Genomic DNA, 72,089 nt, shown 5'->3' with positions numbered 1-72,089 from the left:
TGGCCCTTTGTCTCCTTACTTATTTTTCATTGTATCGGAATGCTTGGCAAGAAGATTACTAGCTGAGGAACAACCAGGGAAACTATCATCACCCGAATTTTTGCATTGGCGCCATTCCATCTCATCTATGATTTTTTGCTTATGATGCTGTGATTTTCACAAAGGCCACAATCTCATCCATTACTTGCTTAAAACGTATTTTGCAATAATTAGAGTCTACGTCAGGAATGCAGGTTAACCATTCTAAATCCTTTTTTAATCTTGTGCAACGTAAAAATGATAAAAAAATATTAATTTACCGGGTATGGCCCGGGTCTAGTTCCTGTATTTCTTATCAAGTCCGGGTATGGTTTCTCTTATGGTGGGTCCGATTAGACCTGGGTTCAGACCTAATACCATACCCAAAAATCAAGACCAGGTCTGATTCCACCTGTGTCCATACCAAACCCGACCCGTTGACACCCCTATTGAAGACCCTGTTGCAAGGTCTGTATGCCACGGACTCACCCATACGCCAACGGGGTTTGATCCGGTGCCTTCATCTCAGCACCCTCACAGCCACCTCGCCGGCCACCAAAGTGAATGCCTTCAAAACGTTGTGTTTTCTGCCATGATATTATCTTGATGCTAACAACTTTTTATATTTTTAAATGGTGCAACCACCTGTTCTTATATTCAAAAATCATATGCAGAAGTGTTTTCAGCAAATCTGACTGAATGGATGTGATCTCCATATGGTTGAAAACCTATAAACGGGCTCTTGAATCAAATTTTTTGATGTGTCAGTAGGATTTTATAACTGAAAATTTTATCACTGACTTTTAGATCCTTGTAAAATTTTAACTACACCAAAAAAGTTTGATCTGAGAGTTTATTCGAAAGTTTTCAATTATAGCGATCACACTCGTACGGTCAAATTTGCCTAAAAACACTTTAGGATCGATTTTTAAAGGTGAGAACAAGTAGGTGGACCATTTAGTTGGAGGACCATCACCCTTCTCTAAATTATATATATCCCTAAATTTTTAATCATATAATGTTGATGTGTTTTATAGTCGCAGAAACATATTTTCTAATTCATTACAAGATTTTCAGTTCCTTAGAAGATCATAGGGAGATTTACGTCCATGGGACCAACTCTAATGTAGATTCCATCAAAGAAGCAAATGTGAGCTAGACTTAGCTGGGTGCTCAATTAGGCTGGATCATAGTTTCCGGAAACTTAGACCCAAGGGGTTTGGCGTAGTGGGATGGGGCGTAAACCGTTTGATGAGCAGTCTAGGTTCAAATCCCATGGGCATCACCCTCCTGCATAAGCCGAAGCTTGGTGACTCCCTGGGTATGAGGGGTAAGCCCTCGGAGTTTTACGCCGAGTACAGCAGGCTGAGCCAGCACTGCTAAGTCTCTGTGCCTGGGGCAGTTTCTCCAAGTAAAAAAATTAGTTACCGGAAGCTTCTACAAAAGCTCAAAAGCTCGCTTTTGAAGAAGGAAACCATGTGCTTCTTTCACACTTCTAAAGCTTTATGAGAAGCTTGCATCCCTTAAGTCGAATTTATCTAAGTAAATATTGCTCTGCAATTTAAGAAGGTATCAGATAATATTGTTGTTATAAGAGCATCTCTTTGTTTGGAAATTTCAAACGTGTGCTTTTATGATGAGAGATGCAAGAAAAGAAAAATATGTGTCATGCAGATTAAGAAATGAATCCAAACTACGTACACAAGCAGTTTATAGAGTCTGTCAAATGGACCAATTTTCTTAGAAAAATTGACAGGTTCTTTTCCTTTTTTCTCTGCAAGCTTGGGGTTTATCTCATCAGGACCTAGGATCCTATCACATGCTCTATGTCATAGGGAATTGTGCTCTACACCTGCCCGGGTTGCTGGAGTGACAGCAAGCCTGGAAGAAGGTGCTGACTCCTTCGCCTCAGGTTCGAATCCCACTGAGTGTGCAGGTGCCTTTAACTGGTGTGCTTCGTAAGGGCTTGGATGTAGGTGACCCCACACAAGGTTTATCTCCTAAGGGCATGCCCAATAAGTGACCCGGCCCTGGACGATGAAGGAGGGTTCATGGTCATAAAAAAAAAGATAAAAAAAAGCTCTGTCATAGAGCAGGCCAAAGGCCACCACTGTTGTACTACTACTAGAAAAAAAATAAATTTAAAAGATAAAATAGTGACAGTGAAATAAGAGTATACATAAGCATGGTGTCATAAAAATAACTAAATGGAAGGGAAACATACTAGAGGTTTTAGGGGAATGGAGAAAATCCAATGGGATCCTGGTTAACTATGTCAACAATCTCATACAGACCTGCACCCACAATGATAAAAGAATACCGAATCTACAACAAAAATTATGTCTGATCCTGGCCAACCCTTGACAAAAACACACAAAATGTCTTGTTAAACTACTAAAAAATTATTTTCATATGAGTTTACCAATCCAAATGTGAAAAGATCGGGTGCAATATGATTGCATAAATATTTGTACATTAAGCACCTGATCACCCTCCATTTTGGGGGACTGGCCTGTCAGGTGTGGGGCCCAAGACCTGACGGATGGCTATCAGGTGCTTAATGCAAAATTTTTGTGCAATCATATTGCACCCGATCCTCTCTCAATCCAAATGCACACCAAATCTTATTTAAGGATCCAAATGTACAAGTAACTGCATTATACTTGAATTGGATGTCTGACTAAAACTAGTCCATTTGCACCACTATATGTAGGGTTGGTAAACAAGCTGAATGAACTCAACTCCAGGTGTTCGAGTCGAGCTCAAGTCCAGTCCGACTTAAGCAAGCTGAATTTGAGGTAGTTTCTTTATAACAAAACGTACTGCTTGAAAGCTGAAAGTAAGAGGATTTGAACTCTAAACTTATTGAGCCGAGCTCCATTTGAAAGTAATAGGATTTGAATTTTAAACTCATCTCTTACAAGCCAAACACTTCAATCATTTGTCCTACACTAACTATATGATATGCAAAATTACTGTTAGAATATACTTATTACTCACCTCAATGAGTCCATACAAGCTGAGCCGAGCTGAACACCTATTATTCGTGTTGGAGTTGGACTTGCCAAGCTTGTTTTGCTAGTTCAAAACGAGTGCTTTATGAGCTGGTCACGAGCCGAGCCACGCGTCAACGGTTTGGATTTGGGTTAGTTATTTAACCAACCTGAATCCATTCAGTCAGGTCCAGTAAGAATATCCAAATTCTACTGATGGTTGGGTCCAGGTTTATGTTTCACAGTCTTGGGTATGTCGCGTAAAACTTTTTAGTGGCGTGTCCCTGGCGACACGAGTGCCACATGAACACGGATATTGACACGTATAGACAATATTTAAAAAAAAAAGTTATTAGTTTTATTGTTTCAAAGTTTTATTTAATAAAAAACTATCATTTTTAATATTAAAATATCAAATTATAGTTTTCAATACAACAACAACAATAACTACGCCTTCATCCCAAAACAATTGGGGTCGGCGATATGAACCAACAAAGAAAATCATTCTGGGTCTTCCACATGAATCCTTCTCCTCCATTCATTTCTATCCAATGCCATGTCCTCGGTGAGGTTCAAAGCATTCATATCCTTTCCTATCACCTTCATCCATGTCTTCCTAGGCCTACCCCGACCTCTTTTAACTAATATATTTTCCCATTTCTCCATCCTTCTAACTGAAGCATCATTAGGCCTTCGTCGAATATGTCCAAACCACCGTAAACGATTCTCTCTCATCTTATTTTCAATCGGTGCAACGCCTACCTTCTTACGTATCTCCTCGTTCCGAATCTTATCTTTTATTGTATTTCCACACATCCATCTCAGCATACGCATCTCAGCTACACTCATTTTTTGAATATGATGTCTCTTGGCAACCCAACATTCTGTACCATATAGTAAAGCGGGCCTAATAGTCGTCCTATAAAACTTTCCCTTCAACCGCAATGGCATTCTACGATCGCACAACACTCCAGTTGCACTCTTCCATTTCATCCACCCAACCTTTATCCTATGATTTACATCTCCATCAATTTCTCCATACTTTTGAATGATAGATCCCAAATATTTGAAAGAATCATCCACTGGTATTTCTTGCTCACCAAGCTTCACTACACTCCCATCTCTATTTCGTTGCTTACTAAATCGACATTCCATGTATTCTGTCTTACTCTTACTCAACTTAAAACCTCTTGCTTCCAATGTCTGTCTCCATAATTCTAACTTAGCATTAACCCCAGTTCTAGACTCATCAATCAAAACAATATCATCAGCAAACAACATACACCACGACACATTTTCTTGAATTGATCTCGTAAGCTCATCCATCACTATAACAAATAGGAAAGGGCTTAAAGCAGATCCTTGATGTAACCCAACCGTTATAGGAAAATTGGTTGTCACCCCTCCACAAGTGCGGACATTGGTTACTACTCCTTCATACATATCTTTAATTATACTAATATACTTGAGAGAAACACCTTTCTTCATCATTGTCCACCAGAGAACGTCCCTAGGTACTCTATCGTAAGCCTTCTCCAAATCAATAAAAAACATATGCAAATCTTTGTTCCTCTCTCTATTTCTCTCAATAAGTTGTCTAAGAAGATGTATAGCTTCCATAGTAGATCTTCCAGGCATAAAACCAAATTGATTCTCCGATATCATGACAACCTTCCTCAACCAAGACTCAATCACCCTCTCCCAAAGTTTCATAGTATGACTCATGAGTTTTATACCACGATAGTTTGTGCAATCTTGTATATCACCCTTATTCTTATATAGAGGCATCAAAGTACTCTTCCTCCACTCATTAGGCATCTTATTTGTCCACCAAATTTTGTTAAAAAGATTTGTCAACCATTCTAAACCTTTCTCTCCCAAGCATTTCCAAGCCTCGATAGGTATACCATCTGGGCCAACTGCCCTTCTTGATTTCATTTTCTTCAAAGCCTCTACAATTTCTTTCTTTTGAATCTTGCGCATGAAGTCACGATTCATCTCATAAAAAGGAATGAAAAAGTCTCCAATATCCTGAGCATGACTTTCATTAAATAGCTTATCAAAATAATCTTTCCATCTCTCCTTAATCTCCTCATCTTTGACTAAAACCCTTTGCGTTTCATCTTTGATACATCTAACCATACCCAGATCCCTCAATTTCCTATCTCACATTTTTGCAATCCTATAAATATCCTTCTCACCCTCTTTGGTATCCAACTTGTCATAAACCTCCTTATATACCTTATTTCTCGCGTTCCGAACTACTTTTTTATCTTCCTTCTTTGCTATCATATACTTCTCCAAATTCTCATTATCACGACTCTTACTTAGATTTCTATAACACTCTCTTTTAACCTTAATAGCTAATTTGACATCCTCGTTTCACCATGATGTATCCTTACCTAGCGGTGCACCGCCTTTAGACTCACCCAATACCTCCTTAGCCACCTTTCTCATGCCACCCGCTATCTTATTCCACATAGATTCTGAATCCTCCTCGAGACACCAATCAACTTCCTTAACTATCCGCTCTACAAACATTTCTTGTTTAGCTCCTTTCAGTGCCCACCACTTAATTCTAGGATCTATCCTATGTCTATCCCTTTTGCGGCATTGTCTAATTCTAAGATCTAAAATTAAGACTCTATGTTGTGTAGCTACACTTTCTCCCGGTATAACCTTACAATCGATGCAACAACCCCTATCTCTCTTTCTAAGTAGGAAAAAATCTATCTGACTCGTATTAACCCCACTTTTAAATGTTACTAGGTGAGACTCCCTTTTCCTAAACCAAGTGTTTGCTAAGATCATATCATAGGACAAACCAAAATCTAAAATCCTTTCTCCACTATCGTTTTTTTCTCCTATACCATAGCCTCTATGGATACTCTCAAATCCATCCCTACTAATACCTACATGCCCATTAAGGTCACCGCCGATGAAAAGCCTTTCTCCATAAGATATCCCTTGTACTACTCCATCTAAATCTTCCCAAAATTGACGCTTAGTGGAATCATCTAAATCTACTTGAGGTGCATAAACACTAATAATATTAATAATATCCGTACCTAATACTAATTTAATAAGTAAAATCCTATCACCCTTCCTACGGACCTCAACTACATTATCTATAAACTCACGACTCATAACAATCCCTACTCCATTCCTTTTCTTATTTATTCCTGTATACCAAATCTTATATCTCGAAGGTTCTATCACTTTTGCTTTCTCACCTACCCATTTGGTCTCTTGTAGACATAAAATATTAATCTTTCTCCTACACATAACATCTACTAACTCTATCAACTTACCAGTTAAAGACCCTATGTTCCAAGTGACTAACCTAATTTTATGGTCTTGGACTAACTTCTTTACCCCCACCCATCCAACAAAGTGAGGGAACCCTTGCCTATTTGACACCACACTCGGGCACCGGTGTGACGCGTCGCTTCTGGGCGACGACCTAGCAACCCTTGCCCATTTATCACTGCCTCCGGGCCTATAGAGTACAGCACGTCGCTCAGTAGGGAACGTCCTAACGAAATTCTCATATTGGTTCATATTCATAGGGTATGACTAAGTTTTTATGCTGGTTGTCACAGGCCTACCGCAACCCTCCTCCTTTATCCGGGCTTGGGACCGGCAATGTATAACTAAATAGTTTTCAATGATTAAAAATTTTTTTTTGTGTCCTCGTATCCTATTTTTCAAAAAAAAAAATGAACTTGCGAGTCGAACCTACGTCACTCACGTGTCTTTGTGGCGTAGGCCCAACCTACATCCCACCCGGAAAAAAAACTTTCATGATTTGGATTCGGGTCAAGTCTCTTTAAACAATCGTTTCGATTTCATAGAGTCGGTCATAGGTCGATCACGTGGGACGCGTGTTAGTGGGTCCTTGTTCCCGTCAGTAGCAGTACACGCGTCCTGATGTGATTGGTCTATCACGATGAGATAGAAAACCTTCACGCGCCGTTGCCCCAAAATCGAGTATTCGTTCTGATTTTATCTTCGCTTTGAAGTCCATTTTCGAAAGACCAACCAGAAGCAAAGAAGAAAACCTCTCTCTCTCTCTCCGGCGAACGCATCTCCGGCAAGTCTAGGGTTCCGGCGGGAGTGAAGGGTTTCCGGAGAACACCGGTATGTTGCTCCGCTTTTGATTCTGTATCCTGACGGTTTTTCATGAAGGGAGCTCGAATGGCAAACATTTTTCATCAGTATGATGTTGATTTGGTGGACTATTATAGGATTTTTTAAGGTTTTTGTTGTGCATTTTGCTTCTTTTGCATGCGTTTGTTTGGCTTGCTCTTCTGGATCTTTATGATCTTTGTGTTTATGGTCGTGTGTCTGCGTCTCGTGTTCTCATATCGAACATTATCCCCAAGAATACATGCTTTATTGCCTCCAATTTGCTGAAACAAGGCCACCCACAATGGCCGCCTTTAATGATTGTGCCCTCTCATTTGGTTGGCACTATCAATTAAGATGTTTTCCGGTAAACATCCAATTATGTTCTAGAGAGAGAGAGAGAGAGTCAAAATATGCAAAGAGTTTTCGGATGCGCTGTGCTTTTGGCATTCTTCCTCACATCTACTTCCTGCTGCTGCAAATGCAGTGCAAGTAAGCCTAACCAATTGAAAACATCTGCCTTGTTTGAACCATTACCTACATGGGCTAAGTTGGTGTGACTATTTCTTGAACTGCTGTTTTGATTGTTATGCGTCATCATTTTGTTAATGCTCATGTATCGCTCTTTGAGTTGCTTTCTAGGCCATCTTTTTGGGATGTTTGGTTTGACTTCACTTATAATTGTTTTTTCGATTATCTTAAGAGGTTCACTTGCAATCATGCTTCATAATGTACATTTTAAATTTCACCTACTACATGCATGCAGACACTAACATACTTTTTTATGTGATATGTGCACAAAATGCACGCATAATGTACATACACACACAGTCATTGTTGTATATTAGATAAAGTATTTATGTTTTGAATTGTGATTTGTCAACTGTAGTAATATTCTCTTCTTTTTCTTTTCATAGTTGTGCTGCTTACACAGTTTCTAACTTTTTTCTTTTTTCTATATTGCTTGTAGGAGATGGCTGATAATTCTAGAGAAGGTGTTAATGGAAGTGGTGAGCGTCATCATCGCACGGATGTTCCAGAGGGTAGCAATTTGGTCCCAAAGATTGGCATGGAGTTTGACAATGAAGTTCAAGCATTTGAGTTTTATAACTTGTATGCCTATAAACAAGGGTTTAGTGTTAGAATTAATTCATGGGATAAGAGTTGCATGGGTGAGCTAATACGTAAGACGTTTGTATGTTACAAGGAAGGTTATGCCATGAAGAAAGGTGGTACTACTAGAGTGAGATCGGATGCGAGATGTGGCTGTCTTGCTCGAATGGTTATAAAGAGAGGTACCAATGGCAGGTTATATGTGTCTCAATTTGAGCCTGTACACAACCATCAAGTTGTTGGTCCTAATGAGGTTCACATGTTAAGGTCACATCGAAAAAGAGCACAAGTTGGCACTACACCAGATTTGACAGGAACTTCAAAAAGAAAATCGAAGTCTACAAAAGAAAAGCAATTTGATGCTCAGAAGAATTTGACTACTTTTCCCGTGGATTATAAGATCTACCTAACCAAAAGGCGTGAAATTTCTCCAAAGTGTGGAGACACGGGAGCTGTGATGCAATATCTAGAAGAGAGATCAATCAATGACCCATCATTTTTTAGTGCAATACAACTTGATCAAGATGATTTGATAACAAATATCTTTTGGGCAGATGCAAGGTCGAATATGGATTATGATTGCTTCGGGGATGTTGTTTGTTTTGATACAACATTGAATGCCAATAGTTCTGGTAGACCCTTTGGGTTATTTGTTGGTGTAAATCATCACAAACAAAGTGTTATATTTGGAGCAACATTATTGTATGATCAAACCATTGAATCATTCGAGTGGTTGTTTCGAACCTTTGAGAAGGCTATGAAAGGAAAACTCCCGAAAGTAATATTGACAGATCAAGATCAAGTAATTGCAAATGCATTGGTTAATGTGTGGCCTAATACATACCACCGATTTTGTCTATGGCACATCTTCCAAAAGGCATCAAATACATTCAATAGCAAGGATGATTTTAAGAATGACTTTGGCAATTGTGTGTTTGATCATGATGATGAAGATGGTTTCTTATTGGCATGGCAAAACATGTTGGAAAAACATGATCTTGTCCACAATGAATGGTTAGCAAACTTGCTTAAGGAAAGAGAAAAATGGGCCTTAGCTTATGGGCGAGATAATTTTTGTGCTGATATAATAACTACTCAAAGAAGTGAAAGCTTTATTAGCGTTTTGAAAAGGTACTTGAATTCTCAATTAGATTTGTTACGTTTTCTGGAGCATTATGAGAGGATAGTGGAGGATCAAAGATTTGCTGAACTTGATGAAGATAGTAAGGCCAATGAACCAAGTATGCTATATACACATTTGTTAAGAGAAGCTGCAAAAGCATACACTCCTAATGTTTTTGAAATTGTTAGAAAGGAGGCAATGATGGTTTTGGATTGTGATGTTGATCATTTGAGTGAAGATGGGTCTACATCTAAGTATGAAGTGGCGTTTATACAAAATGTTAAAAGACATATTGTTACCTTTGACTCATCCAATTGCATGGTTTCTTGTAGTTGCAAAAAGTTTGAGTTCATTGGTATTTTGTGTTGCCATGCTTTGAAAGTACTTGATCATATGAAAATTAAACAAATCCCACAACACTACATCTTGAAAAGGTGGACAAAAGATGCTAAAAGTGGGGTGATAAGATCTCATATTTTGGCACAAACTAATGGCATTGTAAAGTCAATTATGGCAACGCGGTATAACCTTATAAGTCAAACTTTGATTAAGATCGCAGCAAGGGCTTCGGAAAGTGAAGAAGCATCCAAGTATTTGGAGGGTCAATCCGTGATGATTATGGAAGGAGTGGAGGGCATATTGAAAAGGGATTAATGTAAGATACATTAATTTTTTTGCACTCAAATTCCAATAAAAGCATCAAGTTATGAAATTTTTGTTCCTTTTGCTTTTCATCTATCATGCAACATGATAGATGTTATATATGATAATTCTCAAATGCATGTATGATCATCGTGGGCAACATCAAAGATAATGGTATAAAAATGAAGGATTGTTGCAATTGAGGATATCATAAAATCAAATCTTGCTTGAGACAGGAAGGAAAACGATTCAAGGGTGGATGTGGCATCTTTTGGTCTGCATAGCCCCACCTCGAGCACCTTTGAGGTGTGTGTGCGTGTGTGTGCATTATATGATATTTAGGTGTTTGATGTTAAATTTTTTTTTTCATCTTGTTGATGATAGTATGGGTTTTTTTCTCAGGAAAAAACAACACATTCAATGCTATTGTATGATTTACATTCCAGAAGATGAATATTGTCCCTACCAGAAATTAAGGTATGCATGTGACAATGAAAATTAATTGTTCAGTTTTTTCTTTTTTGTTTTGATTTTTATTGTTTATTCTTGTAGAAAATGTGAAGTACAGGTATATGTGACAAATATAAAATCTTTAGGTGAAGATGTTCTTAGTCTTTATATTTCCACCAATTGCCATGTAGAATTCAACCATCTTATGGGATGGAAATTTGAACTTTTGTTTGGAAGCACTCGAGGAAGCGCGTGGGAAGCAACACTTTTAAGTGGGAATTCACTTCCCACTCACTTCTCCCGATCACTTCCCGCTCGCTTTTCACTTGCTTCCCAATATCAGGAAGTGAATTTTTTTTCCTTATTTTTAGACTTGGAGCCTTTAACAAAAATTTTTTGTCCAATATCGGGAAAAATTGATTCCTATTCGCTTCCCACTTGAATCCTAGGTCGCTTTCCTCTTTATTTTCTCTTCACTTCCTAGGTCATTTTTGGTTTACTTCCCTTCTCGCTTTCAAGACGATTCCGGGTTCGCTTCGTCCCTCGCTTCTCGCTTTTGCTTCCCAAATCACTTCCTGCTCCCGCTTCCTCGACTGGCAATTGTGGTTTGGACCAATCCTAATATTTAATCCATACATTAACTAGTAGGTTAAAAGCCAAATTTTTGATACAACAGTTAAGTGACTAGTCTCATCCATTTTTTGTTGATTTCTTTCATAAACTTATAAAACATGTCCAAATTTGTGCATGTGTTAAGAAAGGTGCATGCTGGTTTAAATCTATGTTCCTTTTAGTCAAACTTTTGTTGTGTTGGTGCACTTTTGTCAATATGAGCTGTTAAATATATGTACATGTGCATTCATGTATATATATTATTGTTTTGAACATGTATATTTTTTATAATAGGTCAGGGCCATTTTGGTCTTTTCCATTTGTAATAGGTGTTGTTCTCTAGGGACAGATTTTTTGCACTTTATTTTTTCTATTTTATTTTGTCTTTTTGTTTTTTGTGAAGTGGCTCTATGGTCAAAATAACCATAGAGTCAATAGCTCCAACGGTCATATTGGCTCCCAACGACTTGGGAGCTCCTCCTCTTTCTCTTGTAATCTATAAATAGGGCCCTTTGGTCTCCATTTGTTTTAATGCATATGCTTGAGCATTTGATGAATAAAGTTATATTTTTTTATGTTTTGTTATAACCATTGTTGGCTTTTGTAGTCCCATAGTGGACTTGTGAATGTGCACTTTGTCTTCATGATCTTGTAAGCCCTTAGAGGCTCTTGTTTTGTATTTTTGCATACTTCCTTACATGGTAATGTGCCAAAGGACCTTGAAGCAAGTTGTTCGTGGTGATCAAGGGATCAGGTGCTCCTTCAAGCTTGTGGTGGATGTGTGCTTGCCACCCTTCTCCTTTATTTATCTATTATTTTATCTCTCTCTTTTCTCATCTTTATTATGGAGAAAGATGCCAAAATCGACCTCTCCTTCAAGTTAAGTGGCTCCAACTATATGATGTAGACCGCTGCCATGGAAAATAACCTCAAGGAAAAAAAGCTTTGGGGCTATGTGATGGGGATTGCTCCCGAACCACAATTAAAGCTTATCAAGCGTAAAGGAGGTCTTGAAAAAGCTCTTGAAGGTGATGACCGTGCCAAAGCAATTATTGACCATCAAAACAAGGTAGAAGAGTTAGAGAGTAACCATGCAAAAATTCTTGCATGGTTTATGAATAATCTTGACATTAAAATATATGCCAACATTGCAAAATTTCGTAAAGTCAATGAGGTTTGGTTCTTTTTAAGGGTATGTATACCCAAAAAGATCTTGCAAAGCAATACTTTTTGCAAGAAAATATTAGAACTACCAAGCAAGGGGACATTAGTCTCCGAGATTTTTTTAGTGTCTTGTCTCCTTTATGGGATGAGTTGGCACTTTTGGACCTAAGTGGGTTGTCATCGAAGATGTGGTACTTAGGTATCAACAAATAGAAAGAGAACATTTTTTCAATTTTTATATGGTCTTTGCCCTGAATACAAATAAGCTAGATCTTTTCTTCTACATCGATCTACACCACTTTCCCGAGAAGATGTGGTTGCCAAAATATGGCAAGAAGAAATTTGTCTTGGTATAATTAAGGGTGAAGACGAAGTGTTGGTGGTGTCTAAGCCTGACAATCATGTGAAAACCTACAAGCCTTCAAACTTTGGAAGGCAAAATAACTATAGTAGAAATAATAACTATACTGGTGGTTGAAAAGTTATTTGTCACTATTGTAATGAGTCGAGACACATCAAACCTACTTGCATTAAGTTTAATAGAAGTTTCAAGTACAAGGTAGCTTTCGTTGAAGAATCTACTTTCAAGAAGGGAGCAAAAGGGAAAAGTGGAGGTGATCTTAAAGATATCATCTGTTAACTTAGTCAAATAACCATGGCACTTCAACAAATTCTCAAGACATCGTCTTCTACATTGGGTGTCATCATTGTCTTTTCTTCCTTCCCGAGTATGTATTCTTGGATTCTTGAGTCGGGTGCTTCTTTTTATATGACCCCACATGAGGATGCCTTATGCCACATATGCAACAATTCAAAATTATCTTGTGTTTCTACTGCTCATGAAATCGCTTTAAAAATAAAAAGTATTGGAACATTGGACTCTAAAGATTTTAAAAAAATTCTTGTTCCTAAAGCAAGAGTTCCTAAATTAAATTTAAACATTTTTTTTGTTGAAATCTATTTCATTTCTCAAAAGAACTTTTATTTCTAAGAGACCTTTTGAGTTAGTGCATTTGAATTTATGGGGCCCTTCTTCGGTCACATCTAAAGGTGGTTACTCATATTATGTTACTTTTATTAATGACTTTACTAGATATGTATGGGTTTACTTCTTTAATCTTAAATCAGAGGTTTTTTCTTTCTTTAAAGAATTTCACATGAAAATTAAAAATCAATTTTAAAGCAACTTTTTTATAATTAGATCGGATTCGGGTGGAGAATACCAATCAAATTATTTTTAAAATTATATAAAACAAAATAAAATTTGTCATAAAAAATTTTGCCCAAGAACGCCTCAACAAAATGAGCTAGTGAAAAGAAAACATAGACATATTATGGAAATCGCTAAAACCCTACTTATCTCAAAAAATATTCACAAAAGTTGTTAGGTCGTGGCTGTTCTAACTTCAATTTATTTGACAAATGGAATACCATCATTCTCTTTGAAAAATGTTTCTCTATATGAGAAACTATTTGAAATAACACTTGATATCAAACATCTTTGGATTTTTTGTTGCAAATGTTTTGTGCTTTTACACAAAAGAGACAAGTTATCCCCAAAAGCCATTGAATGCGTATTCATTGGATATGGGAAAAATAAGAATGGATATAGATGTTTTGATTTCAAAAATAACAAACTTTATGTCTCTAAGAATGTGAATTCTTAAAAAATGAAAATGGATTTAATAAAGATGATAGAAAAGATGAAGTAGACTATATGTTTTTATTTGATCTCTCTCCAAGAGAAGATGAGTATGTTTATTATGAATCCTTGAATAATAATAAAGCCATGGATGATAACCATGAATGCTCTAATGATGTGAATGTTGAGATCAAGTAGCGAAGACGTTATTGATAACTCTGCTAAATATATACAAGTGTGTTCTCGGTGTGAACAACCAAATCTTTCAAGTGCTTTAGAAAAATACTCACATAAACCTTTTATAGAAGAAATTCCTCTTAGAAGATCCACTTGTATACCTATTCCACCAAGTAGGTTTGTATCACATGATACATTATCTCCTAACTATAGAGCATGTTTGATGGCATTGCACTCTTATTATGAGCCATCACATTACAATAAAGCTAAAAATATTTTTCACTGGGTTGAATCTATAAACAAAGTTATATGTCTTTAAGAAAGCCAAAACTTGAGAAATAGTTACATTACCTTTAGGAAAGAAAGTCAGTTTGTAGATGGGGTTTTAAGTTTAAAAACCAAAAGTGACAGAACTCTTGAAAGATATAAAGCAAGGTAGTAGCCAAAGGCTATTCTCACGACTGTAAGGTATGAGATCTTCAAAAAGAGTTTCATTCAAGTCTTAATTTTGCATTGATCACTTTAGGGGTCTCTACTCTCTTATCATTTAAAATACCAGATTTAGCATAAATGTCTGCAACAAGCTTCATCTGAGAAAGAATGTATCCTTGAGAAGAGTAAGAAACTTCAATATCTAAAAAATATCTTAAAAACCCTAGATAAGACATCAAATTTTTTAGAACATTTTTAATATAATTAACTCTCTGTTTGTCATTTTCAGTTATTATCATGTCATCTACGTATAGTAGAAGAATAACAACACTAAAACCTACACTCTTACCAAAAAGAGTAATGTCAGTATAGCAAGAATGAAAACCCAAATGAGTTATGAGATCACTAAATTTATCGTACCAAGCCTTAGTAGTATGTTTCAAAGACCATATAAAGCCTTTTTAAGTTCAAGTAATTTACCTTTTTCTATATCAAATCCCGACGGAGGATCCATATAAACTTCTTCATTTAATTATCCATTAAGAAATGCATTTTTTTACACCCAATTGATATATAGGTCATTTTTTAATAGAGGCAACAACTATGAGAGTCCTAACAATGGTCATCCTAGCTATAGGCGCAAAGGTTTTCTCATAGTCTCAACTACTAGTTTTTGTGTCCTTTTAGGAGACTCTAATTTCTTTGAGATGCAAGAAGTAACAAAAAATATCATTATCCTCAACTTAAGTTGAGTATCGTATTATGGCTACGACAACAATGGAGCTTGTATGGCTAAGGAACCTTCTTAGAAATATGGGAGTTGTCTCAAAACCTTCAAAGATGTGTTGCGATAATAAGTGTGCAATCTACATCGCAAGCAACCACTCATTTCATGAGCGAACAAAGCACATTGAGATGGATTTTCATTATGTATGTGATGAATATCATGTATAAATATTATTGTTTTTAATATTATATTTTTTGTAATAGGTGCTGTCCTCTAGGGACAGCTTTTCTGCACTTTATTTTTTGTATTTTATTTTGTCTTTTTGTTTTCTGTTAAGGGGCTCTATAGTCAAAATGACCAAAGAGTCTTGGAGGGCTCACAAGTCCCAACGACTGTATTGAGAGCCCCTCCTCTTTCTCTTGTAATTTATAAATAGAGCCCTTTGGTCCCCGTTTGTTCTAATGCTTTTGCTTAAGCAGTTGATCAAGAAAATATTTTTTATATTTTGTTATAGCCATTGTTGGCTTTTGTATTGTCCCATAGGGAACTTGTGTACGTGCACTTTGTGTTCCTGATCTTGTAAGGCATTGAGGCTCTTGTTTTGTATTTCCGCATACTTCTTTGCATGAGCATCACCAAGGAGACCCATCCTACATATCACGGAGGCACCATGTGTCATTTCTGGCAAGTATTGTTAAAATGTATCTCCGAAAATCCTTGTTGTAAATATAAATATATATATATATATATATATTTATATATTTAGAGATACATATACATATAATATATTATATGTATATGTATCTCTATATATATAAAAATATATATTTATATACCTTTTTAATTTCTTACCCAAAAAGGGTATTATTGTAATCTTGCGCATATTCCATTTGGAATATGTTGTACTTTTCTTTTTTATTTTCCTTTTGTAATTCTTTTTATTTTTTTATTTTACTTTTTTATTAAAGGTGCATTGGGGGTCCCCCAATAGAGTCGTTGGGGGGGGGCCCAACGGTCACAAATGTGACCGTTGGGGGCTCTCCAACGACTCCTTTGGAGCCCCCCTTTTGCACCTCTTGGTTCTTGTATAAATAGGGGTGTTCCCCCTTATATTTCCTAAGCTTGAGAGTCTCAAGCATTTGCTCTTTTTTATGAAAACACATGCATTATTGCATGTTTATTATTTTTACGTTTTTGCGTATTTTGTTCAAGTGTTGTGAGAGTGTCTTCGTACACTTCTTTTATAAAGTATTTATGCTTGTATGCATATTGCCTTTTCATAGACAATTTCACATGGTATCAAAGCTTGGTTGGTGATAGAGGATTGTGGGATTCTCTTCTTTTCAAGTGCCTCGAAAAGCGTGCCTTCGGATCTTTGGAAGTTGGAGTGGTGGATCTTGCTTCTCAAATATTTTAGAAGGATCTTGCTCAAACTTGCATTTGATATTTGGTTTTGGTACGCTATTTCTCCCTTTCTCTTTACTTCATAATGGGCGAAAAGGAGTCTCGCTTTACTATTGGCTTCAAATTAAATGGATCCAACTATCATATTTGGGTCGGAAACATGGAGGCTCACATAAAAGGAAAGGGGCTATGGGGTTATGTGCAAGGTACAATTCCGGAACCGGAACCCAAGATAACGGTGGTAAACGGAAGTGAAATCAAGATTCTTGAAGGAGAAGAGAGGGTTAAAGCTTTTGAAGAGTATTCTAAGAAGCACGATGAATGGGAAATGAAGACTTTCAAGATCCTTTCTTGGTTCTTTTCATCCGTTGAGACTAAGATTAATGCCAACATTATTAAGTTCAAAAAAGCATCGGAAGCTTGGCATTATCTTAAAAAAATGTATACATCGAGGGATCTATCTCACAAGTATTATCTTCAAAAGAAGGCTCTCTCTCTCACTCAAGGTGAAATGACTATTAGGGAATATTTTGCCGATCTTTCCTCAATTTGGGATGAGTTTGCCATGCTTGAACCAAAATGGAGTGGAGAGGCAATTGAACTCCGCCACAAACAACTTGAAGAAGATCGATTCTTCAATTTTTTGAATGGGCTAAGGCCCGAATTTGAGCAAATAAGGTCTTCTCTCCTATCCTCATTTACTCCTCCCTCTCTTGAAGATGTACTCACCAAATTAAGTGGAGAGGAGACTCGTATGAGTTTATGTAAACAAGGATCAAGTGTTCTTGTGGTTCCTTGTAATCATGAAGAAAGCAATGAGGTCAATGCCGTATCAAGACCCGGGAACAATGTTAAAACCTATCATCCCCCTCATTTTAAACCCCAAAATCAAGGTGAGACTGGTGGCCAAAGAGGAAAAAGGGATTATAGCAAAATTATTTGTCATTTTTGTAAAGAACCCGGACATATCAAACCCATATGTCCTAAATGGAAAAAGCTTCTCGCTATGGCTACCACCGGTGTACCACAAAAGGAGGAGGCATCATCAAGTGGGTCACTCTCTTTAAATCAAATAGTGAAAGCCCTTCAACCTCTCCTCAAAGGAGCTACCTCCGGTGCCGCCGTGTCTACTTCATCTTTTCCAGGTAAAGTCTCTTGGCTTTTGGACTCCGATGCATCTTTTCATATGTCCCCAAACATGTTTTCACTTTCCGATTACTCAAAAAATGTTTCTCCCTCTTTTGTTTCCACTGCGGATAGAACCTCCCTTGAAATTAAAGGAATAGGTAATTTTGAAACTCAAGATTTTTTTATTCCAAAAATTAGATTTATACCTAAACTAAACTTAAACCTTCTCTTTGTTTCTCAACTCTCGGACCATGGTTGCGATATTAAATTCTCTTGTGATAAATGTTTAATACAGGATCGCTGGCCTAGGAAATTGATTGGGGAAGGCTTTAGAAAATGAGACTTATACTATATGGAATCTCTTCAAGTTCCAAAATCTTTTTGTAATGTGGCCCAAAACAAAGATATAAATGTATGGCACAAGAGACTTGGACATCCTAGTATCACCAAGTTGTCTTATTTACATTTTGCAAAAGACCTATGTAAAAGTTCTCTTTCTTGTAATGATTGTATTCTCGGAAAGATGCAAAGTTTACCTTTTGATCAAAGAATTATGTTCTCTTTTAAAACTTTTGAAATTGTTCATTCGGATGTTTGGGGACCCGCACCTGTTGCTTCAAAAGGAGGCTTTTCTTATTATGTCATTTTGTGGATGATTTTTCCAGATATTCGTGGATTTATTTCCTTAAGTTCAAACATGAAGTTTTTTCGTGTTTTAAAACCTTTCATTCCATGATCAAAAATCAATTCAACAGTAATATAAAGATATTTAGAAGTGATTCTAGAGGGGAATATCTCTCCAATCAATTTAAAGTATATCTTGAGGATCATGAAATTGTCTACCAAAGGTCTTGTCTTAAAACTCCTTAACAGAATGGGTTGGCCGAAAGAAAACATAGGCACATCATTGAGACCACTAGGACCCTTCTTATTTCTCAAAACATTCCTAAAAACTTTTGGGCAGAAGCAGCTCTTGCTTCTGTTTATCTGATAAATCGGTTACCATCTAGAATATTAGGAAAAATATCCCCTTTTGAGATTTTATATAAGATTGAACCTGATTATAGTAGGTTACGTGTTTTTGGGTGTAAGTGTTTTATACTTACGGATAAGAATGACAAACTCTCTCCCAAAGCAATCCCTTGCGCCTTTCTTGGATATTCTGAAACTCAGAAAGGGTTTCGTTGTTATTATCTTCGAGATGATAAGTTATATGTCTCTAGAAATGTAACTTTTTTAGAAAATGAAAGTGACTTTGAAAAAAATGTTTCTCAACAAGAAAATTTTGATTATTCCTTCCTTTTTGACTTATTGTCTAGCAATGATGATATATCTAGTGATGATGATGTATCATCAAATCATGACGAGGAAAATGATGGTGATGTTGGTGAACATAACTCACTTAATGAACAAGAAAGTAGAATTTCAAGTGATCCCATATGTATTCCCTTAAAGATATTTGCACAGGTATGCAACCTCCAAGAAAAAGTTTGAATGATGACCCAAGGAGACAAAACTATTCATGAATATTACAATGGGTTGTCCGAACTTTGAGAAGAACTTTTCCTTTTAGAACCAAAGTGGCATTGTGCCGAAGACATCGAGCTTCGTTAGAAACAACTCGTTGCTGAACATTTTTACCAGGATTAAGGTCGGAATTTAAAACCACTAAATCGGCCCTCCTTCACCGGGGAAAAATATCTTTTATTGTTGAAACTATTGAAGAATTAACAATGGAAGAGAACCGTCTCCGGAAAGGCTCTTCTAAAGTTGAAGATGATTTTGTTCTAGCTGTGTCTAGACCAGGGAATCATGTTCGATCTTATAGACCTCTTCACTTTAACCGACAGAATAGTGACTATGATAAGAAGAGGGTTATTTGTCATCATTGTCATGAGTCAGGACACTACAGGCCACAATGTTCCAAACTCAAGGAGCTAAGAGAGAAAAAAACTGCAATTGCTGGATCGGAGTCCAAAGATCAGGATGCACTAGTTTCAATGGCACAACTAATGAAGATTCTTCAACCTCTCATCAAAGGTGCCTCTTCTTCATCTGAAACCTCAACCGGCGCTGCAACCTCATCTTTTTCCGATCCAGGTAAAATTTTTGGCTCCTTGACTCCTGTGCATGTTTTCACATGACCCCAAATAATCAAAGTCTATCCGAATGTGTTAAAAATAAAACAAGTGTATCAAAGGTTTTTACAGCCGATGGAACTTTTCTTGAAATAGAAGGAATATGAAATTTCGAAAAGATTTATAAAACAAAGAAATTTTTTATCCCAGAAATTAGATATGTTCCAAAATTAAATTTAAATCTTTTATCTGTCTCAAATTTCTGACTATGGATGTAATATTTTCTTTTCTTCTCATGGTTGTTAGGTACAGGATCGCCAGTCTGAAAAGCTGATTGGGGAATGTTAGAAATCAGATGTGGGAGTCACCTTACTATCGTAGCAAGAGATAGAGAGAGAGGTAAGAGGGAAGAGAGAGAAAATGTTGGGCGGCAATAGGGTCTTCTCCCTTTCCATTGATATTTATATGTTGTACAAGTGGTACAATACAAGACATGAAATATAAGTAAATTACAGTATGCCACCGCCAAGTAGCGCCTGGCATGAATCCCGAGGTGGATCTCGGGTCACAAGTTGGACCCGAGATCCATTTACATATACATATTTAACAGCCTCCCTCAAGTTGAGGATGATCTTCAATCATGCTCAACTTGCCCTTAAGTAACCAAAATTGATGACTAACCAATCCTTTGGTGAAGATGTCTGCCACTTGGTCTTCTGATCTGACATACGAAGCCTCAATTTCTTCTGTTTCAATCTTTTGTCTAACAAAATGCTGATCAATCTCAATGTGCTTCGTGCGACAATGATGAATAGGGTTAAAAGAAATATTAATGGCACTTTGATTATCACATAAAAGCAGAGAGGAAGAGATGGGTTCATTCAACTCTTGAAGAAGATGCCGTACCCAAGTGACATCAGCTGTCCCTGCTGCCATTGCCCTGTACTCTGCCTCAGTGCTGGATTTAGCAATGGCCTTTTGTTTCTTACTACTCCAAGTGACAATATTTGGGCCAATGAAAACACAATATCCTGAAACCGACCTACGCTCATCAGGGTCCCCACCCCAATCTGCATCACAATATGTAAGTAAACGGTGTCCTGTAGTGAAGCTTTCATCTTTGTGATAGAGCAATCCATCTCCAATAGTCCCTTTCAGATATCTGAGAATACGCTTAATACATTCCATATGACAATCAGTGGGAGCATGCATAAACTGAGATGCTTGATTTACAGCATAAGCAATGTCAGTTCTTGTAAATGTAAGATATTGCAACATACCAACAATGCGGCGATATAAAGTGGGATCATGATATAATTGGCCTTCTTTTGCACTAAACTTATGATTTAAGACAGATGGGGTGCTGAGAGGTTTACAATTAATCATACCAGTGGTGTGAAGAATGTCAAGAGTATACTTGTGTTGACTTAGAGTGAGTCGATCATCTTGCCTATCGACTTCAACTCCCAAGAAGTATCGCAATGGGCCTAAGTCCTTCATCTTAAATTTGGCCATGAGTAAGGACTTGACCAAGGCAATATGTGCATCATCACTCCCAGTGATAATGATGTCATCAACATATATAAGAACCCAAGTAGTAACATGATCATTCTTATACATAAATAAAGAATGATCAAGTACACTCTTAGAAAAGCCATGCTGCTGAATTTCCATGGAGAAACTCTCAAACCAAGACTGAGATGCCTGCTTTAAACCATAAAGAGACCTTCTCAATTTACAAACCCATGTAGCCGCATCATGTTCACTATATCCAGGAGGTTGCTCCATATACACCTCTTCCTTCAAGTCCCCATGTAGGAACGCATTCTTGACATCCAACTGGCTAAGAGACCAACCATGCTGAAGGTGCCAAAGTGAGGATCACACGAATGGTGTCAATTTTGACAACAGGGCTAAAAGTTTCCTCATAATCTTGCCCATATTGTTGTGTGAATCCGCGTGCAACAAGGCGAGCTTTATATCTTTCAATGCTACCATCTGGTTTACGCTTGATCTTGTAAACCCATTTGGAACCAACAACATTTCTATCAACAGGTCGAGGAACAATATCCCATGTATGACATTCATGAAGTGCTGCCATTTCTTCGTTCATAGCTTCAACCCAAGCTCGAGAATGGGCTGCCTGATGGAAAGTAGACGGCTCTTTCTCTTTGGCCACATTGGTTAGAAACAACTGAAAGTCAAGAGAAAAATTGTTGTAACTAACCCAACGATGGATAGGATGCCTTTCACGTGTGGATCGTCGAAGAGGGGGAGCCTCGTGAGATGGAGTTGGAGGGGCTCCTCGACGGGCATAAACCAAACCTGAAAACCGTGAAGGTGCATCCTGGATGATGGAGTTGTCTGCTTCAAACTGAATTGGTTCATCAACAACAGGATCTCTGATAGAGTCATATAGCAAAGTATCACAAAGCCATGGATCATAAGTAGTTTGCTCATATACCTGAGAAGTATCACAAGTGCTGAAATGGTCATCATCAAAAACAACATTTCTAGACACCTTAATCTTACCCAAAATAGGGTCATAACATCTATATCCTTTATACCCATCGGCATATCCCAGAAATCTGCACTGAACTGCTCTGTCCTGAAACTTGTTACGTAAAGAATGATCCACATGGACATAACAAATGCATCCGAAGGCATGCAAATCATCATAAGAAGGGTGAGAACCGTGAAGCAAATAATGAGGAGTCTGATCTCCTAATAATTCCATAGGCAACCTGTTAATGATATGCACTGCAGTGTGAAAGGCCTCAGTCCAAAGAGAGAAAGAAATATCAATATTGTGCATCATACTTAACACGGTTTCAACAATATGCCGATGCTTACGTTCTGCTACTCCATTCTGTTGTGGAGTGTAAGGACAAGAGGAGTTACGTGTGATGCCATGATCCTTTAAATATTCACTAAAATCATGAGATATGTATTCTCCACCACCATCACACTGGAAATAAGTGATATTTGAATTGAAAAGGTTCTGAACAAGAGCATGGAATTGTTTGAAAAGTTTGAACACTTCAGATTTAGATTTCATAAAGTAAATTCAAGTGTAACGAGTGAAAGAGTCAAGAAATAACACATAATAACGAGAGCCAGATAGAGATGAAACAGGAGTTGGGCCCCAAACATCAGAGTGAATAATTTCAAATGGCTTGGAAGCTCTTTTATTGATACTTTGAAAGGGAAGTACATGACTCTTGCAGACATTACAACTAGGACACTTATGATCTAATTTGACTTTGGGAATAAAACCCTGAGAAGACAATTTGTCAAGGAACCCTTGACTACAATGACCTAACCGACGATGCCAAGAAACTGGCTTATTACATTGCATAACAGAAGAAGACTGACTCAAATAAGCAGGAAAAGATGGAGTCACGGTAGATGACGTCTTCAAAGTCCCGGGGGCTGCTTCGAAGACGTACATGTTTCCGCGTCGTTCACCCTTAGCGAGCATCTTCTTGGTTCGAAGGTCCTTAAGACAAACAGAAGACGGAGTAAATTCCATGGATGAATTTGTTTCATCAACCAATTTAGAAACAGATAAAATGTTTTTCTCAATGGCAGGAGTGAGTAAGACACTTTTCAATGGTAGTGTAGATTGTGACAAAGAGAGAGATGCATTTCCAGTATGAGAAATAGGGTGGTGGGAACCATCTCCCGTGACAATAGTGCCAGTGCCAATATAAGGAACCATGTTGGAAAGTTTACCTGCATCAGAAGTAACATGTGCGGCTGCTCCAGAATCAATATACCAAACTCCATCATCATTCTGACGCAAATTCATGTTGTTAAATGCAGTCATCAGAATTTGTTGCACATCATGTGGCAACCCTGCACTCTGTCCCTGATCAGTACCCTGATGTGCTCGAAAGTTTCCCTGCGGCTGCCCCTGAAACTGTCTAACATTCATCTGTCCAGCTCTTGGTCCTGGCCTCCCTGCCTTGTTGCGATTCTGTGGGTTGTGCCAACAATCTGCTTTCACATGGCCACACTTGTTGCAATGGAAGCAAGTAGGGACACAGGTACCTCTAGTGGCAGGTGGAGCAGTAGGAGTAGGAAGGAGTCCTCCACGGCCCATATGAGCAGCAGGTGGACGAAATGAGGTAGACCCAGATGTAAACATGACAGGGTGAGGATCATCAATAAGCTGATCTTGAGTCAAACTAACTTCATACTGTAGGAGTTTGGCCTGTAAATCCTCAAAGCATGGAAGTGTAGAGGCAACCTGTAATGCAGTGCAAAACATACGATATTGGGGCCCAAGGCTTCCCAATACCTGCTGAACAACATCTCTGTCAGAAACAGGATATCCAATAGCGGCCAACTGATCAATGATAATTTTGATATCCCCTAGAAATTCAGTAATGGTCTTAGTTCCCTTTCGCATAGATTGGAACTGCCATTTCAGTTGAAGTGCACGTGATTCAGAAACCTGTGAATAAGAGTGAGCAAGATGGCTCCATAGTTCTGCAACAGTAAAATGGTCAGAGATAGTTTGTAATATACGATCAGATAACGTGGCAGTCAAATAGGCAACCACAGATTGGTCCTTCTGAAACCAAACATCATACGCAGGATTTGGAATAGCAATGCAACTCACCTTCCCATCATTACCAGTTACCTCTTGCGTAATAGTCATAGGTGGGGCGGGTGATCCCCCATCCAGATGCCCGGAAAGACCATGACTTCGGATAAACGGCAGAATTTGGCGTTTCCAAAGTAAGTAGTTATCATGAGTTAATTTGTGAGAAACAAGTTGAGAAAGAAATCCGGGGCTGATTTTAGAATCCATAAGGAAGAAGATCGAGGATGAATCAAACAGCACAACAGAAATTCGTAGGTTGAACGGACAGAACCGTACGGTTGTACGGACAGAACCGTACGGACAATGTACGGACAGAAATTTTTGAGTTTTGGAAATCACGATTTTTCAGTTAATCGTGCAGAATGTACGATTTATCAACTATATTGCAAGAAATAGATGAGAAATCACAAGAAGTTTGAGAAAAGAGGCACTTTTGGGAAATTAGGGTTCCCAAATTTGGGGAAAACAAAAATTAGGGTTGATAAAATTGGGGATAATAGAATATGTAAGAAGGAAAAGATGCACGATATGAGAAAATGAAAAAACGACGTCGAAATATAGTGATTCAACGGAGAAACAAGAGAGAAAAGATGGAAAGAACACTTTCCTTGAGAACGCCCAAAAACGCACGTCAAGATCCTTAGGGGCCTTCCAGATGATCGTGATTACCACGCCCTTGGCTCTGATACCATGTTAGAAATCAGATGTGGGAGTCACCTTACTATCGTAGCAAGAGATAGAGAGAGAGGTAAGAGGGAAGAGAGAGAAAATGTTGGGCGGCAATAGGGTCTTCTCCCTTTCCATTGATATTTATATGCTGTACAAGTGGTACAATACAAGACATGAAATATAAGTAAATTACAGTATGCCACCGCCAAGTAGCGCCTGGCGTGAATCCCGAGGTGGATCTCGGGTCACAAGTTGGACCCGAGATCCATTTACATATACATATTTAACAGGGAAGGCCATAGAGAATAAGGACTCTATTACATGATTTTTTTGAAAATACCGAAGAATGTTTTTTGCTATAATATTCAAAAATTTGAGTTGGAGTTGTGGTATAAGAGACTTGGTCACCCACATATAGCCAAAATCCAACATTTTCCAAATCTAGGAAAATTTTGTAACTCTAAATCATTTGATTGTAAAGATTGTATTCTTGGCAAAATGAAAAGATTACCATTTCAGAAGAGAACCTTTTTCTCTTCAAGACCACTTGAATTAGTACATTCGGATGTTTGGGGTCTTGCACCCGTGATTTCTAAAGGAGGATTTCCTTAGTATGTTATTTTTGTCGATAATTTTTTTCAACATACGTGGATTTACTTTCTTAAACATAAGTCTGAAGTATTTTCACACTTTCAAATTTTTCATAATATGGTCAAAAACAAGTTTCAAAATGATATTTCTATCTTTTGCACAGATTCACGAGGAGAGTTTTTATCTACTGATTTTAAAAATTATCTTAAATTACATGGCATCACACATCAAAAATCTTGCCCATGTACTCCTTAACAGAATGGGCTGGCTGAACGAAAACATCGCAACCACTAGGACATTATTAATTGCAAATCAAGTCCCGAAAGATTTTTGGGTAGAAGCTGCCTTAACCGCCACGTATCTCATTAATAGGATGTCATCCTCCTCTTTACAAAATATCACTCCCATTGAAAAACTTATGAAAGCCTCTTCAGACTACTCTAGACTAAGAATCTTTGGGTGCAAATGTTTCATATTTATCGACAAAAATGATAAACTTTCCCCTCGTGCGATTTTATGTGCTTTTCTAGGATATGCTGAAAATCAGAAAGGTTATAGATGTTTTGACTTCAAAAATAACATACTATATGTGTCTAGAAATGTTTCTTTTCTTGAAAAAAAGAGTTTCTTTGATTTTGAAAAACCAAAAGAAGTCACTGAGTATTCGTTTTTGTTAGATCTAATATCAACACCTGATGAATATGATATTGAGTGTAACTTTGATGATGATCGAAGAATTGTTGATTTTGATCATAATGTTGATGATGAAGAAGTTCATAGGGATACTAGTATTCAATATTTCAAGAGACAAGAGTCTAATCCTCCATGTGCACTTGAAAAGTATTCTAACATTCCAATTAGACGATCATCCCGAGTCTTGAGGCCTCAAAGAAAGTTTGTGTCATACGAGTCCTCACCTACGTATGGGGCAGTTATTGCATTAATTCACTCACATGAAGAACCATCAACATATTTTCAAGCAAGAAATGATATCAAATGGATAGAAGCTATGAAAGTTGAATTAGATGCACTAGAAAAGGCTTCTACATGGACTATTCAAGATCTTCTTCCAAGAAAGAAAACTATAGGATGTCGATGGGTCTATAAAATTAAAACCAAGCGTTATGGTACTCTCGAAAGATATAAAGCCCGATTAGTAGCCAAATGTTATGCTCAAGAATATGGCATTGATTATGAAGAAACATTTGCTCATGTAGCTCGTATGACAACTGTTAGAACCTTAGTTGCCTTAGCCTCTATTAAAAATGGTCCATTTTTCAAATAGATGTCAAAAATGTCTTTCTAAATGGAAACCTAGTTGAAGAAGTATACATGGAACCCCCTCTTGGTTTAAGTATTCCTAAAGATAAGGTCTTTCGTTTAGAAAAAAACCCTTTATGGTCTTAAACAAGCACCAAAAGCTTGGTATGATAGGTTTAGTCGTATTATGATCGATTTTGGTTTTCAATTCTGTTTAACTAACACTGCTTTGTTCGTTAAGAATTCTGATGCAGGAATCATTGTGCTTCTTCTTTATGTGGATGATATGATCATCACCGGAAGCGATAAACAGGGAGTTGAAACGATCAAAACACTTCTTAAATTTAGGCTTATTTAAGATATTTTTTAGGCATTGAAGTTGTTTATTCTCCTAGAGGATATTTATTATCTCAAACTAAATTTGCTTTTAATATTGTTTCCAGGTCTAGTATTACTGGTGATAAGAAAGTTGACACTCCAGAAGTGATAAATATTAAAATGAAGATTGATGATGGAGAACTCCTTGCAGATCCAACTCCTTACAGACAACTTATCTGGGCACTTTCCTATCTATCCATTATCATACCAGATATAGCACACGTTGTTCACACAGCAAGTCAATTTCAACATGCCCTCACTTCTGTTCATATGGGAGCAGTCATGCGTATTATCAGATACATCAAGTCCTCCCTTTCACGAGGACTTTTCTTATCCTCCTTATCTTCTCTTGATTTAATTGCATATACTGATGCTGATTGGGGAGGATATCTCAATAACAAACACTCAACCATTGATTTTTGTATTTTTTTAGGTGAATCGTTGATTTCGTGGAGGTGTAAAAAACAGGAGAAGGTATCTCTCTTATCCACCGAAGCTGTATACAGAGCCATGTCAACCACGACCATGAAAGTAGTTTGGCTCTGACGACTGCTTGCTGATATGGGAGCTGAAGCAACAAAAGTTTCACAGATGTGTTGTGACAACAAAAATGCGATCTACATTGTCAGTAACTGAACATTTCACGAACGCACCAAACATATCGAAATGGATTGTTACTACGTCAGAGAGGAATATCTACACGGGACAATTGATCTGCCATATGTTATTTCAGAATATCAGTTATCAGACTTCTTTACAAAGCCTTTTGCTGCTCCCCAATTCCACTTTTTCTTAGACAAACTTTCGCTCATTGTACCCTTAGTTTGAGGGGGAGTGTTAAAATGTAAAATTGTAAATATATATAATAATATTATTATATTATTATATATATAAATAAAATATTTTTTCTTTTCCTTTTTTTGTAATTTTATGTTTTTCTTTTAGTCGTCTAGTTCAGTTTGAACTAGACTGACTTTGCTAGTCAAGTCTCAGTCCAGACTTGACTAGCAATAGAGTTGTTGGACACACTCCAACGGCTCTATTTAGAGCTGTTGGACTGTGTCCAACGACTCTATTGAGTCCCCTCTCCCTGCAGTGTATATATAGGGGTTCAGCCCCTCTTGTAATGCATTCCCAAAGCTTCTTAAGCATTTAGGTGTTTTCATATCAATAAAGATTATTTTATTTCCTATTTGTTTCCTATTATACCCTTTTTAAGGGTTATGATTTAGTGTCTTTCTAGACACTTTCTTTGTGAATCTAAGTTCGTGATTTGAAGATCCTCATTTCATTTCAGCCTTCTGTTGCATATGCTTGGTTTTTTATTCTACTTCAAATTCTGAATGATAATGAGTTCATGGAAGCTAAGCTATGTTATAGAGACTTGGGTTTTTCTGTGTTCAGTCATATGGAGATAGATGTTATGGTTGGTAATGTTCAGCCAACTTTTGCAATCAGTGGCAAAGTAGATGAAAGCTTTTCTGTCATGTATTTTTGTTCATATATTTCCAAGGATGGTGTGAATAAGTATTGTTAATTGACCTTTCCTGTTTTATTGAACGTCTTGGTCATATGCTTTACATGCAATGTTCATTTGTGTTAGTGGCTCCATTGGACCATTATCTAAGACTAAACAGGTATGATTAGATTTCACAAATACGATGCATCAGGACACTCAGTAGCTTTTGTTTATTCAAATGTTAAAGATCAATGTGTGACAGTTATTAAATTCAGATTTTTTTACCATTTATTGGACTGACTGGAGGTTTACCAACAATAGGTTTGGGCTCACATTGCATTAGTGAACTGAATGAAATGCCTTGGAGGTTTAGATATCATCCACATCAATTTGCTTTAGGTGAGATCTGATTCAGATCCAATGATAAAATACACCATTGTAGCATTCTTAATGCTATCCAGTCTATAAGAATGTTGCAATTTAGGTGCTATTCTTAACAATCATGACTACAGCTGCAGTTGATTATAAATTCTAATTGCAAGCAAATCCTCTATCAATTGTGCACCATTGTAGCATTCTTAATGTTATCCAGTCTATAAGAATGTTGCAATTTAGGTGCTCTTCTTAACAATCATGACTACAGCTGCAGTTGATTATAAATTCTAATTGCAAGCAAATCCTCTATCAATTGTGCACCATATTATTGGTGTGTGACTGCAGATAGGGGGTGTGAAAGTATGATATCCATGCTCTATTTTTTTTCCGGATTTCACCAAAGGCTTGTCCGTTGATTACTTCTAGTTTTTCATAAATTGCAGATGGTTCTCCGAGTTGGTGGTTTTTGGTGAAGATATTTGAAGGTGTAGAACTGAATGATACTGCTACAAGGCGGCTACTAGAGCCATCTGCTACTGTAAGAATTTCTAATTTTTTTGTTCTCTCTTTAAACCCTTTTAATTGTTTGGGATAGCCAAAGTTCGGAACCCTTCTACTTTCAACTCAACCTACGTAACAGCATGTGAATTTAAAACTTTGAATTTGAAATTTATTTTCAGAGGTCTAAAATAGTAAAAGTAAACAACAAGGTTTCTGGATAACATGGAGGAAGTCAAAATAAGCAAATTTATTTTTTGCAAAGACAGGTGCCTTTAAGTTGCATGTCAAATTACTAGTCAGCAGAATGCATCTTTTTAGGGTGACACTGAAAAAGAAAACAATATATTTTGCTCTATGTTAAATCAAAATGATGCGATAGAATTGAGCAGATGTAGGTTCTAAACACTTAAAAAAATTGTTTATAGGTGTTTTGATTAATATAAACTTACTGGTATATTTTATAGAGCTTAGTTAGTGCGAAACATGCATTAGATGGAGGTGCCTTTCATGTTTATATGTGCTTTAGGGATTAAATATCAGTGGGCTGATATTGCATTAAAACTTGATGATAAATCAAATTTTTGGTTAAATTGATTTGATCCAAACTATGATTTTTAATAAATTAGCAATGATAAACACATCTAAAAGTTTAGATTAAGCAAAAAATCATGGAACGGTGTTTTTTTGAAGTGTGGTGCATTTAAGAGATACAAATGTTCTAGAAGTGTTTGGTACATTTAAGAGAAAAAAACTGTTTAGGAGCTACTGATCTTTCCATCTTTGGTTGTCAGGTTAATGCAGACTCTCATGGGTTACCAGTTTTGCCGTTTTCTAATCACCACTCTGACTGCCATTTTGTGATATAATTCCGGGCAACAATACTCCCCGGCGCCCTAATATTGCTGGGAACTTCTCCTGCGTACCACCAGACAAGACTTGCTGGGAACTTGAAAAGCTGTTTGTTTCATCATGGCTGTCAGTCTATGTTGAAAGTCTGCTTAAGCTGAACGTTCCCGAAAATCTGCGTTTGAGGACCACATCTTCTTCAGGTTTTCTTTTGAACGACAGAGTGGAACTCACAAGGAATTCTTTTGCATAGCCTGTAAGATTTATGTTTAATATTGTTAGGTGCCCATGTAACAGGTTGTGGTCTTGGACCAACTGAATCATCCTTGTTAGTTCTGTAAATTGTCTCTTCCTGGTTTTGTATTATGATATTTAGAGTAAAATGCGAACTGAAATTTCTCATAGCGCTTACTGGTTGTGTTGGCTTAATGGATTTCACACAACGCAGAAACTGATGTTCAATGTAATGTCCAAACTCAAACCCTGCTAATTAAAGAAAAACCTCTTTTGGTGGTTTCCCATACAGAAATAACAAGTTGCAGAACTCTCTTTGAACCTTATGAAGACATTGAAGCCTCTTATAAGGTTTTGAATAAGTTCAAAAATTACCATCCGCAGCTCCATCAGTGATACTGCAATGAAGGTACGCCTCCTTAAGAGGATAATGTATCAAGCTGAGCAACCAATAATTTAAACTTGGGTACAAAGAAATTTGTTTGAACATATCTACGAAGACAAGTATTCGAACCCGAGGGACATGAGAACCAAACCATGTCACTGGTGCCCATCACACAGAAACAGCAGATACTTTCAAATCCAAGTTCCCAAGGTTTGAGTCACCCAAATTTAACCTTTAGATGCAGCTTAGAAATAGCCATGCTGATAATAATAAATTTAGGATGGGAATGGACAATGGTCGTTGGAGTTAGCAAGTGACAGTGCTGTCAGAAAGGCAATTGGGGAGCAGGAGAGCAGAATCTGAAAACTCGACAGATCACCTTGGTTGGTTCAAAAGGCTAAGTTTTTTTACCCACCCACCCAGCTCCCACAGAGGAACAATTCTGTTTCCTCCACTAATGAACCTTCTTCATATCTTGCACAGAAACAGCATGCATGAAACATGTGAACATGCACGAAGGCAGAACTAGTGCTGGCATGTGACCGCCAGTTTAAAGAGTAAATGCCCAACACCTAAGACTTAAATGCGGCAGGCTGGACCGCACCACCATGTGGCTCTGCCAGTCCGTAGTTGCTCTTACACCACACCCTAGCATCACATCGTCCCACATGTAGGAATAGCAGATGAAACGAACAAATTTGAAAAAGCACCCCAATGACAAAAAATATAACACACATTTATTAACCAAGGGAAATTCATTCAAAGCATTTGGCAGAAAAGTAACAAATTTATATGTGCAAAATGAGGGCTGCAAAGAAAAAATATTAGGAGGATGCGGTGAACAATCAGAGATCCTCTCAGAAATACGTACATGTTTCTTTTACATACCTAAAACTCGAAAAAAACAAGCACCAACAAACACCATTATACAAAGCCCCATATTCATCACAAAAAGAAAGTGAGGGGAGAAGTGGAGAAAATTTGTCCAACTACACCTGTATACAATGCCCTAGTCCAAAATCTTTTCTATGTACCAACTAGATTACACTGAAGTGGATAACCTATTTACCCAACTAGACGCCAAAAAAAGAGGAAATGGGAAAGGAAAACCAAAGATGAGACAGAATAATAACTCAAAAGGGGCTATGGAGACAAGTGGATGGATGTACTCAGGAATGCAGGCATGAATACATGCTCATACATCCCAAAGGTCCACTCCCTACCCACACTCAAAAGAATACATTTTAGCAAACTAATGAAGAAAGACCAAGAGTCAAATCACGGAACTCATCCACCACCTCTGCAATGCCACTTTCTTCTTTAATCTCTCCTGTTCTGCGTTGCCACTAACATGGTGGCAATACCTCTGTCGTTAGGTTCAGCCAAGGCCCAGAAAAACTGCTGCTTTTTAGTTGTATATCTTTACTGGTTTTTCAAAAGTGTGTCGCACCTGCACAAAATAATAAGTTCCACAAAAATTCATATGGCAGATTGAATTAGGCATGACTACCAACACCCAGACAAACGGATGCTTTTTAGTTGTATATCTTTACTGATTTTTCAAAAGTGTGTCGCACCCGCACAAAATAATAAGTTCCACAAAAATTCATATGGCAGATTGAATTAGGCATGACTACCAACACTAGTGAAGCAGATGAACGTTAAACCACAATGTTTACCCACTCAGTAATGTGCAGCTATTAGAAAACCAACAGTAAATATCACTCAAGCATTTCTTCTTCACCATCAGCAAAAGAAGAAAAAGGGAGAAACGATCACCTGTTTTCAGCTGTCACAAAGATATGTGGATAGGACACATGATGCAGGTTTGACTAGCAAGTTCTAATTTTTTTTAAAAATAGGAAAGAGTACATGGAAAGTTTTTTAAATTTTTTAATCAATAAAATTTTTTTTTGATATTTTACTATTTAAAAATGTGATAGAAGCACTAAAATTTATTAAAATATATTAAATACTATCCGTATGTGCCCATGTCCGAATCAGTGTGTCTGGTTGTGACCAAGAACACAGACTGAAATGGCATGTCCCTGTGATAGGTTTCCAGCAATCTGCTGCCATAACTTGGTCCCCAGATGTCACAAGAATAGAGGTAATTATTGACTGACACATCTGCCCAAGATTAACTAGGATACTGCAACTAGACATATTGAAGTATTGACACAACTACTAGGTTTGATCTACCAGCCCAAACCCATGACACCTAGAAAAGAAATCAGACGACAAATCTCCTTAGGTGGATTCCCAAGTCAAATGGCAAGTCTTCTGCAACAACTTTACAAGTTCAGCTCCAGAGCTTTTAGATACCACAAGAAAACACAACCAGAACAAAACAAATTGCCAAGGGACTAACCTGATTGGCAGTATAGGCCCTTTTCGGGGCAGTGTCCGAGTGCTCCAATCCAAGGTACTGTTCCCACGCACCATAAACATCTCTTCTCTGCCAAATACAAACCAAAGTAACACAAGTGTGCTAAACACACACACACACACATGTATGTATATATATATATATATAGAGAGAGAGAGAGAGAGAGAGATGAATTGACACCTGAAAACGACTTGAGACTACATCACCATCCTGAAGATATTCAGGCCGACCCAGCGACATGAAAGCAAACTTCCACTGAAAACCCAAGCAAATAGTCAATACATCTGAATAACACGAGAGCCAAATCTAGCAGTTACTGGACATACAAACAGTTCAGTAAAATGAGGCAAGTGGAGCAAAGATACCTTCCTGAACTCTTCATCAGGAACCTGTAACTTTTTCTGAATCCGTAATTTAACTTCTGCCAGAGTCTCACCTTCATGTATAACCAAGAAAAAGGGTTCTCCAAAATTTTGAACCTGCTGTTAAGCCACCCAAGGGAGAACCACGTCAAAGGTGCAATACAAGAAGATACAACATTAACATGCATGAAGGTTGCATCAAAGTCCATTGCATGTCATACCATTTGATTTTGTGATGCATCATCCTTTGTGAAATGATACACATGGATCAGACGGTCATGAGGCCCAAGATTTTTCTCTTCTTCCGGAATCTGTGCAAATAAAGAAGCTTTGGATTCAATTATTTCAAGCTCCAATGTATCCAAGAAATCCTTTGACAGCTTATTCAAATATTGTAATGCATGTCTAAAGAGCAGCTACGCATTTTATATCCAGTCTAAACCGCTTGATGAAAAAAGTGAACTACTTAAGCAAATGCCTACCTCCTCTGCACGTAATGTCCAATATTGGTCATTGATATTCTCAATCTTCTCATTCAACGGGAAGATCTGCACCAATGAGACATAATCCTCAGGATGATTAATTAAATCAAAGTGCAGTTTATCTAGCTAAAAAAAACTAAGCAATTACAATCTTAGAAAAAAGAAACAAGCCAAGCCACACCTTGTAGATCTTGTGATAGAAAACCTCAAGCAATCTGAGCTCATCATTTGGATTAGACAATTCAACCTGTTCAATATTGGATGAGTACAAGTGCAAAGACATCTTCAACAATTGCAAGAATGTTGACAACACTCCTACAGTCCTACAAGGTGATATAACCAAGAGTACTATTAAAGCCTCACATAATTCCCTGTTGGAGATAAAGAGGGTGTTTGTGTGTCAGTGTTGCAGAAGATGCCACAGGAACCAATCATCCACTTCCCAACACCCCCACCCCACAGCAAGGGGAGGGGGGGGTCTCTCTTTCCTTGCAGAAAGAGCCCCCCGGCATTTGGCTTGCAGCTGTGCAGTCCGTGGAAACTCATGGATTGCCACATGTTTCCACGGAAGCCTGCACACAAACACACCCAAAAGATATGGCAGAAGAACCAAAAGGTGTCTTGCACAGGTCCTTCCTGACTTCACAAAGGAAGAGTTAAATCTAAAAGCACGACTAGGATTGCAGACATTACCTTCAACTTCAGGTCATTAATAACGTCACCCACTGTGCTCTGTTTGGGTAATCTTATACTATGAATGACCACCTGAAAATGAAAACTCCCAAGGTTCAAGAAGATCATTTTAGGAAAAACAGGGCAGGACAAAACCAGCTTACTCACTTCATCCTTTGTGGAGTGATGGAATGCAACTTTCAGAGTCTTTAAGCCTTGCAATTCTGGAAGTGGAATGTCCAACACTTCATAATATAGTATATCAGATGTCTGACACACCAAAAAGAACAAAAGATTCAGTCAATCAGAAAAGAAAACTGGAGTGAGACTTGTCAAAGGAGCGACCAACAACCTGGTTGTAGTGAACAAGCATGTCGGACAGATGCTCCACACCTCTGTACTTAATAGGCTGTGGTTTAGGTTGCTGGGAGTAACAGTTATGAGATGTAAGCCTGATTTTTGATGGCTCTTGCAAACCAATATGCCTGGCAACTCTTTCAACAACATCATCATATGTGTGCAACTTTGACCTGTGAAACCAATATAAAAGGGAGTAAATAAGCATAGATTATATTAACATTAACACGTAAACAACACTACCAGCCATACAAACATCCATAATGATACATACAGTTCTAGACAGAAATCGTCCTCCTTTGGTCTATCAAGAGAACGAAAATGGACCACCTGAAAAAGTGAAGATTTGAAGTGGGCATGAGACAATAGTTAAATTCATGCACAAGAAGGCTGGAGAAAACAATTAAAAAAAAATACATATTCCCCTAGCCAACAATAAAAGGATGTAGAAGGTAACAGATATTACTATTGTTTATCACATAAATCAAAACACAGAAACCAACTGAGCATCTAGTCAACTCCATGGCTAATGTACCAGACCAAGAGAACCTGGGTAAAAAAGACATAAATGTAAACATATATGGACTTTTTTCAACCAAATTGCAGCTTTGTGCAGGTCACTAGATGTTAAATACAATGACCCATATGCAGGTCATGGGTTGTGACCAGAAGTAGAGAAGCCATTAAAACAGTCCTAACACGAAGCATGGATATTTGCCAGTATCAACTTTCAAGGCCCGTCCACTAAATATGATGGAGAAGATTTAGTCATACTTTTTCACACCCCCACTCATAGACCCTTTGCATCCTGAAGAAACATCGAACTAGATTTGGCAGTACACACTGCTGTGCAAAAATGGGCTTTCTCCTAAATCCTGTGGGTAACTGGTGGGTTATTGCTAAGCCAGAAGATGGAAGCCTGATGGGTGCCAAAGGGGCCAAACTCCTATTTTCAGTGATAAGATCAACACCTGAACAATTTGAGACCAAAAATATCACTGGAAAACATATCCCCGGCATCTGATAAGACTGGCAAATATATTTGCCACAAAGGGGACACAATAACCAAGGCCTGTTTAGGATCTACATGCTCATGTCACATGACGACAACCATGAAGCATGGATAAGTGGGCATGAAAGAATCTCAGCTTGGAAGTATCTCAAATATGTCTAACAAATATAGGCAAAGATTCCAGTTAGTACCCAAATCAGTTACCAACTAAGAACCTAAGAACCTCGTCGATAGGTAAATAGAAACACTTCTTGAATGAAGAAAAGCAATGTCGGCCATAATACTGAATATATGTGTAATACATTTGAGTTAAACAATATATTGATGCTATGTAAACAGGGTAATTAGCAGTCATATATGGTGCCCAGTGCTAACTAAATATGAATTATCTGTAGAAGCAAACTATTGTACAGCCTCAACATTTTTATTATTTACAGCATAAAATCCATAATTTCAAGAACTCACTTAAGTATACCTGTCGATTATGAACATACTCCAGAAAGGAGGGCACATCTGGGTATCGGCAATGGTCATCAGCATCAATAAGAGGAGCTTTCTGGTAACAGATGATGTCCCCATCTTCAAGCTACAAAAACAGAGGATCAAGATGGCATTCCCTCTCATATATATAAATATAACTATATATATCATGTCCTATACCTGGCTAGCTCGAAAAGTGATTCTCTTGTCAATATGTTCACACATAACAGTAGGCTCAAACTTAATCTCCTATACATTGAAGAAGCAAAGAAACATGAACCATTGTTAAACCATAAAACCCCATGCATGATATTTCAGCAATCAAATAGACAGTCAGTATGATACACACTAGAATTGTATTAATATGCTTGATACTGACCTCATACAACTCAATTTCTTCATTTGGTGGAAAACCAGCCATTTCATTCAATCTGGTTAAGAATTCTACTGGCTTACCTCCTGCTTTCACAAAAAGCCTTCCTACATATCTGAGAATTCAAAGAGGAAAACAAACACGGTCAAAAGATAACTTAAGAAGAGCAATTTTGGAAAAGAAAGACAAGCATATACCGTAGCTCTTCCTTTTCAGGATCATAAAGCTTGAAAAAAAGAAGGATGTCTTCTTTTGTCTTGTCAGGAGGAGGATGAGGATGACCATCCTGGATCAAAGAGATAATGAATTCCTAGCAGCAGATGCATGAAACCCCACAACCATATTTACCACAAGAGAATCAAGGAGAGATGGTCAATTCCAAACATTACTAAAGACAGACAAGAATCAAGGAAATAGCCCTGAAAATTAGTGGCAGAACTGCTTTAGCAAGGTGATTACCGATCCAAAGTCAATCTCCAAGAACAACTTAAGCTCTGCATTATGAGCTTTATTGGAGACCTCCCTTAACTGGCCAACCTACAAAATGACAACAAAAAATTACCTCAAGAAAAATATTCTCAGGCTTGCCTTAGAACACACACACACACACATATATATATATATATATATATATATATATATATATATATATATATATATATATATATATATATATATATATATATATATATATATATATATATTATAATGTTAGTTGCACCTCTGCACCAATGTGACATGGCTCTAAAGTGTCTCAGTTCAAACTGGATATGAAAGGCTAACTATAAAATTAAAAACAACTTTTCATGTTCTGAGCCCGTTCTTGTAGAAGAGAAATTGGTCCTAAAGCAAACATCAATTTTCAACCGTGCTTGAAGAAGAGCAAAAAACACTTTATGAAAATGAACCTCTGTATAAAGTTATTCTAAAGAAATAGAACCATAAAGAAAAAGAATGTTTGCCTTCAAAGCCAAAATTGCACCACTGAATCAGAAGTTACCATTGAAAAGTCATAGATACAACTACATATTTAGGCATGGATGCTCTAAATAGTAGGAATTGAAGACAATAGCATAGGGTTCAACACCAAAATTCAAGTGGATAAAGTATCTACCGATTGAAGTTCCTCTTGTTGGGTCAAAGGCCTGTTAGGCCGATATGTATGGTTTTGACGCTTAGCCCATAGCCAGAAACGTTGATATTGCACCGGTATCCCAAACTCCTTGGCTACCTCTTCCTGTAACACAGATAAATAGTTGAGCAACCACACAACACAAAGAAACAGAGACCAGAATTATTTCCTTCATATATCTGAATCAACACAGAATCAACAATACAGACAATAAGACTACAGTTAAACTACATTAAACTGAAAAAGCAACTGAAACTCTGTAGGTTACATGTAACAAAAGAAAAGACAGCTAACAACAAGGAAAAGCACACGATGCTTAAGAAAAGTTGGTTGATTATCTGAAAGTCTGAGCATAGTTACCAGAAGCGCCCTTAGGGATGGGGAAGCGCAGTTCCGAAGCGGGAAGCGCCACGCTTCCCTTGAAGAGGGGCACCATGGGGAAACCCGCTTCCCATGTAATGGAAAGTGTGCCTTCACTCACTTCTCAAGTCACTTCCCCTTCATTTCCCTATTGTTTCCTCTTCGTTTTTTGCTCGGTTCTCCCTTGTTTTTTATTTTTCATTCTAATATATATAATTGTTGTTTGCTTTCCACTCGCTTCCCCCTCATTTTCTTCATGTTTCCTTTTTTGCTCCTCACATGCTTCCATAATCGCTTCCAAAACGAATCCTGCTTCACTAACACTTGTTTCCCCGCTTCTAGCATCTATTTTGCTTCCTGGTAACTATGGTCCAGGGCAGCCATAAAGATAGTTGCAACTATTGGCAGCAAGTATTTGCACCAATATTTTAAGTATCATACCATATCGTACGATGCATATCGTTACTATAGGCAAAAGCGATACACGTGTGTATCGTATGTACCATACGATACAACCCTTTATCGCATTGTATCGTACGATGCAGTAATACACTTTCGGTGCACTTTAAGAAGGGATGAAACTTGTTTTTTATTTTTCGAGTTTTAAAGACTTTTTGAGGGCCGACTTCCTCATTTGTGTAGAGGCCATTAGAAGGGTATTCACGCACCATAAGAGTCATGAGAGCGATTTGGGGGCCGATCCATGCGCAAGGGAGAGGGATTTTACGGTTTGCTTAAGAGTGCAATTCCACCATTTTTCACTCAAAGAAGTGGGCTAAGTTAAAAAAACTCTATTATGAGTAAAATTACAAAGTTACCCCAAAAATTAGGAATTTATATCAAGGTAGAAATTAGGCTCCACACTCAAATAAAGATGTCATCAAATTATCTAGGCCTAGCTAGCCTGTCATGTCATGTCCCTTTCCCTAACCAACCAACTTACACAGAGAAAGACACACCTTAAAAATTCCTCCCCTTTCCCGAACAAACCTATCCAAAGCTTGACTAGCATTACTACTTTCTATATAAAGAAATCGCCAGTTTTTTCCCGCCAATAGAATGGGGCACTCAAGTAATGAATAGAAACCGATTGAAAATCAAGTGAAACTATTGTCATAATATTTTTGTTTATTTAATATGAAAATATGAGTCTTGTGGCATGTTCTTAATTGCAAGATATTTAATATTTTGCATTGTTCTTGTGAGATAGTTGATGTTTGATGATGTCTTATGCATCTCATTCACATAAATGCTTCATATGTGATTTTATGGTTGTATTTTGTGCAATTCATCATTGTTTAATGTGTTCATTGTGTTATGAATTTTTTAAAATTTCTGCTAATTTTTTTTATTCTTCATGATTTTTTTAGATTTAAAAATATATATATTAAAAAATTGTGATTTTTTATGATATGCATCTTATTTTGGGCTCAACCGATACGGTACTTATAACCTTGGTTATCAATATAGAACATATGAATCATGTACGTGCAAGTGTTCTCCTATAGGTAGAAACACCATCGGCCCATGGATTCACTGAATGCAGTGAAAAAACAATGTCAACCTTAGTAACTCCCAAATGCAAGGGCATCCCTGCCTACAAAATAACCAGGATGAGCCAAACGCTACATTAATTTAAAATAGGAAACTTGAGCAGCACATCACAGTAAGAATAAAAAAACTTATGCAACAACACTTGCTGTTTTTTGTTAACCAAAAGAGTATATGCTCTCTGAAATTATCCACACGTGCACATACCTGACACCAAAAATTTGAGCTAGGGAAATTAATAGCTATAATATGTTATGCATGAATTGGTTAATGCCTGTCAAACTGTTGAGACATCAAGGAACAGCATAACTGTTTTCAGCAATACCAGATGAAACAACAACAGTTCTAATGATATATTTTCAGGAATAAGATTGTAAAACAAAAAGAGATCATGCATCAGACACAAAATAGATATCAGTCTGAAACTTACATCCAGGCTTCCTCTTTAAATGTAAGCTCCGTGCAATCATCTTAGTCAATCAATATTCAATAGGTTAAAACCCCTTACTGTTTTCCTTATTTTCATTCTTATGACCAAAGGCATCCACTTACCAAATTATACATCGTTGAGAAAGGTAAAGGAACAAAAACATAAAACAAACAGGTGAGTTTCTAACAATATCCATTCAGGCATAAGAAAATTTCGTCTTACAACATCCTCATCAACCGTTGAGTCTTGATCTAAAATAAAGTAAATTCTATCCATTTAGAGAAGATGTGCAGAACATTTCTCCACAACACATCCAGCATACAGCCTCCCTCTAAACAGGTAAACAGTTTTTAAGCTTGGCCAACCACAAAACACAAAAAGTACTTGGTTCACTCCCATAAGCTATATCATGGGCATGACAAGCTTCTGCATCTACATCACGAACATGATCTTATCAAATGCAATGTCCTCAGCGGGCACCTGGCAGGTTTTACCATAGCTTTCACACATAGATATACTGCTAGACAGCATATGGATTTGATTTAATATTAAACAATCTTTTTTTTTAATGCTATGGACCGAAGGGACCTTAAAACTGCATCAACCAAGTTTGGTTGAATAAATCAAATAAGAAACACAAGGGATAACTATAAAATCATTGGAAGGTATGCACGATAGCGTCTATTCATCCTACTTCTAGAAGATTCCAAATTGTATCATTTGTAATAATTCTACAGCTGTATGGTGGACTCATACCCATATCCTACGTTGTGCCCTTTAAGAATCCCTAATCTCGACAAAAGTACCTTCACCAACAGACTTCATTACTTCCAGCAGAAACAGGATTATAGGAAGACCGAGGATTAGAGTTTCAAGAGCAGAACATAATCATTAAGGCATTGTCTATATTCAACATTCTTTTTTGCTGCTTTACACCAGCCTTGCATGAGTTTTATATTAAAGAAACTAACTTGAAAGGTAAAAAAGATCCAATGTTCTATGCTTGTTAGAAACTAACTCCAACTATATCTATAAAACCCTAGCAGATACATGATGTGAGAAAAAGAAATAGGCCAAAGTACATTAACAAGTTCTAACAGGGCAATAACAGATTCAATTACATGCATAAAAAAATCCTCTGATAATCATACCATGGCAGTAAAATTTTGTTGCATAACACTCGAGTTGATAAAGTGATGGGACACTAAAGAATGAATCAACAAAAAAATGCATCAATTTAGTGCAAAATAAATTAAGTTTCATGAACATTTTTATGCAGACAAGTTTTCTGTGCACCCTCGAAGGAATGGTCGATACTACATTAGACAACAAAGAAGATTGCATGAACTAAAGCAAAATTGGCATTATCTCATAAACAATTTCATGAAGATAATACTTCATCCAATGAATGCTTCAAGTCATTTTCATGAAGAGTTGGAACGTATTGAACAGGTAGGCCTGGCCTGTTATAAACTTGTTTAGAGTTACTACAGACCAGAGTTATCGGAAACGCACATGTACCAGGGGAAGTGTGCTTCCCCGAGACGTGCTTCGGAAGCGCGAAACGCGGCGCTTCCGAAACGCATGGGGAAGCACACGTAAAATAGAAGAAGTGTGTCCCCTTTAAAGGGAAACTCATCCCCCCTTTAAAGGGAAACGCGTCCCCCTTTAAAGGGAGACACATTTATGAAATATCTATTTTGCCCTTTTTAAAAACGAATTTAACACGTGAAAAACAAGAAACTAAAATAAAATATTTTTCTGAATAAGGGCAAAATGGACATTTAAAAAAATAGTGAAAACATAAAAAACGAAAGCTTAGGTCTCTCTCTCTCTCTCTCTCTCTCTCTCTCTCTCTCTCTCATTTTCGACCACCGAGGATCGGCGACCTCCTCCGTTGACATCCGACGACCGAAGGCCTCCTCGAGCGACGTTGGCAATGTCTCTGTTCAGGTATGCTCTCCACTCTCATCCACTGACATCTGACGACCTCTCTCTTTCGATTCGCTCTCCTCTCTCATCCACTAACGTTCGGATGAGTCTGAGACTATGCGTTTCTGAAATCCATTGACGTCCGACGACCAACTTTTCTTGGTTGTTCTGGATGTGGGTGAACACACGATAATTTTTTATTTCTTTAAACCAATTCTGATGTCCTCTTCCTCTTTTTTCTTAAGTCTGTCTGAATGTCTCCCATTCAGATTTTTGCAATCTGTCAAAAAGTGGAATCAGTGAGCGCAGTTACCCTAGGGTGAGTGACTTTAGACTCGAATAGGGGTTATCACCGCCTTGTATAGGAATCGTTGTATCACTCCGAGTACACCCCTGTGATACGGGCGGAACACTGATTGTCTTTGCTGATTCGGGTATCAATTTTTTGATTTGGGGTTTAGATGAACATAAAAAGATCTAATTTTTGTTAAGGACTTTTGCTGAGATTTTAATTCTGTTTAAATTAGATGTGTTGGTTTAAATGTTGATCTGCTTGTTTCTTGTACTAGGTTCACGTATAATCAAGATTGTTTCTGTTTGAAATAAATTGATTGGCGTTATAGATTTTTAATATGCATCCTTCTAAAATGGGTTCACGCTGATTGTAGTTAAATCGATTGATCGATGCTTATGTGTATAAGTCTGATGTTTATTACGGACAGGTTTTCAAGAATCATATATATAACCTTATGGGTTTTATACACAGATTTTGTTATATGCATTGAGTCTTGGACTCTTGGTTGATTCATGTACTGATTCGTTAAATTTGATTTGATGGGCATTAAACCAAAATTTCTGATAAGAATAAATAGAACTATAGTCTGTAATTCTTTTTAGATTGGATTTATCAGGCTTCTACCTATTTGTGATTTCCTAGTTTAAATTAAATATGTGGTGTTTCAACTGTCATGTTTGTTTGAGATTTAGTTTAATTAAACTTGAATTTAAGGCTTGATGCTTTCCTCTGTATTCATTACGGGTGTTAATGCTATTAGAAAAAGGAAATCTGATTGGTTTCACAGTTCTAAAATTTAGATTATAACTGCGAAGCTGTGTGTGATACATATTGTCTGGATTATTTTAAGAAATGAGCATGACTAGTTTATGTGCGCTGACACTGAAGTTGTTGTTTAGTAAACCCCATGGTAATTTACGGGAAATCGATTGCATGGGACGTTCATGGTTCACTTTGGGTCTTTTTTTTTCCTCTTGTTTTGGCATTTCAGTTTCATTAATGAATTGTGTTCTTCACTCTCCATCATTTGTTGTTAATAATAGTTTTTTTAAAGTGTTCTAAAATGATTCCTATACTTTTATGATGCATGTATATTTGCATGTTCTTTGCTTCATTAATGACCATCACAAGCTATGATCATGATAAATATGATGACGATGATGATTCTTTGTACAATTTGGAGCATGAATCGTCTAGTGGTGTTGGGAATGACAATGCAAGAAAGGGCAAGAGGTCTTCTGATTGTCCATATCAGTTTGAGGACAGAAACGAAAATTGTTTTGATGAGGAAGATGAAGAAGAATATGACTTGGATGACTACTATTCTGAAGATGACCAAGATGATGAACCACCTAGCATGCATAAAACAACAGTGTTATGGCGCCATGTATTGAAACAAAAGAAGAGTGGGCAAGGAAAGCAAGGTGGAACCCAGGTTTTATGTGCAGGCACTGCAAAAATATTTATCATGGGTCATATACTCGAGTCTTTGCACATCTCGTGGGACCTCCAAAGGGACAAAGTGTTGGGATTGCCTTTTGCCATGTAGTTACAAAAATGCAGAATTAACAACAAAAATTAAGAGGCAAGTTCGTCGAGTGGAAGTTTCATCAAGTGCATTTGAGTTGAGGAGATCAAGAATTGATAATCCAAAGAAGCCTATTAGTATGACTACATCATCTAGTGGAAGCCGAAAAACAGTTGATATTCCTGATACATTTAAAAAGGTAAAAAGAGATGATGTAGATCACAAAATTATTAGATTTTTGTGTGCAAATGGCATACCTTTCAATGTGCTTCGATCACTATATTGTAAAGAGAAGATATCTGCAGTTAGTAAAGTGCTTGGATATAAACCCTCATCATATGAAAAAGCGCGAACAACGTTGCTTGACAGTGAGAAAGAGTGTGTTCACAGAGAGTTAAATGAATTTCGAGAAAAGTTTGAAGAGTTTGGAATTTCCATTGCCTCAGACGGTTGGACAAATATCAAGAACAAACACTTGATAAATATACTTGCATCAAACTGTTTTGGCTCAATGGTCTTATATTATATGCAAGCAATTTTTCTAATGTGCAACAGTCAGCTGCAAACATTGCTGAGTTTTTGAAGACGGGATTTAAACTTGTGAGGCCTTCTAATGTAGTGTAAGTGATTACAGACAATGCAACAAATTGCAAGTTAGCAGGTGAAGAATTAAAACAAACGTATAAGTATATTTTTTGGTCACCATGTGTTGTGCACACACTTAATTTGATCTTTAAGGATTTGACACATGAGTTTCATTGGTTGGGAGAAACATATTTGCAGAGTGAAGAAATTGTGAAGTACATCACAAATCATTCAAAAGCACTAACAATCTTTAGAAGCAATGAAATTTTAGAACTAATAAAGATTGCAAAAACAAGGGTTACTTCACATTATACTACTTTGAAGCGCTTGCTTGATGTGAGGGAGAGCTTGAGGCTCAGTAATTTCATATAGATGAAGCGAATGAAAGCAATCATGCACAGATGAAACTATGAAAAAAAGGGTTGTTACAACAGAAACAACTGTTCTTGATGAAGAATGTTGAGATTCTATACGTTTAGCATTATTGATTACAAAACCCATATATAAGATGATTAAATTTTGTGATCAAGAAACCCTATAATTGGTGAAGTGTATGAAGGCATGGACAACATGTTGGGGAAATCAAAGACAATCTAAAAGGACAACCAGATTTGTATAAAAAGGTTCATCAAATTGTCTCAAATAGATGGGATAAAATGAATGTGCCTCTCCATAGTCTAGCCCACATGCTTACTCCAAAATATTACGAGTCAGAGTATCTCAAGATCCCAGCAGCAGGAGGGGTCAAACGAGTTTCTCCTGGTAAAAATTTTATTCTATCTATTTAATAAAGTTTAAAATTTAATGATTTAATTATTTTATTATTTCATTTGCATTTTCTTGTTATAGTTATCAAACATTTTTTTTTGCAGAAAAGGATAATGATATCTTAGACGGTGCAATGCTCGCGCTTAAAGTCATATATGTTGAAAATAAAGAGCTATCTATACTTTATAGGTCACAACTTGTGGCTTTTGCATCAAGAAGTGAAAGATTTAGCCGAAATGCAGCAAAAATAGAAGCATTGAATCCTACAATGTCGGTGCTTAATTGGTGGCATTTTTATGGCGGTGATACACCTGAGTTGAGAGCATTAGCCATTAAGGTTTTATCACAACCTATTAGCACATCTTCTGTAGAAAGATTGTAGAGCACCTATAGTTATATTCACAATGTTAAAAGAAATAGGCTCAATAAAGATCGTGTTGATACCTTGGTATATATTCATTCCAATCTTCGATTGATTGACAGGTATAATTAAGTTGTGTTATACTTTTATTTTCGTATTTTTTTTCTCTTTTTCTATCCTTGATTGTTTATTTAACATTCGTATTTTATATTCTTGTTATAAAAAGGTACAACAATCGGTACAAAGAAGGACCTAGTCGAAAATGGGATATCAATCCAGAACTTCCTATTGTAGAAGAAAATACGTTGAGATTAGAAGACATGCGTTGGAGAGATTTGGATGATAGTGCACAACAATCAAGCACTATTTCCAAATCCAAACCCAAAGATGCACAACCAAGAGCTCCATTACCTTCAATAATCATCCGTACAAATGAAGTTTAAGAGCATACAAATCAATCCAACAGAGCTAATAGAACTGCACATATACAAGAGCGACCATCAGTTCCTCAAGGCCGAATTAATCATTTCTTTAGCAGGAGACCTATGCAAGGTACGTTGATCTTGCGTTTTTTATTTTTACTTTTTTCTATATATGTATTTTTTATATTTTAAATTAAGGTTTTTGAACATTTTTATTTTTTAACATATTCATTATAGGAAATGAAGGAAGGAGCAGAAGGCATGGTCGTGGAAGACAATAAGCATATGATGATGCAGAAAGTTCTAGATCTATTGCTGACTTGAAAGGCAAGAGAAAGATGACAGATTAATGAACTCTTGAATTTTTAATTATTTTTTTGATGATGTAGTTGGAGTAGTCCAACTTAGAAACTTTTATGTTATTTTTTTTTTGTCATGGTCTTGTAATATTTTGTTGGTTTGATATGTACTTTTATTTTGAACCTTGCATGATAAAGTGAAGTAGTGGATTATGTTAATTTTAAGTTTATATTTTAGAACTTTATAGCTTAAAAATTTAACCATATCTCTATGTAATCTTTGAGTTTATTGATTTCTCATTTTCTATGTTGCAGAGATCACAAGATTTACAATAATCACAACATCAAATAACAAGTCATTTGATTCTTTCGTTGAAAAATATACGTTTTTTAATCAAATTTATTTGTTTTCTTAATGCATTATTTAGTGCTTGCATGCATTTGTTAAATAGTTGCAACAAGAATGTGAATTATGATATTCTCTTGATGTATTATTTTTTAAATGATTGACAGTTGCAATTGTTAGATAATTGCAACTTATATTATTTATTGTCTTAGATACTGATGCAGGGCAGGATGGACCCAAGCCCATACCGCATGATCTGTGACCCGAATCCAGATCCAGATGAGGCTTTTAAAAGCCTTATCTAGGGTTGCATGCAGGAGGACAAAAATTTTGAAGAGCAACCTTTTACGTTTTTCTGTTTTGTTTTCTTCCCACCGTCCTTTTCCCCTTTTGCTTTTCAGTATCTCAATTAGTTGCTTGATTCCTTTTTTTTTAGTTTATATTCTTATTGTCCCTTGAAGTTTCCATTGAATAAAACACGCCCCCATTGTTTCGGTGGGCCTTTTTTGTTGAGATTTTCTGAGCATTACACGAACACGAGAGTCGTGTTTTCGACAGCCGACGTCAAGGAAAGATCCAGCTGGTACCCACTGCATCAAAGTGGTATCAGAGCCAGCGCCTTTTCCCATCGTCAGCAAGATGGCTTCGGAGGTGAGGGGCGATCCGGCGACGAAAATCGAGCAAGAGGATGCCGGCAACACAGATCCAATGTTGCGGATGATGAAAATGATGACAAAGATGCAAGAGAACGTGTTGTGTATCAGTCGAGACGTAGCTGGCACATCCCGACGACTTGATGGGGTCGAAGATCGGGTTGCGAGGATCGAGTCATCGGCGGCAGCACCTACACCTCCTACACAGCAAATGGATCCGATTAGGGGCGGCAGCGCTGTCGTCCTCGTTGAAGCGGTGGCTGACGATCCAGCCCAACCAACTCTTCAGGCTGCCGCGTAATCGGGAAACGCAGGGAGGGAACTGCACAGGAACGCCCACTCCGAGGTACTGATGATGGCATGTGGTGAGACGACCACTTGACTGGGGGCAGCTTGGGTGCACCTGCCTGGCACCGACCCACGCAGCAAGGGCTGCAGGTCGGGCACGACACGCGTGGCCCGAACGTGATGTCGGACCAGACCAAAGCGGGGCTCCCAAACCGTAGTTTGGGTGTGCCTGCCTGGCACCGACCCATGCAGCAGGGGCAGCAGGTCGGGCACGACCCGCGTGGCCCGACCATGCTATTGGGTCAGGCAGCCAACGCACCAGCCTTAGCCCAGGTTGGGGAGGGTCTGTCGACCTTCCCAGCACCTGCGCGCGGGGGTACTGTCGCAACCCACCCGCAGGTTAAGGGGGCTGACCCTTTGTGGACTGGATCTGACCTCTTAAGGTCAGGTCAAGACCCTATGTTAATTGGGTCCGAACCCGGTTACCGAGGACCAGCCTTTGGGTTCTCGGGAGCGGGTCCGGGTCTAACACCCTCTTACCCAGCCTACCCAGTTGGGTTCGGTTCGCAGTTTCCTACGAATCCGCCCCAACCCGTTAATTTTGAACCCCAAAACAGATCCTATACCGACCCAAACTTGTATCGGACCCGGCGGAACTCCAGTTTGGTTTTGAGCCGGGTCAAAACCAAACCCATAATTGTATGGATCGTGGATCGAGTTCAAACCAAGCCTTTTACCCCCCACAACTCGATCTCCGATCCAACCTATTCAAATTTGGGTCCGACGAATAGTTTAGGATTAGGCCCGATCCATATACAGTCGAGCGAATCATCTCAGTCCTGTACCAACCTAACTCAAACCAACCCATTTACCCCGTTCCTACCCACTTAGAGCCCGAGACCCAACAAACTCGTCCGCCTTTAGTAGGACCTCCTTGCATCCCGATGCAACAGTGTCAGCCACAAATGACCCCCACCCGCAGGCCAACCAGACCGAGGCAGATTCAACAGGGACCAGCGCGACTTGAGTGTCGTCCACACGTCGTCGGAGTACCACAGCACCAGCAGCCAGGCGAGAGGCGAGCAAAACCGCGATTATAGAGCAGTGTAGGACGATGATACTTTTTGGAACAAGTACCCTGCAGGCATGGTGGAGGCCTGTCAGCAGAGAGCACCAGAGCGCCCCTCCACGTACGGGTGAAATTGGAGCTTCCAGAGTTCGCAAGTCGGTTCGATGCGGAGCAGTTCTTCGATTGGTCATATGTCGTCCAGTTCTTCTTCGACTACCACGAGGTCGCTGAGCACCATCGTGTCTCCCTAGCCTCTACCCGGTTGAGAGGCCTAGCACAGACATGGTAGGTTGAGCTGCAGAGGTCGAGGGAGCGGCAGGGATTAATGTACGTACAGACTTGGGAAGAGATGCAGCAGTTGATGCAATCTAAGTTCGTGCCGTCAGATCACGCCGAGAGAGCATACAAGGAGTACCTGACCATACGTCAAGGCACCAATATTATGGCGGATTACACTGCCGAGTTCCATCGTCTTTCTCTACGAGTGCAGATCGAGGAGACCACCAGCCAACAGGTCACAAAGTATATTTCTGGTCTCCGTCCTGCCATTTCTGATGACTTCAATTGTATCACAGTCGAGTCCTTGGATCAGGCCAGTAGTTATGCCATGAATGTGGAGGAGAAACTAAAAAGGAGGCAAGAACATAAGATATCCCGTAGTGATCAGTCCAGTCAACCCAAGTCGAGTTTCCCAACCCCTAGAGTCGACCCTGACAAACCCGATTAGACTGGACCCGCGTACCACACCCGATCCAAAGGTAAGCCCAGTGAGTCCATCGTTCGTTGTTTTAGGTGTCAAGAGTTAGGTCATATTGCATCCAAGTGTCCCACCATGAGTAAGAACACCCATCTAGTGAGAGCGAGGGTGAGTCGCTTGTTGAGGGGAATGACGAGGTGAAAGTCGTAGAGTTCGATGGCAGCATCGAAAATTTGTTAACCATCCGTCATGTGTTGCCCACGTCCCGGGAGTCGGCCCCCACAAAATGGTTGCAAAATAATATTTTTAGAACCCGGTGCAACTGTGAAGGGCGTGCATGTGATGTTATCATTGATACCGAAGCGTGCGAGAATATGGTGTCCGAGAGTGTCGTGTCCACCTTGAACCTAAAAACAGAAAAATTGTCCCAACCTTATAAAATGGCATGGTTCAAGAAAGGCAACGAGGTGCCCATCACCCTGCGTTGTCTAGTTCGGTTCTCTATAGGGGAGCATTACCACGATGAAGTATTGTGTGACGTGGCGCCCATGAGTGTGTGTCACATCCTATTGGGACGTCCCTGGCAGTTTGACCGTAAGACCATCCATGATAGGCCGTAGGAATACATACACATTTGTCTTTAAGGGTCATAGGATAGTTCTCCTTCCCACCAAGGAGACCGGGTTGCCCCAGCTAGCGGGCCTATCTTACCGATCTTCCCTCCTTGGGCCGCCCGAAACTTGGCACCTTTCTCCTACATTTAATGTGTCTGATCTATATGCTTACTGTGGAAACAACAAGTCGTCAGAGCCGACTTCTTTCCCACCAGGGGAGAATGATGCAGGGCAGGATGGACCCAGGCCCATACCGCATGATCAGTGACCCGGATCCGGATCCGGATCCAGATACAGATAAGGCTTTTAAAAGCCTCATCTAGGGTTGCGTGCAAGAGGACAAAATTTTTGAAGAAGAGCAACCTTTTACGTTTTCCTGTTTTGTTTTCTTCCAGCCATCCTTTTCCCCTTTTGCTTTTCAGTATCTCAAGTAGTTACCTGATTCCTTGTTTTTAGTTTATATTCTTATTGTCCCTTGAAGTTTCCATTGAATAAAACACGCCCCCATTGTTTCGGTGGGCCTTTTTTTGTTGAGATTTTCTGAGCATTACACGAACACGAGAGTCGTGTTTTCGACAACCGACGTCAAGGAAAGATCCAGTCGGTACCCACTGCATCAGATACATGTTTTATTTTGTCAATGATGACATAAATCTTATTTTTTGATAAAATAAAAATATATAATTACATTTTCGCTTCCCTTTCGATTCTTATTCGCTTCTCACTCGAATCTCATGCCGCTTCTTTTTTCGCTTCTTAAGTCGCTTTCGAGACACTTCCTAGTTCGCTCCTAAGTCGTCCTGCGCTTCCCACTTTCTAAAATTTTAGAAGTGCCTCGTTTCCTGCTTCTGCTTCCTCGACTGGCAACTCTGCTACAGACACCACCACGGTATCTCATCTATATCTTCATATCAAAAGTACACCTCCATGTTTCCACATTTTTGCTAATTTGAATTCAAAATTACTAGCAACTCAAGGTAACGCAAGTGAGAAGTGAAATCATGAGAAAAATACGCAAAGAAATTAAAGCAGTTCAGCATAAATAGCTTTTGCAAGTGGAATTTATCCACACCAATGCAGTGCAACAACTTTAATAGCCAGAAAATAACCCATAGTCATGAGGTGATGTGATGACAAATAAGCACAGCAAGGACAAGGCATCAATGCAGCATAAGAGAAAATACCAAAGACTGCTGAACCAATGGACGACAAGAAAGAATGACAAAAGAACATTGAATCGCACACCATAATTAAAAGCTAACTTTCATTGTAGAATTTTGGCCACAAGTAGATTTTAGCAAAAGAATATTCTAAATAACAACCCATGAAAGTGTACCTTAAAAAGGCTAAAAGGCAGTTGCTTCTGAATACGAAAACTTTGAACTTTGTCATGGTCCACCAGATCAAAATATATGTCCTTGCCAATCTGTTCTGCAAGATCCTCACTCCGAGCAACCTTAAGGGCAATGACCAATTCAGAAAAAGAAAATGAAAAGAGATGTCTACTACGAAATCAAAAGAGAACTTCCGAAGGTTAGAACCTTTATTATAGTATACAAGTGTGCTTCGGCTTTCTCCTTCTTCTTATGTTCCTTTTCTTCTTGTTCCTTCTTCAACCTAATCTGCACATTAGGTTCCACCTTCTCAAGTTACAATTCTGTCATTCATAACCATGAATCAATATAAACCTGAATCATGACTTATCACTCAGCTTTACCCTTAGATGCTCCGCAATGTCCTTTTCATCAACATTACAAATTATTTTCTCCATGTCACTTTCCCGAATATAGACAAGCATGTACGCATTTGAATATTTTGTAAATTTGAATGGTGTATTATTAAATCCAGGATTTGTCTGTGGTAACTGCAAAAGTAAGCCAGAAAACAACGTTGAAGAAAATAATTTAACCAGAAAAAGGAATGAACATAGAATCATGTGAAAAATAGTTATCCTTTTTATGTAACCTCACCTCCTCCTCACCACCATATTGCTCCTCCAATGCTCTCTTTGTGTCTTCTTTTGTTACCCTTTCATCATCAAATTTAAACCTGAACAGCTCAATTTTGTTAGCAATTGGGCACTTGAAGAAAATGAACTTAACCAAAAATATTCATGGACTAAATGATCAATCATATATCTAAGAGTGAGTATCACAGTTTCATGAAGGCCTAAGAGTTGTAAAAAGATGCATTCTAGAACCCCATTTTTGAAGAGAAATTATTAAAGAAGTTACAAGTTTTGCATAAAAGGAAATTTCTGAAGGCACTCTAAATAATAAAAAGTAAACACTAAGATCACAAGCCATATTGGTTACACAGCCTAGCAACATGGGAATTTCAAAATGTAAAAGAGAACATGTTTACCGATAATAAAGTAGCAACAATTTAAGCATATAGCCAGGCATAGCATAAAAACAACACTGGTTACTCCCACGCAAAAACAGAAACAAAGAAAACCTGATAGCATAAACCTTGAATCAAGATATTTGTTTTTCAGACTGTTCCCCAGACAGCCAAGTTACCAGTTAAAATATCATTGTTATTATAAAAATGAAGTCAACTGCAACACTACAGTAGCATGAAACAACGACTGAAAAAAATAATGACACTGTAGCAATGATAAATATATAACATACCACTGATCAGAGAAGGTTGGCCTAATAAAAGCATAATAATGTCCTCCATGCACCCCACCACTGTGAACTAGAACACTGCAACAGAATAGATACTTAAAAAAATAGTAGTCAATAGAAATTAAAACAGAATATAAAGAGCACACGGATAGGATGATGAAAATCATCCAAGCTTTATAGACTGGAAGTATGCTTGAAGATATGGTAATATGCACTCTTTTTTCTTCTGACCTTTAAAAGGGACAGCTAAAGAAACCATATGTTGACAAGGGAACAAAACAGAACGAGAAAAGTTCACTGGTGATAACTACCAACCATGTCCTAAAAATCAAACCACCAGTTATTTCCCATGCACAAAATCAAGGAGTTTTGGAAATCATGACAATGGCTCTGAAAACTACATTTCACCTAGAGATGAGACAGCAAGCTGTTCAGCAGCTTAACTCAAAGGCAGTAGCAAACTCATTTCCAAAGAAAAACAATATTACAAGGGTATCGACCTGGCCCTCTGTAATACACCCTTTAGGTCCACAAATAAGCAATATAGCTAAAGTAACATTCACTTGCAGCAAGTGACAAAACTTTGGCCATCTAAACAATCCACTACGCAAGCAAAAATTATATAGCATATGACATTAAACATGCTTTTTCCAGACCATGTTCTGTGACAAAGAACAGAGAAAAAAAAAGACATGATTGACATCTGGACAACTACTTGCCAGTTTCCCTTGGCATTGGATTATTATTTTCAGCTCCGATTCCAAAGAAAATGGCAAGCCAAAGTTGCATTCACAGAAACTCACTGAATCCTATAGCTTTCTTGCTCAACCATAATTGTTCCCGCAAGTATTTTTCCCACACAGCCTTATTGTCTCTATTGCATTACTCTTATACACCTAATTTTCAAATTATTCTAGTGCCAACCTGCACAAAAGAATCATATTACAATAAACAACACAATCAAAGCTGTTTTAAAAACAAAAGCTACCATACTAATCAAATTCTCCAATCATCAAATACACACACTATGGAAGGTTGTCATGATATCGGAGAATCAATTTGGTTTTATGCCTGGAAGATCAACTATGGAAGCTATACATCTTCTTAGACAACTTATTGAAAGATATAGAGAGAGGAACAAAGATTTGCATTTGGTTTTTATTGATTTAGAGAAGGCATACGATAGAGTACCTAGGGACGTTCTCTGGTGGACAATGATGAAGAAAGGTGTTTCTCTCAAGTACATTAGTATAATTAAAGATATGTATGAAGGAGTAGTAACCAATGTCCGCACTTGTGGAGGAGTGACAACCAATTTTCCGATAACGGTTGGGTTACATCAAGGATATGCTTTAAGCCCTTTCCTATTTGCGATAGTGATGGATGAGCTTACGAGATCAATTCAAGAAAATGTATCGTGGTGTATGTTGTTTGCTGATGATATTGTTTTGATTGATGAGTCTAGAGCTGGGGTTAATGCTAAGTTAGAATTATGGAGACAGACATTGGAAGCTAGAGGTTTTAAGTTGAGTAAGAGTAAGACTGAATATATGGAATGTCGGTTTAGTAAGCAACGAAGTAGTGATGGGAGTGTAGTAAAGCTTGGTGAGCAAGAAATACCGGTGAATGATTATTTCAAATATTTGGGATCCATCATTCAAAAGTATGGAGAAATTGATGAAGATGTAAATCATAGGATAAAGGTTGGGTGGATGAAATGGAAAAGTGCAACTGGAGTGCTGTGCGATCGTAGAATGCCATTGCGGTTGAAGGGAAAGTTTTATAGGACGACTATTAGACCCGCTTTACTATATGGTACGGAATGTTGGGCTGCCAAGAGACATCATATTCAAAAAATGAGTGTAGCTGAGATGCGGATGCTTAGATGGATGTGTGAAAATACAATAAAAGATAAGATTCGGAACGAGGAGATACGTAAGAAGGTAGGTGTTGCACCCATTGAAAATAAGATGCGAGAGAATCGTTTACGGTGGTTCAGACATATTCGGCAAAGGCCTAATGATGCTCCAGTTAGAAGGTTGGAGAAATGGGAAAATATATTAGTTAAAAGAGGTCAGGGTAGGCCTAGGAAGACTTGGATGGAGATGATAGGAAAGGATATGAATGCTTTGAACCTCACCGAGGACATGGCATTGGATAGAAATGATTGGAGGAAAAGGATTCATGTGGAAGACCCAAAATGAATTTCTTTTTTTGGTTCATATCGCTGACCCCAATTGTTTTGGGATGAAGGCGTAGTTGTTGTTGTTGTTGTATCAAAATACACACACTGAATGTCTGTGTGTGAAGAACTGCAACACATTTTGGGAGTATGATGCTTCACATGCAAAAGGATGCTACCGCATGTACATCTCTAAACTAAGATGTTTTGTCCTTTAAATCCAAACCTTGATGCAGATCCATTTACAATAAGTTATTTCTTTCTTTATTTTTATAGTCAAGATGGGGTTAGGCAGACCCCTACCAGTTAATTGACCAGCTAAATGTTGTAGTTTGTATACAAAAAAGAATTCACCCATCTATCAAAGGGTGCCAGTCTGGGGTGATCTTTCCAAGTGTTAGACATTCCCCCTATTGCTAGTTGTGCTAGGTTTTTAACCAAAAAATGAACTTTACAATATCTATAGCTAATGTTAGAAAACTATAAAAACTGTGTTAAAACATATGTAATAATACCATAATACCCGATAGGGGTATTATGGTCATTTCACAAAGTACCCCATAGGGGTACTTATTTTGTTTCTCTTATTTTACTGTTTTTTATTTTTCTTTTTATTTTTTAATATGTATTTTTTGGATACCGAAAAGGGGCCCCACAATGGAGTCGTTGGGGCTATGTGACCGTTGGGGGCTCCCAACGACTCTATTGGGAGCCCCTTTGGTCTCCTTTTCTTATAAATAGGGGGAACCCCCCATGTATGTGGTATTGCTTTTGAGAGCTCCTCTTCAATAATAGTGATATTATTTTTCATGTGTGTAGCCTTTTAATAAGGCCCTTTGTATATCCCTTAGTGGATTTCTTATCTTGTGCTTGTTGCACTTGTCCGTGTGGGACATAGTGAATGCTTTAGCATTCTTGGCTTCTTCCGCTTATTTCATTACATGGTATCAAAGCCATACGATCTTCTAAAAGGTAAAATCTTGTCTCTCTCTACTTCCTTTCTTTCTCACATCTTCATTGTGTAGCAATGGAAGTCAAGATCGATCTATCATTCAAACTCAATGGAAAAAATTACATGATGTGGGCATCCGCAATGGAGAATAATCTCAAAGGCAAGAAGCTTTGGGGTTATTTAATGGGAACCGTTCCGGAACCCCAACTTAAGCTCACAAAGATGGAAGGAGATCAAGAGAAAGCACTTGAAGGCGATGCTCGTCTCAAGGCCATTGAAGATTATAATCATCAAATGGAAGATTGGGAGAGCAACCATGCAAAAATCCTAGCATGGTTTATGAATAATGTCGAACTCAAGGTATGTGCAAATATTGCAAAATTCCGCCGGGCAAATGAAGCTTGGTTTTTTATGAAGGGTATGTTTACCCAAAAGGATCTTGCAAGAGCTTATTTCTTGCAAGAAAAAGTAAGAACCACAAAACAAGGTGACATGAGCATACAAGATTACTATAGTGCTCTAAATCCTTTGTGGGATGAATTGGCTCTTTTAGAGCCTAAATGGGTATCTATGGAGGATGTGGTTCTAAGACAAAAACAAATGGAACAAGATAGATTGTTTCAATTTTTATTTGGGCTTCGTCCCGAATTTGAACAAGTGAGATCCTCACTTCTCCATAGATCCACGTTTCCTCCCTTAGAAGAGGCTATTGCCGAGATTACTCAAGAAGAGACTAGGCATAGCATGGGTAAAAGCATAGAGGAAGTTCTTGCCGTATCTAAACCCGGCAATCATGTTAAAACATACAAACCACCTCATTTTGGTAAGTAAGGGAGTGGTGGAAGAAAAAATGATTATATGTCACCATTGTTATGAGCCGGGACATATTAAACCCGTTTGCCCAAAGCTAAATGGGGCATTCAAGCCAAAGGTGGCTTCCGTTGAAGAATCCACCACCAAAGAAGATGACGGCAAGAACGGGGATCTCAAAGATACTCTTGGGCAAATCTCCTTGGCTCTTCAACAAATTCTAAAGGTCACTTCTTCCACCTCCGGTGCCGCCATTGCCTCATCATCACCTCCCGGTACGTACTCTTGGATTTTAGATTCCGGAGCCTCTTTTCACATGACTCCTCATGAAAATGCATTAACCAATGTGCACGCCAATTCAAAATTATCTTGTGTCTCTATGGCCGATGGAACTTTTCTCAAAATAAATGGTATTGGAACTCTTGATTCTAAAAATATTCAAAATTTTCTTGTTCCAAAAGTTAGAATAGTTCCTAAATTAAATCTTAACCTCTTTTCCGTTTCTCAAATAGCCGACCGTGGATGTGAAATATCTTTCTCATCCCAAGGGTGCTTTGTGCAGGATCTCCGGTCCGGGAAGCGGATTGGGCAAGGCCATAGGAAGGGAGACCTTTATTTTATGGATAACTTAACACTTCCAAATACCTCATTTTGTACTTATGTCCAAGACAAAAATATTGAAACTTGGCATAAAAGACTTGGACATCCAAGTTACTCTAAAATGTATCTTTTTCCTTTTGGAAACAAGTTTTGTAAAGAAAAAGATATCAATTGCAAAGATTGCATTTTTGGAAAAATGAAGTCTACTCCTTTTCCTATTAAAACTTTTGTGACAACAAGACCTTTTGAATTGGTGCATTCCGATGTATGGGGGCCATCTCCGGTTTTATCCAAAGGTGGTTATTCGTATTATGTTACGTTTATTGATGATTATACTAGATACGTATGGATTTATTTTCTTAATGCTAAATCGGAAGTTTTTAACTTCTTCAAAGAATTTCATGCAAAAGTTCAAAATCAATTTCAAAGTCAAATATCCATTCTTAGATCCGATTCGGGTGGAGAGTACTTATCAAATGATTTTCAATCATATCTAAAACAACATGGCATTTGTCATCAAAAATCTTGCCCAAGGACTCCTCAACAAAACGGTCTAGCGGAGAGAAAACATAGACATATTTTAGAAACCACTAGATCCTTACTCATTTCTAAAAATATTCCTAAAAATTTTTGGGCCGAAGCCGTGTTGACCTCCACCTATTTAATCAATAGGATGCCATCTTCAAAATTGAATAATATCTCTCCTTATGAAAAACTTTTCAATATGACACCCGACCGTCTTCGTATTTTCGGGTGTAAATGCTTTGTTCTTTTGCATAAAAGAGATAAATTGTCACCTAAAGCAATAGAATCCGTATTTTTAGGATATGGTGAAAATCAAAAGGGCTATAGATGCTTTGACTATAAGAACAATAAATTATTTGTTTCCAAAGATGTGACGTTTTTAGAAGATGAAAATGGATTTGAAATTTTGGAAAAACCAAATGAAATTGATTATATGTTTAGCAATGATCTTTTAGAAGACTCAAATGATGATCTTTTGAGTCATCCGGAATCTTTAGAAAATACTCATGATAATGATGTATCACCAACTAATGGTGACAATCTCCAAGTATACACTCGGCGTGAGGAAGCACAACCTATTAGTGCTTTAGAAAAATTCTTGCGGCTTAATGAACCCCTAGAAGAAACCTCTCTTAGGCGTTCTTCTAGAGAATCCATTCCACCAAATAGGTTTGTCTCATATGAAACTCTCTCACCTAAATATAGAGCTTGTCGAATTGCCTTGCATTCTTACTATGAACCTTCCCACTATAATCAAGCAAAAAATATTCCTCATTGGGTTGAAGCAATGAAAGTTGAACTAGATGCTTTAAATAAGGCTAAAACTTGGGAAATAGTTCATCTTCCTCCAAATAAAAAAGCTATAGGATGTCGATGGATCTACAAAGTCAAAACAAAAAGTGATGGTTCCCTAGAACGTTATAAAGCTAGATTAGTTGCTAAGGGATATTCACAAGAATATGGCATCGATTATGAGGAGACTTTTGCCCCCGTGGCTCGCATGACAAGTGTTAGAACTCTAATAGCAGTAGCATCATCTAAGAAATGACCTATATTTCAATTAGATGTTAAAAATGCCTTTCTTAATGGTCAGTTGAATGAAGAAGTATATATGGACCCTCCGCCGGGAATTAATGTTAACCAAGGTCAAACTCTTCGGCTATTAAAAGCTTTATATGGTCTTAAACAAGCCCCTAAGGCTTGGTATGATAGATTTAGTGCTATCATGTTAAAATTGGGATTTCATTCATGTTATACTGACACTGCTCTCTTTGTTAAACGTGCAGGTAATAGTATCATCATCCTTCTGCTTTATGTTGATGATATGATCATCACTGGCAATGATGAAAGTGGTATTCTTAATGTTAAAAATATGTTAAAACATAATTTTGATATGTCTGATCTGGGTTTTCTCAGGTACTTTCTTGGTATAGAAGTAGCATACTCTCCTCGAGGGTATATACTGTCACAGATGAAGCTTGTTGCAGACATGTGTTCCAAATCTGGGATTTCAGATGACAAAAAGGTGGAGACTCCCGAGGTTATCAATGCTAAACTACGACTGGAGGATGGAGTTCTGCTGGATGATCCTACGCCCTACAGACAACTCATAGGCTCCCTCACCTATCTGACTATCACCAGGCCAGATATTGCTCATGATGTGCACTCTGCAAGTCAATTTCAGCATGCTCCTACATCTGTGCATATGAGTGCTGTGCTCCGGATCATTCGATACATCAAAAATACTTTGACTAAAGGGTTATTCCTATCCTCAATCTCTTCCTTAGACTTACTGGCTTATACTGATGCTGACTGGGGAGGAAACCCAAATGATCGAATCTCAACTACTGGCTTTTATGTTTTTCTAGGAGATTCGCTAATTGTTTGGAGGTGCAAGAAACAGCAGAAAGTCTCGTTGTCTTCTACTAAAGCATAATACAGGGCTATGACAACCACTACAATGGAGCTTGTGTGGCTTCGAAGTCTTCTTCAAGATATGGGAGTCGAAATTACCGGTGCTTCGAAGCTTTGTTGCGACAACAAAAGTGTCATCTATATTGCCAGCAACCACACCTTTAAACATATTGAGATGGACTGTCATTATGTACGTGATGAATATCTTCGTGGGACAGTTACACTGCCATATGTCACTTCAGAATATCAACTTGCAGATTTCTTTACCAAAGCCCTGCCTGCTCCTCGCTTCTTGTTCCTTCTTGGCAAACTTTCGGTCATTCCCCCGTAAAGTTTGAGGGGGGGTGTTAAAACATATGTAATAATACCATAATACCCGATAGGGGTATTATGGTCATTTCACAAAGTACCCCATAGGGGTACTTATTTTGTTTCTCTTATTTTACTGTTTTTTATTTTTATTTTTATTTTTTAATATGTATTTTTTGGATACCGAAAAGGGGCCCCACAATGGAGTCATTGGGGCCCCCAACGGTCACATATGTGACCGTTGGGGGCTCCCAACGACTCTATTGGGAGCCCCTTTGGTCTCCTTTTCTTATAAATAGGGGGAACCCCCCATGTATGTGGTATTGCTCTTGAGAGCTCCTCTTCAATAATAGTGATATTATTTTTCATGTGTGTAGCCTTTTAATAAGGCCCTTTGTATATCCCTTAGTGGATTTCCTATCTTGTGCTTGTTGCACTTGTCTGTGTGGGACATAGTGAATGCTTTAGCATTCTTGGCTTCTTCCGCTTATTTCATTACAAACTGTACAAGGTGTTTAACAGCTCTATGGCAACTCCCCTCTTAGTCTCCTTCCTTCCAAAACTTGTATCAATAAGAGATGTCCCTTCGGCTTGTTTGTATGATTACTTTCCCTTAAACTCCCGCATTCCTTAGAATTTGTAACCATGCAGACCATTCCCTTTCCTCTAATTTTCCATCATGGGAAAAACACCTTGCTGCCACTATATAACCTCCTTGTGCGTGCACCGTGCAGACCATTACCCATATACCATTTCTCTTGGAAGATGCTATGGATGTTAACCTTAATCCATCCCCTAGGAGGGGGTCCCAGTGTCGTAAATGCCTCCATCGAGATGTCACTGGGTGCTCTGAATGCTTCAGAATGCATATCACCTGCTCCCGCACTCTTCGTTACCTGTTGCAGAGTCTTCAATTCCCTCAAAAATTGCCTCATTTCTTTTCCTCCATATCATCCATATGACCATAATGATAAGTTATATCTCAGCTTACTTGAATTTCGTACATGTCCACCTGAGCATATCATCTTTAACATTGTCGCCTGGTCTCCAAAACTTTCCAAACAAGTTTGATATTGATTTACATATGTGAGTTGCCTAAGGACACCTTAGGAATATATGACTATCTGTTTCTTCCTCCCGTTTGCTAGGCTCACACCTGTTGGCCATTTGAAAACCCAACTTTTGTAGCCGGTTCTGGGTAAGCAACCTCCCACCCATTGTGAATCTTAAGGTAGCCCTCCAACAACCCATCTGACCCCCTCCCTCAAGGCCATGGCACTTGTACGTCACCCCTTCCACCCATATGATGTGGTCGGGCTGTTGGAAGGCACCCACATGGACTCCTTTCACAAATATTTAGCCTTGACTAGCGATATCCAAGGAGTTAGTTGTTGTTGGCATAGCTTTCATGCTAATTTAGTAAGAGTCGCTATGTTGATCTCCTCAAAGCTTTTAATGCCCAAACACCCTTGTACCTTGGGTTTGCAGACTTGGTTCCAGTTTAGGTGTGAATGTCTGTGAAACTCATCTTCACGCTATAAGAAATTGCCAATAGCTCTTTCCATCTGTTGAATGATGTTAGTGAAAAGTCAAAAACAACTCATCCAGTATATCAAAAAGGAAAGTAGGACCGACCTGATTAGGACCATTCTGGCTGCAATGGACAAGATCTTTCCATTCCACGTTTCCAATTTTGCCCTGAACTTTGCCAGCAGTGTCTCGCACATTGCTCCCTTTAATGGTCCTTTGAATAGGGGCAGACCCAAATATGGTATTGGGAGGCCTTTTTATTGCCACCCACTCCACTGAGAGATCTGATTGATCCTTGTGTCAGAGGTTCAAGGGGATGAAGTTGGTGTTTTCTTTACTGATCTGAAAACCTGACACTTTCAAATTTTCTCATCATTCGCAAGAAATTCTTAATGGAGTTCCTATGATCTTGTAAGAAGAAAAGTGCATTATCAGCATAGGAACTATGATGCCACTTGAAACCTCTCAACCATGATTGGGGTTATGTGTCCTTCCATTTCCTTTAGATGCATTAAGCATGATAATCTTTCCATTACCATTAGGAACAAATAAGGCGACATAGGGTCTCCTTGTCGTAGACCCCTACTGCTTAGAAAAAGGTTGGTTCTCTCCCCATTAACAATAACTGCAAATGGAGTCTGAACACACTGCAAAACAAGTATAATCCATTTTTCTGCAAACCCAAAAAACTTTAGAGTGCTTTCCAGAAAAGACCACCCTATATCTCAAGAACAGGGCGGATTATCCCAGGAATAGCCACCATAGGATGAAAAACAGGGTAGTCACAGAATAACTTTCTCACTTTCCACATCCATTAACTGGGTTACCATGGATCTCCAACAAGCTACCTCATAGCATAGTCACAAATATCAGTATCAGATATATCTCAGGAGGCTATTTCTCGCGATATTATAGGTTTGGTGATAAATTTCGGGAAAATGTCAGGGCATAAAAATATATAAAATAACAAAAATAAGTAAGAAAATATCATGTTTAGAAAAAAAATACATAAATAATAAAGGAAATAAGTAAAAAAATGTAAAATACAGAAGAAAAACATATTTAAAATGTAAAAAATAAATAAAACAGTAAAACTAATTGTTACATCGTGATAATATCACAAGAATATCGTGATATTCTCGTGATAATATCACAATATTATCAAATTGGCGATATTTTACCTATATTATCGTTTGCTGAATTTACAGCGATAATATCGCGATATTTTCAAAATATCGCCGATACCTGTGATTATGCCTCATAGAGACCTTGTGCAAGTTATTTAAAAATCCAGTGTGACAACATTCTGATGAGACTAGCAGACAATGGATATGTGTTAGACTGCACATTTCTACTACTACGATAGAAAAAAAAGTGCAAATACCAACTAAGCAAGATAACATATATTCAAGAAAGTAAACACCATTTAAGGAAGAAAAATCAGCAAGCAATAGCCATTAATGAATAGCTTTAATACTCTCTCCAACGATATGAAAGGCACAATAGCACCACTTTAATAAAACAATAAGGTACCTGTGAAGCGTGTAAAGGTTCCGAACACTCCTATCAGAATCAGGCGAAAGATATTTACCATCCTCCCTATCAAGGTCCAACTGCAGTGGGAATTCATACCGATCATTTATCTGCAAAACCAGACAAGAGGTTGGATCTCTATCAGAATTCAGAAACTTTCCAGTATGAAAAGAAGGGGCAGTTGGCAGTCGAAAATCAGATGCTAACTAACCGAATGTAAAGATGTGATTCTTGTAGAAAACAATAACCTAAGACAGCTAATAAATAAGCACTAGTTTTTTCAAAAATCCGCTTTTTCACCAATGAGGAAAACAAATAAAAAAAAATAAGCCCTTTCACTGCAAACAAAATCATGTATCAAAAAGAATATTATACCATTATCGTAAATCTAGAGACTCACTAGTCCATGATCATACAATTTCTAGTCATGCACTAACCATCTGCCCATAAAGGAAGCAGTGCCTGCTCCATTACCAAGTTAAGAAGTTGCTAACCCCTCCATTGGAGCCAGAGAATGTTGTGCACCAAAAGAATTTCCAATATTAAAACAATAATAGTTCTGAAAACTTTTATCATACAAAGAGTTTGAAAAAATAAAGATAAAAAATTCATGAATCAAGAACACCTAACTAGCGTTTGAAAAAATAAAGATCAATAATTAATGAATAAAGAACCCAAACTTGCTGCCGAATCATATTTGTGAACATAAGGATCATGAAAAGACAGGCAAATGTGAATATCAAAAGTTTCAAAACCAGTCTCCCAGTCCCAATCATAGTAGCTAGAGGTTTTACACAGCATGCAATCATGTATTTTACATATAATTTTTTGTACTTCAAATGGATAAGTTATTGAGGGTGTCCTTTTACACTGTTAGTGTACTTGAACCAAGCATACTTGCAGCTCAAGCCCTACTGCATTATTGGTATCTGTATCTAATTCAGTAATTCTTGAATTCCATCACTAATATACAGTTAGGAATGGAATTACAATTATTAAAACTGTAAATATCATATACGGTTCTTCAAAACACACACCAACCCAAAGCCTCATTCTTTCAGGATTACAGGAGGCTCATGATGAAAGGATCCCTATGGACAAAGCTGAAAACAATAACCACTCATAGTTCAAAGGCAAAGCAAGAGAACACGCATAATGATATAGACAGTCTATATGGGATATCTTTCATTAGAATCAAATCTCGTTAAGGCTCATAGTAAATCTTATAGAAAACCTTCAAAGAAAAGGCTAGGGCACTTCAGATGACAAAGACACCTGCTCTTGACATTCCCAAACAAGTGTTCTAAGAAAAAAAGAAAAAGAAATTTTAAAAAAAAAGGATAGAAGAGAGTTACACAATTCCAAGGATAAAGACTCCCGCCCCTGAAAATCCTAAACAAGTGTCCTTGTGTATATCTTGCTCATTGAGAAGCAGAAAACCATCATGATGACAGAAAGATTCTGATATTCAGTGCCCCAGGAACATCATTTTTGATATTGAGTAAAATATCATGCAATGATTCAAGAAAAAAGGGGAAGAGTCTGAAAAACATGGGGGTACCACCATCAAGGGTCTAACACCCAAACTTAACGTTTGACAGATTTGAGCCATTGAATAAAATATGGAGAGGATGCATGATAAAAAGTTACCTTAACCATTGTATCTCGCATAAAATCATATTCAAATCGTTTCAGCTGAAGCTGCAAAACAGGGGGAAAGTCGATAAAAAGGACCCCCTTCTTTGCATCCTGAAAAAATACAATACAAAAACATTATTTATTGTGATATATAGCCACACCACGTCAAAGGAAAAAAACACGCAAAAGACAACAAAATAGATATGTAACTAAGACTGGTTGCCACCTGTAGGCCATATTGCTCTGCGTGATACTTATTATCACCTTCAAGGCGCTCCACTTCCACATACTTGTCAAATGAAGCATAAATATCTCTACATCCTTTGACATCAAGTTGTAGATCTGAAAAGCATGCAGAATCGGTCAAACATTCAATAGTGCCTATATAAAACCATGCTGGGAAAAAGAAAGGCCTAATGATGCACACTCAGAGATAAGTGAAATACCATAGAATGATTCCTTCCTTGTTGACTTGTAGTCAACATTGATGCACTCTATGTAGTTCATGTGGTGACCTTCGAATAACTGTTGTATGGTGCCCTCAACAACAGTGCCCTAAACCATTGAATACCAAATAAATGCAATGAGTCCAAATTAGGCCCTGAGCAACCATTCTGAAACTTCCATTGCACCAGCCATCATACCTTCATCTTGTCTTCCAGCTTTTCAGAAAGAACTCTGTTAAGCTCTTGAACATCATGCTGCATGAAAGAGTCATAAGTGTCCCATCCGAAAGATTTTGTCAGCTCTTTTGTGGCAACACTGTTATCACTATACTGGAGCTTATAAAACAAGCTTTGCAAAGCCAGAGGAATACTGCCTGAAGGCATATCATTCTCGGTTGTCGGCATATGATACACTGCCTAAAAGAAAAAAAGAAAGACAGAGATATTCTCATATCACATCTTAGCTGCTTAACAGTCTCCAAAAAGAACCACGAGAGCACCACGCAGAGAACTTTTCTATCAAACTAGAAAACAGAGCATCATACTGGCGGTGTCATGTCAATAAAACTACTACCAAACAATAGTGTTCTCTGCCGATTCTAACCTTTCTAAAATAAGGTATATGATACAATGTTTGAAGAAGGGAGTTCATGTAGCATGTCGCCCCTTGGTTCTTAAGACCAACATATCCTGTTTCCTTCTTCGAGTCATATGTCCAATAATCAACCACTTTACGAACAGCAACCTCAGCCTCAACAACACATGTGTCGTTTAAAAGAAACCCTTTCCCCGGGTCATATAGATCACTGAGGGGCATGAAGGAAGTAAAGCCCCAATCACCCTCCCGTGCATTGAACTGATGCTGTGTATCTGATCAAACCACAGAATAAGATGGAAAAAAACACATAAATATGATCTTTATAAAGTGTGTCATCGGATCCATGCATGTTAAGTAGCTAATGCATAACTTTCATTACCATGTTGCCTAACATCACTTTGGAGAAGATGCAAAATAAGTTGAAACATGCATGTAAAATCTCATTACCCATTGATTATGAGGCATCTTATAAAAAATGACACAATCTAACAAAAAATGGGGCTTGAAGCGACATTTAGGAAGCAAAACCCCAATACTCACTAGCTATTCGAACAAATTCATGATGCACCCAATATGGGTGATGAGAACAAACTGGTATGCGAAGATCACATAGAAATGCACAGAGATAAAATGGAACAACTATTTGACAAACTCAGCAATATGAAGAAAGGGAATGCAAGGTACAATTGCATACCTTTCCTTATGCTGTACTTGTTATGGATTTGATTGATCACACCCAAGCTAAACTGTGCGTACCGACTCCACCCATAAGGCAGAGTTGCTGAATCCGCTACATCCAAATACATAGACAAATGGTCTACGTTGTTCCCCTTTGGAAATATCAAAATCCTCCTGAAATGCATTGAAATCTCACACCGATCAGAAGGCAATGCTTACTGCCCCCAAAGGCTTCCAGCACGATCAAATGATCCGAATCAAATAAGCGCAGAAAAAAAAGTTAAGCATGCCCACCATTTGTAGCCACCGACGATGAACACATCGGAGTAATACTTCTTGACATTCAACCTCGTGAAGTTCTCGATCTTCCAACTGAACCGCGTCGAGGGCGGCTCCTCGACCTGCTGGTTCTCTGCAGTGCTGATCGTTTCCCCTTGCGCCACAACTAAGGAAGGCCGACGAAGCAAACCAAAACCCCAAATAAACCCCCAAGCAATTCACCACCAGCAGAATCAAAACAGATGAACAAAATTAAACAAACAATAAACTCACAAATCACAAGCACAAAACGGAAAAGGAAAAAAAAAGGAATTATAATAGTCCGTGGTTCGGCATACCTTCCATCGACTGCGGTCCATCGTTGAAATCGGAATGAGGGACGAGCATCTCCTCGTCCTCCTGCTGCAGAAACCAGAGGAGAAGCTCAGATCCGGCCAATAACAGAATCAAAACCCTAGAAACTCGCAGAAAGTGCGCCCTCGCGATCGGAATCGCGAACGGGGCGGGCGGTAATCGGACAATTACGCGCGAAAGGCAAAATCTTCCCTCCCGAAACGCGAAGAATCGGCGATGCCGAACTAGAAACTAATAAGGGAAAGGAATCGAGACACAGCGCAGGAGATGGAGGACATGAAATCGCTTACATCCAATGGAGGAGGCGTCATCAATGTCATAGAGACCGGGCGATTCTTTTAGATCCGAATTCGGGGAGGGGAATCGACAGCGAGAGGTCTCTCTCTCTCGCTCTCTCGCTCTCTCTCACTCACTCTCTCACTCTCTCTCGCTCGCTCGCGCGCGCGCGCAGGAAATATAGACCACCAAGAGACAGAGAGAGAGGGGTAGACGGGAGAACCCCGAAGTTTGGTTTAGGGGAAAAAGAGGGGAGGGTTCTTATTTTCGTGAGATTTTGGGATACGTATGGGATGTGGGAATGGGGAGCCCCCTCGGCGAACTCTTTTCCTTATTTCTCCTCTTGATTTTCGTTTTATGCCTTATGTGCCCTTATTTTTATAAATCTATTAACATAGTTAAAGTTGGTTATTAACATTTAATCAAAGTCGGTTTAAAACACGCATGCTCTTTAATGACACCTTGAAAACCAAACAAATAAAGGATGAAAAAAATTATTGTTTTACGCAATGCCTATTGACAAACAACTAGTTTTTGTTTTGAGAAACATTTTAAATGTGAACATTTATAGAGAAACAGTTTTTTTTAGGGATACTCTAGCATGGATTCAATTTTGCTTGATCATGGATTTGAATCATCTTGTGCCTTGGACGCAACGCCATAATTTCTATCATCTAACTTAGTTTTCAAGAATATATAGAGAGAGAGAGAAATGGGTACGTGTTAAATGAAACATGCTAAATAGTCTTTTGGTATTTTTTTGGCAGTTCTAACCCAATAAATGTATTGGGCATCGTCCATTTAGAAGGAATCCACACCTGAATCATGTGTTTTCAATGAAAAAAATGATATTTGAAGCCTCAAAAAAATACAAAGATTTTGGACCCTTGATTTTTTAAAGTTTTAAAAACCCACCCATGTGTTGGAATCGAATACTTCAAGAGTTGATCTCTGTAAAATCAAGTACATAGATCACATCTGTAAGGACAGAATTTAAAAATAAAACAAAAAAACCTAAAAAAACTCATTTAGCATGTTTCATTTAACATATCTAATACCCATTACTATATATATATAGTGGGTGGTAGCAGCGCAATCACAAAGACTGCAACAGCAGCGGGATGACATTGAGCATCCTTCGCGCAGCGGACGCTCAGTGTCATTTATTCTACAATAACACTTTTGGCGACAAAAGTCGCTGCAAGGTCCCAAAACTTTAGTGTGACTTTTTGTAGCCGCTAAAAGTGATGATGCTGTCACTATATATATATATATATATATATATATATATATATATATATATATATATATATTGAATGCACCATACTCCCTAGTAGAAACTAGAAACTGTTTATTTTTTTTTTAAATCATGCCCTATAGATAGGACATATGTGGCTTGTTTAGATAAATAAGTGATTTAGATCGTCCAATCATGTTGAATAATCAGATAATCTAAAGGCTACAAAATCCAAAAGTTCATGTTGTATAATCAGATGATACAAAGGCTACAAAATCCAATAGTTTACAATGAGTGTAACTTTTACCACTAAGAAAACATTTTTTTTTTATCAAGGGGTGGGGGGTGGGGGGTGGGGGTGGGGGTGGGGGTGGGGCTTGGCTTGTCTGACAGGAGTAGTTAGTGCACGTCACCTTGTGTTGGGACTTAGCAAGTTTGAATCACAATGATATAGTTGTATAACTGGTAGGGTATGCCTAACCCCAGCTTTCTATGTTGAAAAAAAGAACAACATATTTTTAGGTCGAAACCATTCAATCCAAATTGCATTTCCTAATAAATGGAACATGTTGAACACATTAGCGGGATCAAGTTGGCCAAATGAATATCACACCTATGAGATTTTGCTATAGAGGATTGTACTCTAAAGTGTAGCCAATATCAGTCATTTCGTCTTTGTTTCAATTCATACAATTAAAACAAAATTTGCCAAATTTTTGTAACTCTTTTTTTTTTGTCTTTGTCTTTTTAAATGCAAATCATTGTTTTATCGTGTATTTAGCGACCAATACTTAAAACGACAAATTTAATTTGATTTTATTGAGACCTTTTGTTTTTTTTTTATCTGCTTTTATGGAAATAGAATTTTTGCAAGCACGGCAGATTTGAGAATGTTGAGAACATGAAAAATAGGATTAGCATTTTCCACAAATTCTTCCAACAAGTACCATGCTTTTATTTAAATCATATGATTGTGGTGCATTCTAAAAAATATTATTTTTGTCAAAGTTTTTTACATTTACAAATCATCATTTTCCATTGTACTTAAATAGATCTCACTATATACGTCAGTTCATCTCTGACAATCCAGATTGGAAGGGTGTACACAATCTAAAGTTGCCATAAATTCTTGAAAGAATTATGAAAAAATCATATTTCTCTACTTTTTGATGGGAAAAAATATTTGCGAGCACAAATGGGTTTGAGAATTTTTTAAGAATGCCAGAAAAAGGAATATAAATAAATGTATGTGAAGATAGGATTAGCATTTTCCTCAAAAATTTTCTGAAAATCACAATATTTTTATTTAATCAATATAACCATGGTATCTTATTAAATAATTTATTTCATCAAAGTTGTTTTTTTACCAATTTGTCATGTTTCCATGACATCAAATAATTCTCATCATCAAAAAAAGATATCAAATAATTCTCACTACATAGATCTAAGGGGTTTGGCATAGTGGGTTGGGGCCTAGGTTCAAATCCCATGGGCATCACCCCCTGCGTAAGTTGAAGCTTGAAGCTTGGCAACTCCCTGGGGTCGAGGGGTAAGCCCTTGGAGTTTTACGCTGATGAGACAGCGACCATAAGTACGGCAGGTTGAGCCAGCGCAGCTAGGTCTCTGCACCTGGGGTGGTTTCTTCGAGTAAAGATAAAAAAAAATCTCACTACCTACACCACTCTATCTAGTGTTGGATGGGCCTGAATTGGGCTTGGCCGGTTTACAAATAATATAGGACCCGACATGCCTTGCCAGTTTAAATGGCTGGGCTTAAAGTGCCCAACCTGAGTCCAATTATAACCAGTCTTGGCCTGGGGTCAAGCCTGTTGGGCCCTGATCAAGTCGAGCCAGGCTGGGCCGGCTCGATATGTACCCTTAAGTCTCTATCTCTTATAAATTAGACTAGAAGGGTGGACACAACACTCTCTGGACACTAGGCCAATTTCAAAAAGATCCATTTACTCAATGGATGGTTGTTGATGATATAAAAGAAAGGTTTCTTTTCTTTTTCTTTTTTTCCTAAGAATATAAGAGCTAGTTGAACCAAACGCATGGATGGTTGGCAGAACTCGCATAATATACTGATTTTCTGCTCATTATTCATGGATTAGTTTATTTGATACCACACCAGTTATGCCACGAATTTGATTAACAATAAAGGGCACAAACCATTGGTTTTGTATAATCAAGAGTTTTTTTTTGATGGGCAAGCTAGGGAATAACCTTCCTGGGGTTCGAACCCTAAAACCACTCGGTTACAATAATGTGACCTAACCATCCAGCAATATCATTCAACGGCCACAAAACTGGTGCTTACAAGTTGTCCCCAAAGGGGTTTGGCGTAGTGGGATGCGGCCTAGGCCACTAGGAAGGCGGTCTAGGTTCACATCCCATGGATGTCACTCCTTGGGCAAGCTGAAGTGTGGTGTTTTATGATAGATTTGAACCAACTATTGGATCATGTTTTTTTGATGAAAAAACAAGATTTTATGAGCCGGGAAAAACTGGTACCTTCATAGCCATTAATTTTGGATCACCAGAAAAACCTGTATATAGGTCAGATTCCGACGATCCAAAAGCTGGTTCTCACTAAGCAAAACCTATAGATCACATCTGCCGCGTTAGAAGTGAAAAAAAACCCCTAAAACTACAATTTTTGAAAAGACCTAAAGAAAAAGGAGCCTAAGGAACACATTACTCATTTTTAATGGATGATGACATAGATGGTACTAACTTTGTATAACTGGCTGCTGCAAACTAGAAAACATGACAAGTGCAGCCAATTTACTTTTTTCTTGATGGTTTTGCATTTTTTGTCCCTTGAAAAATCAGGTGCCTTGGTCGAAATAAAAAAAAAGCTTTGTCCTCATGAGGGAAAGTCGTTCCCCAAGGGAGGGTGCAACCTGTTTCCATATGAAAATGGGAAAAACACGTTGAATATGTCGGCCCCACCCCACTTTCCCAATGGAACGTTTGTTTCAACCCCAGATAGAA

General features: G+C 38.0%; 2 protein-coding genes and 1 long non-coding RNA gene across 6 annotated transcripts; 2 read left to right on the top strand and 1 right to left on the bottom strand.

Annotated features, from left to right (window-relative positions):
* The first annotated feature begins 7,056 nt into the window (after positions 1–7,056).
* On the top strand, positions 7,057–10,029 carry LOC149827594 (protein FAR1-RELATED SEQUENCE 5-like). The gene is made up of 2 exons (XM_090018538.1): positions 7,057–7,151; positions 8,110–10,029. Exon 2 carries the CDS (start codon positions 8,113–8,115, stop codon positions 10,027–10,029), a length of 1,917 nt encoding a protein of 638 aa, XP_089874664.1. The 5' UTR covers positions 7,057–7,151; positions 8,110–8,112.
* A 19,589-nt stretch (positions 10,030–29,618) lies between these two features.
* Positions 29,619–31,051, top strand: LOC149827593 (uncharacterized). Its single transcript, XR_016434926.1, has 2 exons — positions 29,619–29,660; positions 30,468–31,051. It is a non-coding gene; the product is annotated as an uncharacterized LOC149827593 (long non-coding RNA).
* A 923-nt stretch (positions 31,052–31,974) lies between these two features.
* Positions 31,975–68,031, bottom strand: LOC149827592 (ubiquitin C-terminal hydrolase 12-like). 4 transcript variants are annotated; one of them, XM_090019515.1, is made up of 32 exons: positions 67,870–68,031; positions 67,564–67,627; positions 67,241–67,391; positions 66,963–67,120; positions 66,275–66,540; positions 65,869–66,087; positions 65,671–65,779; positions 65,451–65,566; positions 65,237–65,335; positions 63,587–63,696; positions 53,235–53,309; positions 52,569–52,647; positions 52,316–52,462; positions 52,140–52,220; positions 51,935–52,054; positions 38,383–38,505; positions 37,728–37,805; positions 37,466–37,554; positions 37,275–37,383; positions 37,076–37,144; positions 36,891–37,001; positions 35,678–35,733; positions 35,399–35,576; positions 35,215–35,316; positions 35,068–35,139; positions 34,556–34,621; positions 34,375–34,440; positions 34,114–34,203; positions 33,896–34,012; positions 33,711–33,785; positions 33,513–33,599; positions 31,975–32,591 (listed from the first exon to the last, which is right to left on the bottom strand). In XM_090019515.1, exons 1-32 carry the CDS (start codon positions 67,897–67,899, stop codon positions 32,550–32,552), a joined length of 3,354 nt encoding a protein of 1,117 aa, XP_089875641.1. In that variant the 5' UTR covers positions 67,900–68,031; the 3' UTR covers positions 31,975–32,549. The 4 variants fall into 4 exon arrangements, with proteins under 4 accessions (XP_089875641.1, XP_089875642.1, XP_089875639.1 ...); XM_090019516.1 differs by having other exon boundaries at positions 32,420–32,591; positions 33,896–34,009; XM_090019513.1 differs by lacking the exon at positions 31,975–32,591 and having other exon boundaries at positions 32,987–33,599.
* Between the last annotated feature and the right edge of the window lie 4,058 nt (positions 68,032–72,089).

The sequence above is a fragment of the Nuphar pumila genome, chromosome 10 (assembly GCF_984573655.1).
Source record: "Nuphar pumila chromosome 10, dmNupPumi1.hap1.1, whole genome shotgun sequence".
In the NCBI taxonomy this organism is placed as follows: Eukaryota; Viridiplantae; Streptophyta; class Magnoliopsida; order Nymphaeales; family Nymphaeaceae; genus Nuphar; species Nuphar pumila.
Note: the sequence above shows the minus strand (reverse complement) of the source record. Positions and strands in the feature narration are given on the sequence as shown.

Excerpts from the sequence above, each read along its gene's own strand:
- LOC149827592 (XM_090019513.1), bottom strand. The coding sequence starts at position 67,899 with ATGACATTGATGACGCCTCCTCCATTGGAT. Across the intron at positions 66,541-66,962 it reads CAAGTACAGCATAAGGAAAG|ATACACAGCATCAGTTCAAT; the intron begins GTATGCAATTGT and ends TGGTTTGATCAG. Across the intron at positions 35,317-35,398 it reads TGCTTGTTCACTACAACCAG|ACATCTGATATACTATATTA; the intron begins GTTGTTGGTCGC and ends TTGGTGTGTCAG.
- LOC149827594 (XM_090018538.1), top strand. The coding sequence starts at position 8,113 with ATGGCTGATAATTCTAGAGAAGGTGTTAATGGAAGTGGTGAGCGTCAT.